The sequence below is a fragment of the Dendronephthya gigantea genome, unplaced genomic scaffold (assembly GCF_004324835.1).
Source record: "Dendronephthya gigantea isolate DGI-Jeju-01 unplaced genomic scaffold, DenGig_1.0 000052F, whole genome shotgun sequence".
NCBI classification, from domain to species: Eukaryota; Metazoa; Cnidaria; class Anthozoa; order Malacalcyonacea; family Nephtheidae; genus Dendronephthya; species Dendronephthya gigantea.
In genome coordinates, this window is record NW_021163062.1 from 1,107,664 (window position 1) to 1,179,752 (window position 72,089).

General features: G+C 34.9%; 4 protein-coding genes across 7 annotated transcripts in view; 3 read left to right on the forward strand and 1 right to left on the reverse strand.

The window, feature by feature from the left end:
- Window positions 1-2,147: 2,147 nt before the first annotated feature.
- On the forward strand, window positions 2,148-16,098 carry LOC114528937. The gene is made up of 14 exons (XM_028550647.1): window positions 2,148-3,997; window positions 6,210-6,275; window positions 6,688-6,771; window positions 7,614-7,736; window positions 8,824-8,927; window positions 9,415-9,479; window positions 10,099-10,241; window positions 10,663-10,785; window positions 11,215-11,324; window positions 12,450-12,508; window positions 13,031-13,185; window positions 13,601-13,897; window positions 14,699-14,802; window positions 15,306-16,098. The coding sequence occupies exons 1-14, from the start codon at window positions 3,979-3,981 to the stop codon at window positions 15,342-15,344; spliced, it is 1,491 nt and encodes a 496-aa protein (XP_028406448.1). The 5' UTR covers window positions 2,148-3,978; the 3' UTR covers window positions 15,345-16,098.
- A 2,566-nt stretch (window positions 16,099-18,664) lies between these two features.
- LOC114528987 (adhesion G protein-coupled receptor E2-like) lies at window positions 18,665-33,039 on the forward strand. Of its 3 annotated transcripts, XM_028550711.1 has the most exons (15): window positions 18,665-18,738; window positions 19,567-19,657; window positions 19,742-19,820; window positions 21,294-21,354; window positions 21,545-21,661; window positions 21,916-22,032; window positions 22,113-22,229; window positions 24,842-24,958; window positions 25,454-25,570; window positions 26,983-27,099; window positions 27,605-27,721; window positions 28,200-28,316; window positions 30,039-30,086; window positions 30,611-30,705; window positions 31,224-33,039. In XM_028550711.1, exons 3-15 carry the CDS (start codon window positions 19,788-19,790, stop codon window positions 31,353-31,355), a joined length of 1,305 nt encoding a protein of 434 aa, XP_028406512.1. In that variant the 5' UTR covers window positions 18,665-18,738; window positions 19,567-19,657; window positions 19,742-19,787; the 3' UTR covers window positions 31,356-33,039. The 3 variants fall into 3 exon arrangements, with proteins under 3 accessions (XP_028406512.1, XP_028406514.1, XP_028406513.1); XM_028550713.1 differs by lacking the exons at window positions 27,605-27,721; window positions 28,200-28,316; XM_028550712.1 differs by lacking the exons at window positions 18,665-18,738; window positions 19,567-19,657 and having other exon boundaries at window positions 19,716-19,820.
- Window positions 33,040-34,151: 1,112 nt separating this feature from the next.
- LOC114528986 (fibrillin-1-like) lies at window positions 34,152-57,735 on the forward strand. Its single transcript, XM_028550710.1, has 30 exons — window positions 34,152-34,291; window positions 39,225-39,282; window positions 40,268-40,387; window positions 40,824-40,940; window positions 41,300-41,419; window positions 41,976-42,095; window positions 42,641-42,754; window positions 43,470-43,589; window positions 44,238-44,357; window positions 45,641-45,754; window positions 45,973-46,092; window positions 46,769-46,888; window positions 47,560-47,673; window positions 47,885-48,004; window positions 48,313-48,432; window positions 48,682-48,801; window positions 49,734-49,846; window positions 50,205-50,272; window positions 50,961-51,133; window positions 52,096-52,215; window positions 52,575-52,694; window positions 52,907-53,026; window positions 53,369-53,488; window positions 53,762-53,874; window positions 54,117-54,184; window positions 54,543-54,712; window positions 55,549-55,668; window positions 55,826-55,960; window positions 56,483-56,574; window positions 57,130-57,735. Exons 1-30 carry the CDS (start codon window positions 34,259-34,261, stop codon window positions 57,256-57,258), a joined length of 3,411 nt encoding a protein of 1,136 aa, XP_028406511.1. The 5' UTR covers window positions 34,152-34,258; the 3' UTR covers window positions 57,259-57,735.
- Window positions 57,736-65,662: 7,927 nt separating this feature from the next.
- Window positions 65,663-72,089, reverse strand: part of LOC114528975 (monocarboxylate transporter 13-like) — a 6,571-nt gene continuing 144 nt past the window's right edge. Inside the window, exons 1-5 of one of the 2 annotated variants that reach the window (XM_028550683.1) lie at window positions 72,082-72,089; window positions 69,446-69,695; window positions 67,214-67,773; window positions 66,586-66,955; window positions 65,663-65,932 (exon numbers count right to left, since the gene is read on the reverse strand). The exon at window positions 72,082-72,089 is cut by the window's right edge and continues 144 nt beyond it. In XM_028550683.1, coding sequence (XP_028406484.1) covers window positions 65,682-65,932; window positions 66,586-66,955; window positions 67,214-67,773; window positions 69,446-69,668 — 1,404 coding nt within the window. In that variant the 5' untranslated portion in view covers window positions 69,669-69,695; window positions 72,082-72,089 and the 3' untranslated portion in view covers window positions 65,663-65,681. Of the gene's footprint in view, window positions 65,933-66,585; window positions 66,956-67,213; window positions 67,774-69,445; window positions 69,696-71,941; window positions 72,003-72,081 lie in introns of those variants that run through there. The other variant, XM_028550684.1, reaches the window with a different exon arrangement.

The following is a 72,089-nucleotide window of genomic DNA, read 5'->3' on the forward strand; positions in this document are numbered from 1 at the left end:
CCTCTATTACCTCGCCTTATGAAGGAATTTCCTGGTGGAGGAAACTCTGTCAAAGAACAGTTCTTTGGTTACCGACTCAGTTCTGCCAGGATGGTCATAGAATGTGCTTTTGGAAGACTCAAAGGCAGATTTGGTGCTCTTCGCAGAGAGATGGATATCAACATTGATGAACTTCCCCAAGTGATCCATACGTGTTTCATTTTGCACAATTTTTGCGAAATTAATAATGATCCATTGGTGCAGGAGTCTGTTACTCTTGGTTTACAATATGAAAAGGAATTCCAACCTGCACATAGTCCTTCAATCAGAGAGCAAAGCACTGAGGCTCTCAGTAAAGACATCCGAAATGCATTTGTTGAATTTTAAATATATGATAATTTGGGACAATGAATTCATTTAATATTTTCACAGTGTTATTTCTCCCTGTGCTTGAGATTTTGGGTGCATTATAGGATTAGCAGATCCTATGTAGAATGTTTTGTAAAAATAATTTTATCAAATTGTTGAATTAAATACAACATATGTTGCTATGACTAGTTGCTATGCCAGCTCACGCTCTGAAGTATGTGCAAATGTTTCTGTTTACAAGCATTTCAATCTCACCAAGATTTGCATTGTTTTCTGTTATTTTCAAACTATTTAAACTATTTATTTATTTATTTATTTAACAAATTTTTTGATATAATGAGCTTTAAACTGAAATATTTACACAGAATAATTATCATTAAAATCCCAAAGCTTAACATAATTATTAAATTTAAATAACATTCAAATTGAATTTAAATAATATTTAAGTATTGAACAATTTGGGTCACTTTCTTATTGTATGTTTTTCAGTCCAACTGAACTAACTGGTTGTGCTGAGGTTTCAAGATTTTCCAGCATATCATACTGGCTAAAACCTAAGTAGGGATGTTGAAAAGCATGTATTCCACTATGAATATGATTGGCTGTTGCTGTTTGCTCTTGATTATCTTTTAATAAATTACCAAGAAGAGTGAAACCCTGGCTGATTGTTGCTGTTAGGGTGGTCAGTCCTGTAGCAAATGAATCCATTGTTTTTTGGTATTTTTCTCTGACTCTTCCATTTTCTCTGTAGCTTTTCGTTTCAATGACAACTCTTCCTTGGCAATGGCTAGTAGCTGTGACTCTGTGGCAATCTTTTTGCTTAGCTTAGCATCTTTTTTGTTATTTAAAAACGTCAACAAGCTCCTTCTCCCATCATCTTTTGATTCATTCTCGACGCTTTCTTCACACAGTGGTTCATCTACTGGGTCAACGCTGTTTGAAGGCAAGGAAGAATCTTTTTCCAATAGCAATACATCAATGTCTTCAACAACATCTTGTCTGGAGCTTTCTATTCCATTTCTCACACACTCAACTGCTGGCGAACCTCCCCAAATAGCGGAGCATTCATCAAAAAACGTTGTGACAATTCGCCCCCCGCCACTTCTTCGTCCAGAATCTAAAGGTTTTTTATAACCTTTTCTTATTCGTTTCAGTTTGCTCCATATTCTTTCTTTATTGAAAACATCACCACAATGAGGAAACTGGCTTGAGGTGGTTTTTGGGTACCCTTCCTTGAATTTAACGACAAGGTCTTCATTCTTTGTTTTTAATAACAGAATTCCAGTCTACGCCTTCGGCGGCTTTTGTCGACTTATAATCATTAACAACGCTGAGAAGTAATACTATTTCTTCATCCGTCCACATAAAATTTTTTTCAGCCATTTTAAAAAGTTTTTCCCGCGCTAACAGCAGCTTTATAGTGCCTCATATGCGCATGCGTCAATAAATGATTACGGTCTCGAATTCGTCCGGGTCCGTGTGAACACTTTCTGACCTGTAATTAATTCGACCGGTCTCGTGTGAACAGCTGTAATCGGATGAATTCGTGCATGGTCTCGAATTCGACCAGTCTCGTGTGAACGTAGTCTTAGTCGCTGATTGGCTACAAGTTAACAGCTAACAGTTAACAGTTACACAGTCGATAGCAATATATCTGCGTTAGCGCAGATACAAAAAACATACAGCCCGAAAGACGCCCGAAGGAGATTTCCGACCGAGTGTTTCCGGAAATGCCCAATTAAGGCAAAATATGTACTTGTAGCGTATGATATTTAGTACAAAAATAGAGCAGAATTTGATAAACAAAATGGTGGACGAACCGTCACTTTTGGCTGAAAAAAAAAGAAGATACAACGCTACGAAGATAAGTCATTGCTTCATACTTTCCACTATGCATTTTTGAGATTGAGTGAAAAATTTGTTTGTTGAAATATTGCAATAACTCGCCTAAAACGCGATGAAAATCTACGAAATCAACACAAAAGAAAGATTATGATATATTCTATACGGTTGTATGATCTGGCTGTCCCAAGTATTTGTTTTCCCAAGTTTTTAAATTTTGAATTTACCTGTTACCCTTATTGGTATTCTTCTCTCATTCTCAATTTTCATATAGGTTTTGTGCTGTTAGTCTATCAACAAAAAGAGGACAGGTTGCTAAGGGAAATGAAAGTTTAGTCGACCTCTAAACATAACAGTTAAGACTAGGGAAAGGACCGAGGTTCGATCCTACTGATGCTGCACCAAGCTTAATTTCTATTTTCCCCACGGGACTTGTAGTTTTAGGTAGACGTGTCGAAAATTTGTTTACTTCATTTTCACCTCTATTCGAGCATACCGTTTTTTATTTTTAGTCTTTTAATAGCTGTGACCTCAAATTTATATTTTGTTGCGTGTTTCATCAAATCGGGAATTGCAAATCAGTTTTCTTTTGTTTATGTTGCATAAAATTCCCGATTTGATTTCTCATCCGGCGGTAACTTTAAAGGCGAATAAATCCACCAAGACAAAGTTTTTCAATAACAAAATGTGATTGCAAAGTTTTTTTAAAATACCTTAAACTTTTGATACATTCCAAACCCCAATCGGTATTTTCATCAGTTTAATCAAAGTTTTAGGCAAAGAGAAGAAATTTCACACGCTCAACATGCGCAAATTTCTTGATATTTGTGCGCATGGTGTGTAGTCCCTTACAACAAGTGTGTAAGGGTGGTCAGATTTATTTATATAGCGTTATTTAGAAGTTGTATGCGAGGCTCTTATTTTCAAACAACCCAGAATAGCCTACGAAGTCATTTTACCCTATAAGACGATCTTTCGATAGAAAATTCTTTTACAAAAATTTTCAAATTCCTTGTATTCTTTAAGAATTCTTAAATTACATGTAGTTATTGCAACATTGAATTCATTTAATTGCTTGGCGGAGATGTCAAAATATTTTGAAAAGTCGTGCAACGTGTACACTGATCAGATAATATATCAAATAGTTTCCTAAATCTTTCGTTAAACCAGAGTTTTCGTTAATGTTTATATTTCTGATATTGATGTTTTTGGTGTATGAATATTAAGGGTCATATTTCGCCGAGGAGCATATCTAAATTGGGCATTTAGAACACACTTAAGTGTTTATGCTGAGCTGATGCACAGCCACCCACAAGATTATATAATTAGTTGCTAGAGGGCAATTTGATGAGAACAATAGTTAAAGCGCGTCATCACTTTAACCCCTGCTGTTTAACTTCTTCCGTGTAGAAGAAAATTATGCAGATATGGAGCCTCAGTAACAACATAATACAAAGATCGCTATCGTGAAACTTTGCTTGTTTGTATATTATGCAAAGTAATATAGTTTTTTATTTAAGATTGGAGGATTTTGATTACTTGGACAATATTCATCCCAATTGGGCATGCAGAACACACTTACCAATAGTCACACTCACATTCATTGGGTGTGACATATTATACATTTTGTTAATGCTGATCTACGAGAAAGTTCTTCCACAGCAACAATTTTCCATGGTTACCAGTTAAGTAAAGAATACAAGTTAAAACTTAAAAATTCCTTATCGGCAGGATTCCTCTATCACTATATGAAAATTTAATAACACTCGATACTCCCGACAGACTCCTATGAAACGATTTAGAAAAGGTAAGTGTTTTTTCTATTTCACTTTTAATATACTTGATTTACTTACAAAATCTGAGCAAACCAGAGTTTACTTGAAAAACTTGAGGGAGTAATATAATATTCACCGGTGTCTATTTAATGTTAATGTATTATATCAATTTGACACCAGTAATATCCTAAATTACTCTTTATTTGTCCGACGTGTTTTGCCTCAGTTATCTGCAATAAACTGAAGAAAAGAATTGCGATGCATAACATTTGACTACCGCGAAATGTTACGAAGAATCTCAATCTTTTCAATCGATCATCTCAAATACGTTATATTGTAATTATAATTGGATTTGTTGCTACAAACATTCGAGTTGTCATTGAGCTTAAAGAAATAGAAGAGTGGCGGGAAAATTATTTCCAGGAGACCAGACAAACTTCAAAGTACCTGTCTACCTGAGCCAGCATGGCATTATACCAAGAACAAATTTTTCGAAATTTTGCACCATGCACAAGTATGGCTGAATAAAGGCGGATTTCCACTTACAGCGAAATCGTTCGCTAGCGAAATATTTGCATATTTTCTTTTGAATTGAGAACAGTCAAGTCGAACTAATTTATTTATGCTGTTAAAATTCAAAAGAAAATATGCAAATATTTCGCTGGCGAACGATTTCGCTGTAAGTGGAAATCCGCCTTAATGCTATTAAGCCGGCGAAATTGACATATTATAAAACAGAATATTTTGATTTTACCGTGCATAATATTTCTTTATTTGCTTCAAAGTTCAATGTAAAGCAACTTGCACAAAATACCTCTACAGTTCATTTACATGCATTGGTACGTAAAATGAAGGCTAGCTTTTTAACTTCCTGTGTCATTTACACACTCTCAACTACGTGCCCGTATATACTGTGGCGTTTCAGTGTACTTGCTAATTTTTAAGCATTTTTAGAAACTATATGTCAACTTAATTCTATCCATCACCCAACTTGTAATTCATTTGCCTCTATAGCAGAAAGGCGTTTCTGCCGGATCTCTATGTGGGCATTCTAACAAAATTTTTCGCCCGAATTTTATTGAGCAACAAAAACGTCATTAGTTCATGTTTGCCATTGTTTAGCTGTGCATGCCGCTGATCTTATAATACACTGGATCAATTGTCGACATGCAAGCCAGAATTAAGCCTGGTTTCCATTTAGTCGTAAGTGTCGTGAACATGTTAAGGTTGCTAATGTGATAGAATATTTATATTTGTGTGCAGTCAACAATGACCGATTTAAATACAGAAAACAAGACAAATTTCAAACTGGACTATTTCTCATTACTGAAAATTACTTGTTCACGACAATAATGAATCTCCAGGCCTGTCATTGGAATAGTTAATTTATTATGTACGCAATCCACCGGGGAGAGTCTTTCTGAGTACCTGTGTATGCATGCATGCATGGTAAGGGTCTAGTTTGCATCAAACTTTACAAATGCTTGTGTCTTGGACTCGATCTTCTTGAGTATACATTAGATATAAATTTTGCTTTTCCAATGCATATTGTTAGATCATTGATGTATACTCGGAGAAGTACATTTTTTAAACTAAGACAGTTTACGGAAAATTCCCAATAAGTTAATGGACTTTATCTGCTATAGATACGTGTAACTAATTTAGCTGCATATTTCCGCACGAAATACAAAGTTTATTTTCCTCATTTTGATATATTCCCTTCTCGTTGCAAACATCTAAAATAATTTTACAGCGGATAAGGTCCATTGATGGGAACAAATGGTAAATAAATCGTTTCGATAAAAGATGATTTTACACCGGGTGGGTCTACTTCAGATCGATTTTAAAGCGCAGCTTTTATGGAAATCTGAACTTTACTTCTTAGCTGGCTCAGATCTGCTTTGTTTCTTCATGGAGAAGAACTTTATTTTGGCAATTTTCTTTGATTTTAATACTTGGATGACATTTGTTCCTTTATCTAAATGATAACCGCAAACTCTCTGTCCACACGGGAAAAGTATAATATTTTGAAAAGTAATTTTGGCATATTTTTAAAATCAAAGGTGCTCGTAGGTGAAAGAGACGAACAACAGTAATTTCTGCACCCAGCAGGGAGAGAGCAAGAAGTGCAATTTAATATAATTATTTTGTCTTTTGACGGTTAATGTGAGGTATATACTGCCAGTGTCTGGCGCTAACTAAATGAGCCACACTATTTATACCATTTATATTGATTATTCATAGAAATAAGAGCGATGATTCTGAAGACAAATCAGTTGTTTCTATGCTGTCTAATAATGTTCACTGTGGGTAAGTGAAACTAATTGGTTTCAAGGTATATGTGGCATCGCACTTATTCTGTAAATGAATTGCTTAATAGCAAAAATTAATATAAATATAAATACAAATAATTAGGTCTACAGGGACCGCGGAGCCAGCTATTAGGGGGGGGGGATGCGGGGGGCTGGGATAGCACGAGAACATACCCATGTGGGAAGAACTTCAAACTAATAGTAACAATTTTACTTTGTATGTCTTCAGAATTCCTTATTTTAATTCCAATTAAAACCACGCAATGCATTAAAGACATAATAATTATTTGTCTATGAGAAAAGTCCAGGGTCTTGGCAGTCTTCACGATCAGATATCCCGTATCCTTGCGATTAGATTTTGGATGTTCTTTTTTCAAGTAAAAAGGGCTAATAACCAACTTCTTGTATAGGAGATGTAATTTACCAAACCATCGCAATGGATTCGGATGAAAAAGTCGAGATGGAACAATCATGGGAGCAACAGAAAATCATAAGTAAGGTCAACAATATGGCATTGCACGTTCTCTTGTTTTCTACGCAAATTAGCTGCTTCAGAAACGAGATACTGCGAAAATTATAGGAATATCACATTATTTGACGATTATTTTCCAGTTGATAATTTCTGAAAACACACGCGGAATGAAAATTGTTGCGAAAGAGGAAATTGAAGCATATTTATTTATATATCCTATATCCCCTATTTAAAATAAAAGAAATGTTATAATTACAACACACAAAGCATGTTTCACACAATATTGTTTTTGCTTACAAAGTATGAAAGGAAACCGGTGGTGTAGTTGCCCCCCCCCTGCAGTGGTATATAAATACTCAAATTCAAATTCCGCGATACGGTGTTGTATTACAGGTTCTCAATTCTTGGCAATGTCACATATGAGTCCCCGATTTTTGAACTATGATAATAATCTCATCCCGCACGTCACGCGCCGACTGCATGTACCAGTTCAAAACCAGAGTAATTGCGTGAACACTGTGTGTCCACGAAAAAAATGCTAGTATTTGGGAAAATTATTACTGAAAAAAAAAACACTAAAATTTTCAGTATTAGGCTGCGTTCAGACTGAGTGCCAAGCACTGGTGGCCGTCACTTTTCCTGGCGCCAGCGAAATATTTCCCTGATCTATAAATAAATACGTGTACATTTCATACCAGTAGAAAGAGAAGGATTTATACAATGTATGTATGTAAAGTTAATTTAAGGACGCTAGTCCTGTTCAAAAGCATTTTTTACATCGCCTTAGGTAATTAGTCTTTGGAATAGCGCCCAACACCGGAGTCTTCTCTTTAACCTTCTAAATTGTTTGGCTCTTAAAAATAGAACTAAACTGGTTTCTTGAACAAGAAGACAAATCAAGCAACCTGTTAGTCGCACTTCTTGAACAACCAGTAAAGCAAATCCGGGTGAAAAGGGATGAGCCAGGTGGATGCGGTGATGACCCAGGTATATAACAAAATCGAATACGTTCATACTCTCTGAAAACATGCACTATAGTTAAATTCAACGAAAAATTGGGTCAATTGTCCACAAAACATATTTATTCTCTTTCGTTGTCATTTTTTTTTGTTTAAACGCCTTACCCATGCGAGTGGTTGAGTTATTCATAGAAATAAAAAAAACTGTTATTGTAATATAGTCCAATACTTAATATAAGTTCAAGTTAATGCATGTTACCAAATACGGACATACGGACCATAAAAGGAGAAACGCATAAAGGAAAAGGTCGTTCGTTCTGACTGGAAAAATATTCATAGGCAAATCATGTACTACCATTTTCGTTCAAGCGTTGAGTGCGATTTTTCACGATGTTTCTGTTATGAAACGTTTCGTTTCTTTGTTAAAACTTTCACGTTTCGGCGCGAACGTACAACTTTATAGGAAATAAATGTCAACGTTTGACACGTCATTTCGACAAGCCGTTGTTGCTCAAACAACTTCGCACGTTTTTCTAACACTTTAATTTCCACTTATGTTACATTTCACTGTAATTCTGATTGAAGACACTCTCACGGTGCGGGAAACTGCAGTGAATGTGTCTACGGGAACGAATTCTATCTGCATGGTTGCCGAATTCGGTTGCCGAAAACGCCGGTCACGTGTGACGCAAGGCCAAAACGGATAAAAAACCTTCGTTTAAAAATATCGGATACGTGGGACTAAGAGACCATAGATGCGATAAGTCAAATAAATAATGTCAGTTTAAATAAATAGATAGCTAACGAACCATATGGACCGGCCATAAAACACCGATGCCCAAATGAGTGTGGTGTATCTCAATGCTATTTGACTTGATTCAAATGATATAAACCAAAATTGGGTTGCGCTTGCGATGATCTAATAAATAAAATACAGAACATGATTGAGAGACCGCGATGACGATGACCTACGAGGTAAAACGAAAGAGAAAATGTTTTGGTGAGTCAAAATATGTCCAAAAGCATTGTGGATCAATATCGCCTCTACTGCTCGACTAAGACTGCACTTATATCCTTTAGCTCAAAAACATAACGAAAATACCTTTTTAATTTAGAGACCATACTAATCGTGTTCAGTAACATTAAAACAAGACTATACAGCGGCCCTTGCAATGCAAGTTCTCAGAGTAGAAACTTGAAGACAAGGATTGAAAACGCGGTTTGTTTAGTTTATATTACATATCCTTTGCAACATGTAAAATCATACAATCCGACTTTACAAATTAATAGTGGCGGTTTTCTTGTCTTTCCTGTAATCTGATTGGCTCTAGCAGCGCTTAAATTTTGCGCCACCGTCAAACGTCATACGCATGCCATCCGCATGCAAGAAGTGCGGACTGAATGAAATGGTTACACAATTAAGGAAGATCAGTTGTGACAATCTTCATTGAATTGAGGAAAATTAATCTCCTCTCGTGAATTACGTTGCTCATGCGCAGACGTTTGGCCGCGGCGTTTATTTGAACATACATCGTCTGGAACTTTTGTATATATCAGTGTAATGCTCAAGCGAAAGTTTTTTTCGAGAATAAATATCTTTTATATTTTTAAATTGAAAATATGGAATATAGGTAAATTAAGACAAGACATTTAAATTTATTGTTTGAAGCGTTAAAGGAGTGATCTTTTCAAACTTTGAATTTTAGTTCGAGACAGTATTCAAGAAAACGGGCAATGATGAATATTTGGGAGTTGAAATAACAAAATTTAGGTAACAGGAATATCTTTTAATTGGTTGTTTTTGAACACGTGGAATGTTCGGCTTCTTCTCGTTGAATGGAACATCACACCTTATATTCTTGCCATTGCACTTATAAACGTTCATTATTAGCATAATATTTTCAAAACCTTAATTACATTTCGATGAAATATTTTTAGAGGTCAATTTTTTTTATTAGATAATGGGTTTTAGTTTAAAGATAGCATACATATTGAATACTTTCAACTTGGCTGAATTTTACTCTATTTATTACTGGGCTTGAATGGGATTTTCCCTATGAGCTCAAATTGCCCAAACAAATTTAATAAACGAACTATGAAAAATTCCGCCTGCTCAGATTCTTCTTCATGGAAAATAGCCTTCATATGAAAAATGATCAAGGTCGATGTTTGAAAATTGAATATAGAAAATAAATGTCCCTAATAAAAATAATTGCTCTCATATCACAGGCTAGTACAGTCATTCATTATTGAATATGAATATTTAATGTCAGGCAAATCAGATAAAAAAATAATATCTTTTTAGAAATATATTTATTACGGTTCTTGTATATTTTTATCTAGCTATTATTTGTTCAATAATAACCTTGCTTTTTCTTTCATTTCACCAGCTCTGGAAGCGTTATCGCAGATATGGAGGTGTTATTTAAAAAAGGAGATGAAACCGGAATAATGGAGCTGCTAGCTGCTGTACGAAATAACTCATTTGGTGATTTTGATGTTGATCCTAACGCTCTTCAAGTTGTTATAACAGGTACGGCATAAAAAATCTTATCATGGGTATATAGGCATAACACGCATGACTTAGGTACCTTAAAGTTAATTGTTTTCATAGTCAATGAACACCAAAATATTAGCATAGCATGACTAAATTTTCGGGCTGGCTACGCCACATATACCTTTTTTTAAACGTTGAGAACACATCCATATCGAGGTACGTATAAAGTGTCAATGAACTCTGACTTTAAGATACCTATAGTAATTTGTTTTAGCATATATAATATTTTTAGTGTTAACTTGTGTCAAACAAAAGAGTAAAAAGAAAGTGTATCGAATTTTGGCATGCCCCCACCGCTGAAGACCTCTCGACCCTCGAATACTGTTGCGCGTCAAATTAGAGTTAAAATCTACCTGCATGGTATTTTTGCCTCATTGTGTTTTTTAATCGTTTATAGGTGCATGTCCACCAAATGGTCCTGACATCTGCCCAGGAAATTCAACATGTGAAACGCTGACTGAGAGTACAATAAAATGCCCTTGCATTAAAGATTTTTACTTTGACGGTGTTACATGCATAAGTAATTATTATATTAATTTAATATAACTCAATATTTGTCTAATACTCTAGCTACGCATTTTGAAATCAGCTGTTTAGAATTTGTGTAGCAACAACACATGGCCATGCCTATAAAATTTATCAAAAGGTAAAATGGCGGCGAATACGCGTACACTTCTTTTTAGAAAAACCTTTGAATGAAATATTTACAAAACATACCTTTTGCGAAACGCGTTTGCACATTAACACAGTGGCTTTTTATAATGTTAACGTTCTTAAAAACGCAATCATATTAACCGTCCTTTTTGAGAAAACCATGTTTGATATTTCTTTGTAAAAAAGTGTACAGTCCGACATAACAATAGCCATTTGTGAGATCGTGATGTCCATATTTCTCAATCGTAAATATTTGAAGCACTTAATGATTAAAACTTAATTATTTCCACTTTAGAAAACGTCGTTGTAAAAGTTGAAATAATCTTAGAAAGGGAGTTTACCCCAGCGTTGAAGAACGAAAGCTCAGAAGAATATATAGAGTTGAAAAAGAATATTACGAATAAGGTAAATCTGAATTCTCTTTACGGAAGTTGCACTTTAATATGAAAAAGTTCTCTTTTTCAGTAGTGCATGCATGCTAGACTCTTCTGATATCATAAGCCTACTGTATTATAACCTTTTCAATTAGCAATAATTGAGCGCGGTAACAATATCTTTATGCGAAATTATTCGATATATACACTTATACGCCTGTATTCTAAAAGCTCGCTCACACTCATAGTCATTGAGTGGGAGTTCTTATTCTTCTTATAACTTTCCATGGCGGTATTAAATCTTTTCATTGACTAAGAAGAAACTTTCTAATTGATCAGTAATAACAAAATTTCTATGTGACACTCAAAGAGTGAGTGTTTATGAGCTTTCTGAATACAGGCGTCATCATTAGAATAAACCATGGTAGTATAGTAAATATACGACAGTATTGAAAAATGATCTAAAATCTTATCCTCGTGTTGCGGCACGAGACGTTGTTCTCGTGCATAACCAGGATTGTAGGACTATATTTAACCTCAGTGGCGTAGCCAGCCTGACGATTTTGTCCCGCTATGTAAATTTTGTGTTATTATAATTATTCCTTTCCTTAGAATTTCATTGTTTTCACAGTCAATAAACAACAAAATATTAGCATAGCGGGACAAATCGTCAGGCTGGGCTACGCTACTGTTTAACCTTAAGTGTTATTGCAAACGAACAAACAAAATCGAACGTCATTCAATAGGAATGAATGGAAAGTCAACAATCAGCTACATATCATTTTAAAATTTCAAACATTTTATCCTTTTTTATACAAAGTAAAATGCGATGGAGTTTTTTAGACTGGAAATGCCGAAAAGAAAAATCGAAGGCAGGGTGACAAAAATAAATGCTAGATCAGGCATGCAAAGTTATTTGGCAACGCCTAGAGCAAGTACATTAAATCGAGAATTAAAATATATTTTGCAAGCCTTTGCTCTCATGTCAATTCTTATTAATTTTGTTTAATACACCGAAACTATCGTTTCCTAGGACAGCTCAGATCTTTATTCCGGTTTAGTATTTTCAACGACATTTAGCTTTTGAGAAAAATTTTAGTGGAGGGGAGGTGGTATTGCACCACATAATAATGATATCAATGATCTGTTTTGTTAGCTAACGGAGACTTTTAAAGATACCCCAAACTTTGAACGCGCGGAAGTCACGGGATTCAGGTAGAGTAGCGTATATATTTGTGAAAAAAAAGAATGTGCGCAACTGATTAAACATATATGAATATATAAAAAAGGTGCGCAGTCATGAGAAAACAAGCCTGACCCGCCCAAGCACTAGGTTATCCGATTTACTTTTTATAACAGTAAAACAAGTACCATATAATTTGCATTGCAATGACGTTGTCAAAATGTTTCAATTTTGAAAAAAAATGAATTCAATTGTGACAAAATGAATGGATCATATAAAATTTGACTGAAATAATTAACCTGTAAAAAGTCCAAGACCACCTTGCAACTTTAAAATCATGGAAATATGAACAAGGTTAGAATAAAATAAAGTAAAATTTAGTATTTCAAAACAGGGTTTAAATCTATGGCATTTGAGGTTTTTAAAACTGACGCTAATTCTGAAAATATATTCAAATTCATGCACATGTCAGTGCCGATGGAGTGCTCTCTTGACCAATAAGTTCTTACGTTTCTGAGATTTTCACTCGTGTTTTTTTTCATACTTTAACGTAGGAACGGATCTCTCGTAGTAGAATTTAGGCTTATTTACCGGAGAGATCCAGATACTAATAAGAAAGTTGTGGTTGGCGAAACATTGAAAAAGAAAATTCTTGATGAAGGGAAACTTGGAGAGTACAGAATTATTAAAGACAAAATATATATACAAGGTAAATTTAAGGAAGTTTTTAACATCTATGTCTTTTATTGCATGCACAGAATGTAAAGAGATCTTGAAGTAGGTAGTTCTTATACACTTTTGTATGACGAACGGAAGTGTGTAACTAATTTAGTTACAAACGTCTGCCCGTAATAACAATGAATAACAATGCCGTCTCGAGAAACTTCGAAATTTTACTTGGTTTAGTATACCATTTTCGGAAATTCTCTTTTTGCTTCCTAAATCAAAAGTTGGTCTATTATGGAAAGGTCAATGAGAGAATAAGATTTAAAAAAATTAGAATTAAGACCTTCGGAACGACGATTGCACGGAATAGTTTAATTCGTAATTGGAATCATGCATCTATTTCTTATTTATTAAAACAAATAAATTTTGCGGGCTTATCTTTCTTGCATTCTTTACAGAACCACCTCCTCCACCAAAGAGTCTTAATCATTCCAAGGTCACCGAGGACAGAATTGACATTCGTTGGGAAAAACCTGCAGCGAACGACTTTTTCAAAATATTTGGTTACATAGTAAGCCACAAAGAAAAGTCTCAATTAAAATACAAGACGCAGAATATGTCATCAGATGCATCTAATGTTGTATTACGTGAATTGAAAAGTGATACATTTTACGACATCACAGTCCATGGATATAATAAAGAGGGCAGTGGAGACAAAATAGAAATTTCAGTAAAGACAAAAGAAGAGGATTCGTGTAAGTGTCGTTGCCTATGTATAGTATTGCCGAGTTATTTTCAAACCCAAAACTCTCTGGGCAAGGGATTGTAGATAATCGTTTTTCCCCTTACCAAATGCAGTTTATGCTTAACTGTGTTGTGGAGACTGACTGCAAGAGATTTTTTTGCAAGAACGCCTGAGCCACGTAGAGAGGAGGACTGAGTTAGCTCCCCACTGTCCTCTTCTGACGGGATTAAGGCCCATACCACAGAATACCAAACAGAAGTAGAACTCCTGTACTTTCTTCGTAAGTGTGATTCGTCATGATTCGTCACTTAGCAAGTGCATTTTTTTGAGGTAGTCCCCCCTGCCAATACTAAAAATGCGCCGATTTTAGACATTGACAGGGGGGTGACAGCCTCAAAAAAATGCACTTGCTAAGTGACGAATCATGACGAATCACACTTACGAAAAAATAGTATAGAGTTCTACTTCTGTTAGGTATTCTGTGCCCATACTCTTTGCTACTTTATATAATTATATCGCCATACCATAGTATGTTCATTGAGTGGCCCTAATTTTTAATATAAAGCTATGTTGAAATCGTGATGGGCGTGCTCTTTGCATTAAAACTTACGTTAAAGATACATTCTCGTATGTATCCGCAAATATGTTCATGTGTGCATTATGTTTAAGCTTCCTCTCCTTGCTGTTACATATAGGTAAAATGAATGTATACCATTTCCTGACGCAATGTCCCCGCCGCTCTAAACTCCCCTTGCGGTGCCCCTACATGTTAGATTGATTAACGAAATGCATTCGAACTTCTCCTTTATAGCTAATGTTGTGGTGGTTATTATTATTGTTGTTATCGTTGTTGTGCTTCTTATCATCGTCGGCATTGTAGTTTTCTACAAAATAAGAAAAAGGACAAGAGAAAGGGTAATATATAGAAATTAAGGTATCCTTGTTTCTGTCTACGAGTAGAGGTAGTTTAATTTTTTTGAATGAGTTTCAATCGATTATTGTGATTTTTTTAACTTGACCTCGACAGTAATTTTTCAGTAGACTTTAGCCTTTCGACGTAAACGTGAATTCTATCATTAAGGATGTATATCCCAAGAAACTCCATTAAACAAAATAAGGTTGCCTGCAGCCGTAGATCAAACTCGGGTTATCTTAAACACTCCTTTAAGAAATAAATTCAAATTTGTAGAATCTATAAAAATCGTGCATTTTTTTAAACTTAAGTGTGAGAAATAATATCGCAAGTTTGAAACAAAATCACATTTAGGTTTTGCGTCGTCACAAAATAATGTAAAGAAAACCATCGACACAGACCCTGATTGGACAAAATTTGGTCAGTGTAAGCTCTAAAGAAAATTTGACCAACTAGTGCAAATAGTTTTTACTAATTTACATTTTCGAATCTCATTTCGTTGTAGCATCTGGAGCAACCAATGGGTATGGGTAAAATGCGTTAGCCAAACGAACAAGTCCAGGCGAGGTAACCCTCATATTTGAAATGAAGACAATATCGAAAATGAAAAAATTGTTATAGTTATTATTTTATTAACTTGGCTTGATGACTGGAATATAAACTTGTGCACATATCAGTAAACTCATTTCATTATAGCTGCTTAGTCTTTTTTGTCTTTTCGAATGGAATCATATATGAAATAATTATATATAAATATTTAAGGATATTATTGCATGCGATAAAAAATCTTAAGATTTTAAAATGTTTTAGTATAAGGAATATTTTGCGTTCATAAAATGACAACCAGCAGTTGTAAAATAATATGATAGCATTTAGGCATATTCAGGCTTGTTTCAAATTTTATGATGTGCCACTAAAGAGATAAGACGCCGAAGTCAACGTTCTTCCCTCTAAAAGCGAGCCCCACTTTAATAAAGAGAGCATAATATAAATCCAACAATTTAAATAAATTACATTCGTCATCTCAAAAGCATGAAATTCAAATCATAGAAACACCGCATAAGATCATTCATGCCCATAGCCGATAGCGACGTTTAAAACAGCTCTAAACAGCAGTAGCGGCACGACTTTTGATGATGCAGATGCAAAACTATTTCAGTGCCCATATTAAGAAACAATCAATTTTTAAAGAAATAGTGATAGTGATTAAAACTTGCATTTTGCCTGATTATCGTCCGTTCAAGATCGATGTAAAATTACTTTTATTTTTAGCTCTATTGCATCACCTAGTGCCTGTACGCGAGTAATTGTTTTTAGTTCATGTCAACAACACTATGTATATACAATTTAACATGAAAAAATCACTTTTCAGTTTTAATTTGCCTTATTGAATTTTGTTGTCATTTGATATCAGTTTTTGGTAATATTGGTATTTTGACTTCAGGGTGTGGTTTAGTACAGGTGATTAGGCCAGTAAACATAGCCTATAATATTAGTAATGCATGTTTACAACACGAGCGGCCGTGATATACAATCACCGTAATATACAATCACGAGCGTTTTGTAATAATAAAAGAGTAATGGTTGTATTTTCCCGAAACAACCACTAGTGTTAGTAACTGATTAGCAATATTATTCAAATTATTTTGAATGGGGTATACAGGGTGTGCATTCGACCAAATTCACTAAATTTCACATTAATGTCGTTTTTAAAACATTTCAAAATTCTACTATACTCGTACTACTAATTACAAATTGTAGTTAACCTTGAGGTGGAGAGTTAAGCGGTTTAAACAGTTTCCTAAATATAAAACAAACTAAAACTTGCATGCTTAAAAAATAAGCCATAACTGTTGTATCAGAAAACTATGTATATAATTATCAAAACTTAATGCATACGATATGTTTGTGTTTTTATTTGTGTTTCCAGGCCCAAACGGTCTCGAGAACTGTCAATTTAGGATACAAATTTGATCTAATATTTACCCCTACACGGATCATTTGAACAGTTCTAAACGATAAACAAGACAAAAACCCCGAAAAAGACGCCTGTGTGAACATACACAGAAATTTCCGGGTGTATAAAAAAAATTCGAATCTAAATTTTGCGTGTAATAATGCAAAATATATTTGACAAATTTGGTTGATTCTTACACCATTGTTAAGTTCATTTTTCTCTTTCAAATGACATGTTGTACGTGTCATTTAGTTGAAAAATGAAGGAGTACTGGTTCGACAAAAAAAATTCATAAACATCACAATTTTCCGCCGATGGAAATTGGACGTTTGTTTTATTGAAAATTAGTCCTAAAGGGCTTTAAAATCTAATTATTACTGAAACTAAAATGCAAATCTATCGCAAAAATTCATCTTATTCAATGTTCAACGATAGCTTTAAAGAACACAGTGCCTCAATTAAGCACAGAACAACGAACATTTATTGTAAAAACATTTTATGATACTTGTTCGACGAGCAGATCAAGGCATCCTTCGACGCTATCAAGATATATAATCAGTGGATATCAGATATATAATTAGTTTTTAATTTGACGATGATTTTTTTGACAAATAAAAAATCGTTTTAAAACCGTTTAATCACCCCCACCACGCTGCTTAAAATATTAAAATACTTCCACTGACTGGTCCTTCAATTCGGCTGGTTCGAAGTAGCAATATTGAAATCAAATATGGCAACTGAATTATCGTTACGATTTACTCACGATCGTAAATTTTGAGAGGTGTTTGGGGGAGGCACACCCTCCGCCAGCGATCTCAACCAGCAGTCGGTCTCAACATCCTCTCCAATAGACCTTTTCAGCTTGTATGCAAATTAACCCCTTTCACCTCACATGGTCTAAAATGGTTAAGTTTTTAATGCAAGCGTAAAAGGTCTATTGCAAAAAATTAGACACATGAATACATAGTTATACATAGTATCAGCGTCCACGATCTGAATATTTTTGTGCAACCATTTGAGACTACCTCCCCTCCTCCCTAGCAAAAATTTATATTTACATTCATGGTCAGTGGCATACGGGACACGATAATTGGGAGCGCACGTATTCATATATTCATGTTGTGCAAGATTAATTTCTTTTCAAATCCATTGTCTTTACAGGTCTGTTAATATGTGCCCCCCCCCCTCAATTATATTGTCCCGTACGCCACTCTCCCTGGTTCACACATATCGAATATCACGTTGTATATAATAGCAGTGCTTTTCAGCAATAGCTTTAATTTTCGTTACATAACATATACTTGTCCGGCTGAATACAAACAAAAGCAAATTTGAATTATTATTCCTCGGCGGTGAAAGATTATGTGGTTGTCAGCCAGCAATTTTAAAGCAAGAACATTTGGTCATTGCCATCTTTCACGACAGGAAAAAGGTATTAGAATAAAGCTAAATAACCGCCCTTTCTTTCTATGTAAAAACTACATCATTACACCCAATTTACACTGCATCATCCAGTATGTTATTGTCAGTCATGCATTTATGTTATGTTATCATCCGGCATGTTATCGTCGTGCATTTTGAAACGCTCTATGCATTATATATGTCCAGTGTTACCAAGGTATACTTCATATAGGCATTCCCTCAGGATCTTTGTTTTCGCTCTTCAAAGGGTGGTTATAAGGCTCTAATCCAAATAAACTTTTAGCTCCCTTTATGATATCACATGCAGCTAATGTTATAGTAACAAAACGTTTGCAAAATTCCCCCAACTTTTGTGTTAACTTTAATAACAGGATATGTTGCAGAATGCATATTTCCGCCCGATCTATTGGGCCCTACATCAAGGCTGGTAGATTGACAAATTAAGAAAGCAGAATTAATCAATTCTTTTACACTTGTGCTCTTAACAACAATAGTGATGATTGACTCTGCCGTAACATTTATTCCCTGTTCTTTGGTGATCATGATACTGCACATATTTGTATGTAATTGTAACTTCGAGATCGAGAATACAAACTCCGCATCAGGGGCCAGTTGTATCAAGCCCGTTTAGCTTCAACGGTGGTTAAGTTAAGTATAGAAAACAAATCTATCGTTTTATTGAAGAAGCAAAGTAAATATTTTTAACCTTAATTAATACAAAGATATACTGTTTACAACTACATATTCAGTGCATAATATTGAAGTTTACTTAAATTTTACTTATCCACCTTTTGTGTTAAACGGGCTTGATTAAATCACGAATAAATATAGCATTAAATATTGTATAGTATGGTTATCATTATCATACTAACTCTCCTGACGAAGGCCCTCAGTTCGAAACGCTAGAAGTTTTTTTGTCTATTTTAGACAGTTGTTATACCACATTTGATGCTAAGTTGTTTGAAGACGCTGCCACGCTGCTCCCTGCATGTTTATATTGATTAAATATTGTTGACTAAATAAATATTGTATTCTACTGTTCCTTCAACCATTACGCCATGAGCAAAGCAATCACTCACGATACGAGTTTCTTTATAGGTTCGTGTGGGTATTTAAAAATCTCTGGCATTCTTCTAGAATATTATAATGAATAGGTTTAATATAGGGGAATAATTACAGTGAACAATATAATATACGCACTGTAAGACGTTATTATAGATAACTCTCACGGTCGCATCTAAATTCATGCATTAATTAACTAACCAATCTTATTAAAATATTATAATATATGATCTTCTAGCTATAATATTGGTCCTTCGGTTTATGAGAAGATGAAAGTGCATATTTATTTCAATCTATTTTAAAACTTATAAATGTTTATTTTCAGATATATTATGTGCTGGAAAGCATGTTGATAAAATTAATCGTCTCAGAGCTCGTGCATTCGACTCCTGCTGTTGGTTATAGGTTCTTTAAAGGTAATTTTATGCAAAAATTTGAAACATCATAATAACACAAATAAACGCTGACAGACAACTTCCCATGTTTACATTTTTCACTAGCAATGCATTTTAGACGGCATTTTGATTAGTTGAGCGATAATTCAAGATGTACCCTTCATTACTTTCTGTTATCTCAAGGGTAAGTTGCTAAGTAATTTGTTATTTGATGACATTTTAATTTCAGATCTAACCAAATTATATACAGTTTAAGTTCCGCCTCCATATTTGTGGGTATACAGCGATTAGGGATTACTGATCGCTTTAGGTATTTTGGCACAAGCCCATATTTATAAGACGACTTAAAAAATGTGTCCATGTTTAATTTAGTGCCATACCGGTGATCTATTATCCCAATAATGCGAGCTTATCAGAATTATTAGCTGCAATGCTTATACTGCGAGTCGTTGTGTTTTAACATAGCTAATATTCATTCAAGAGACTGTGACATCTGAATCAATACAGCTATTTTATTTTGACAACGAATGCTAAAATTCCAGAAAGATAGCATGCAGTTTAATACAGTAATGTAGGTAGCTTTAAATGGCTTAGCTGGCCAGTTAAGGAGTCGCCGGCAGTTTAAATGCCATAATCATGTTCATACATGCACGTTTTAACATACGTCTCATGCATATGCATGTTAGTCCAACCGCAGACAATCCAAAAGATATCTTTTGGAATGTCTATGGTCTAACATAGTGGCAAATGTAATTGTCCATCATATGATATCAAATATTGGTATTACTGCACTAATTAACATCTAATTTTCTGTTTGAATTCGTTCGAGAAATTGGGAAATAAGATTTTTGAAGGATAACACATCAACAGTATGTTTTGACAGCAAATATAATCAAATGCCAAATGTGTGTATTTTTGAGAATGCATTCCATAATCATATTGCACATATTTTTATTCGGCATGGGAGTCCCCGAATTTTCGCTTGTAGCTCTACGGTTCCACCTTTTCTTGCCCTGACAATACTTTAAAATTAATGACACATGACCCACGTGCAACGTGCATGTATGTAATGTTTTAGTTAAAAACACATGAATTTAACGATGTGCCAAAATGTACTGGATCTACTGTAAAACACTTCAAAATATTTTTGTAATTTTCTTCTGACATTTAAAGGACTATTATGGAAACGAATGATGACACCACAATCTTGTATATTAGTCGTAAAATGCCTATTTCAAAATGTGACGTATGTACGCGTGTTTATATACATACATACGCGGATACGCCAGGGTAAGAATCGTATACAACAAATCACACAGTGTAAATGGACCTTAAAAGTACTTTTGCACGTCCGTTGTTGATAAAAGAGATTTTAAGAGGCATCTCTGTCTAGACTTTTCAAAAATTGACAAACATCTGAATTTTTTTTAAAAATAGCTATATATGTTTAATTTTGACATTTTTAAAACTATTGACCAATTTTTTTCTTCAAATCTCATTATTTCTTACTCAAATATCTATTATTCAAAAGTTTGCACTTTTTTAACAATCTTAAGAAATTAGAGATTTAAAATTAGAATTTAGTAAAGTGTGTCAGAAATTTTGGCTATTATATTGATGAAACTTATAAAGTTTTGATTTAATAATGTCGTTTTAGATGACAATCGTCTCAATAACGATGTTTGCCGTTCTTTCAATCTGGACCAATGTGCAAGCAGGTGTGACAAATATTTATTTATCACAGAATCCGTCAAAATAAATATAATGCGTAGTGATAGATCCGGAAGTGAAGTGAAGACAAATAACTTTTAAAGGCTTTTGGTGATGGATTTCTAAATAGTATTTTTTAAATAGAACTTTCCAATGTAAGAATATAAATGCTTATAAACTCAGTCTTTTTTTTTATAGGTAGCATCAAATGTGGCAACTTTTCTTGCAATGCGGACGCGATTTGTCAAAACACAAACCGGAGTTACATTTGCATCTGCAATTCTGGGTACAGTGGAAACGGGACGCACTGTAAAGGTATGTAAGCACTTAGAGAGATTCAACATGTATAAGACACAACTCAGTCATCGATCATTAAATTTCGTATTGTATAAAGGTGTAATCGTCTTCAATTTCGGTTTCAATAAGACAAATGAGTCACCGTATTACGTGTAATTTGTTTCTAACAATACACTGGCACAGTAATAAAGCACACGGTCACTGGAGGTATTTTTGTAATAAAACATGAGCAATAATTTGCAATGATTTCATATTTATCTTATATGCATAAGATATTGACGAATGTTCAGGCGGACCTTGTCATGAAAATGCTACATGTGCAAATACAATTGGCTCATTTAATTGCACCTGCAAAGAAGGACTTCGTGGCGATGGCTTTAATTGTGGAGGTAAAGATTGATTTTTAGGCCTAGTTTAAAACAACAGGGGAACAAGTATATAAAGCTGATATACTGAGTCCTTTTTCTAGATAGCATCAAATGTGGAAACTTTTCTTGCAATGCGGACGCGATTTGTCAAAACACAAACGGGAGTTACATTTGCATCTGCAATTCTGGGTACAGTGGAAACGGGACGCACTGTAAAGGTATGTTATCATTAGGAGAGATTCAATATGTATAAGACACAACTCAGTCATCGATCATTAAGCTTCTTATTTGTGTAAAGGTGTTGATCGTCATCAATTTCGGTTTCAATTTCGGTTTCACCGTATTATGTGTAATTTGTTTCTTAGACTTTGCATGCTGACTATACAAATAACATTGACAACATTAAGTATGAACAAGGTGGAATTAGTTGACCTGCATCTACGAACGAAAGGGGACTTATAGGCTCATTAATATCATTACCGAGACGTAAGCCTAAGCAAAACCGCTGTTTCCTACTGGTTGCTGCTTTTAAATTTGCATGTTTAGGGAAAATGCATGTGTGTTATTGGTTGTGACGAAAGGGGACGAAATCCTAAATACTTTTAATGTCGATATATGCATGTCTTTTGTACGGATCAAGTCAAAACGGGTCTTTCAAACTGATAGCTAGATAAATGCATTTTTATGGTAGGGAAGAAATACGCAAATATTTATCTTGGCAAGATTGGAATAAAAGATGCGTTCCCCTAACGCTCTTGTCAGATAGATATAGAATGTAGTGTGACTGAATGACCTCGTAAATGTATAATATATAGAGTTTATTTGTCGGTGTTTTACAGACCTCGATCAATAATCTGGTCACAGCCACAAGGGAAAAAGCACATACCGCAAATCAGGAATATTCTTTAGATCAATGATTTACTGAATTTCATCTATGAAAATCAGTGGCGTAGCCAGACTGGCGATTTAGTCCGGCTATGGAAATTTTATTAACATTATTCATTTCTTTAGAAATTCATTGTTTTCACTGTCAACACCAAAATATCAGCATAGTGGGACTAAATTGTCAGGCTGACTACGCCACGAACTAAAATCATTTGCATTTAAGAATTGCTTCACTGCCTATACAACAAACAACAAGTGAAAGTGACCATGGAGAACGAAATTGTTGATTTAAATGTCCTATATGTGAACTTAAACAATATATTTCAAGTTTTGTTTACCATCTACATATCTACCGCTACTTTACCGCTTTTTAATGTTCGTATATTGTGTTATGAATATTGTGTTCGGTATGGTGAGAGACTGTACAGTATAGCTATCCAAATGACAAATGTCATTGCATTATACTGTTCATATTAAAAGTCCCAAAGGCATAATAACGATGGAATATTTGTTGACTAGCTGGCAATAATACAATTTGACTTAAAACGTCTTTCGAGAAATAACGGGGGAAATTTGCAGTCATGCAGATGACAACCAAAGCCAAGGAATGGCTGCTAATTAGCATCATATCATAAGTTCATAGGAAACAATCTGCATACAAAAGTTGTTTTATAGGTCGCATTAGCATATGCATTGACATAGCGAATAAGATCTCGGGATTTTGACGAAAGAACGTTGCATAAATGAATATTAGTCCGCTTTCGTCCTTAGATGCAGGTCAACTATTTCGTTTTAAACTAATGGCCATAATTGTTTGCATTTTCGGCAAAGCCAATCAGAAGGGTAGTGTCGCAGCTCCTCGCAAGAATGATTTTCATTGGCTGAACTTTACAATACATTTCTGTTTCAACCAATAGCATAGCTTCCTTCTTTAGAAAGCATAGAAAAGCATTATCCAATTGGACGAAAGCTTCCAATCACTGCGACATGTCCGAATCAGAATGTCTAGGTTTTTAATAGTGGGATTATGGTCAAAATTTATGCATTCCGATTGGGTTATATACCGAAAATGTAATGGCATTTATCTTCCAAGACGGAGAAGAGGGGGCAAAATTTTTACCAGGTAGTTTACATAGTCAGTGTAAACTTTCTTTGCAATGCAATTGACGAATCATTAGTTGAAATTAATACTGAACTATATCAAAAATTTTATGATGAGGTAATGACCGCTGGAAATCTGTCTTATCTAAAAAATACTGATAGTCAGTCTTCTTTCTCTGAACTTCATGTCAACTTCAAATTTTTGTACATGTAAACGGATCAGATTATAACTGCTCTTGTGACGAAAATGCCATTTGTAAATATAGAAACGGGAGTTTTGCCCTGCAGATGTGAAGATTGATACAGTGGAACTGCATGGAATAAACTGCACTATAGTGTGCATGTAATTCAACGATTCGTTTAGTGTTTCTTTAGCAGATAATTGTAGTATTAGTCAAGTTTACGTTTTGCATACTTTTATACGTATTTCATTGTAAAAGTTGGAAGACGTGTTATTTTAGAGTTTTCTTCCCATCTGAAAAGTAGATCGGCTCGGGGATTTAGTCCATGTGCACGCGGGATGACGTTTTCGAGCATTTTCATGTTCGTTTTCATGCCAAAACAGTTTTAAACACCGTCAATTTACAATCGAAGTTGAAGCTAATTTAACATATTGAGCATATCTTCAATCCTTGCATCGTGTGGACAGGGCGTCATAGCGATAAACCAGATAAAAACAATTTTTGAAACGCTCGTGTGCACGACGCTCGTATGCACATAGCCTAAATTTCACAATTTTTACACATCTGGCACAGTCATATAGCACACGGTCACTGGAGGTATTTTTGTACTAAAACATGAGCAATAATTTGCAACGATTTCATATTTCTTTTATATGCAAAAGATATTGACGAATGCTCAGGCGGACCTTGTCACAAAAATGCTACATGTGCAAATACAATTGGCTCATTTAATTGCACCTGCAAAGAAGGACTTCGTGGCGATGGCTTTAATTGTGGAGGTAAAGATTGACTTTTAGGCCTAGCTTAAAACAACAGCGGATTTAATATATAAATTGTGTTGAAAACTTGTATTTTATTAATAAAATAATATTCCTATGTAACATTCCACGAGAAATTTGTATTCGGTATTCGAAGAAAATCTGAAATGATCAGGGTTTCCACAATGAAAGGAAATTTCCTTGTGGAATATATAACTCTTATGCATCGCATTCGCGATTTACTATACGTCACTGAATTCACAGCGCGAGATTGAAAACAGTCAAAGCACGGTAAAAGAATGCAAATTTATTCAAAATTAGTGTAATAAATCTATTTTAATATTTGTACAGCTATTTATTGGGATTCCTATGGTGATAGATCCGGAAGTGAAGTGAAGACATGCAAATAACTTCATTTTTAAAAAGCTTTCGGTGATGGATTTTTAAATAGTATTTTTTAAATAAAACTTTCCAATGTAAGTATAAAAATGCTGATATACTGAGTCCTTTTTCTAGATAGCATCAAATGTGGCAACTTTTCTTGCAATGCGGACGCGATTTGTCAAAACACAAACGGGAGTTACATTTGCATCTGCAATTCTGGGTACAGTGGAAACGGGACGCACTGTAAAGGTATGTTAGCATTAGGAGAGATTCAATATGTATAAGACACAACTCAGTGATCGATCATTAAATTTCTTATTTGTATAAAAGTGTTGATCGTCATCAATTTCGGTTTCATTTTCGGTTTCACCGTATTATGTGTAATTTGTTTCTTAGAATTTGCATGCTGACTATACAAATAACATTGACAACATTAAGTATGAACAAGGTGGAATTTCGTTTTAAACTAATGGCCATAATTGCTTGCATTTTCGGCAAAGCCAATCAGAAGGGTAGTGTCGCAGCTCCTCGCAAGAATGATTTTTATTGGCTGAACTTTACAATACATTTCTGTTTCAACCAATAGCATAGCTTCGTTCTTTAGAAAGCATAGAAAAGCATTATCCAATTGGACGAAAGCTTCCAATCACTGCGACATGTCCGAATCAGAATGTCTAGGTTTTTAATAGTGGGATTATGGTCAAAATTTATGCATTCCGATTGGCTTATATACCGAAAATGTAAACAAACTTGCTGATTTGTGTAAAGCGAAAACCTCTTTTTCATGGCATGGCATTTATCTTCCAAGACGGAGAAGAGGGGGCAAAATTTTTACCAGGTAGTTTACATAGTCAGTGTAAACTCTCTTTGCAATGCAATTGACGAAGCATTAGTTGAATTAATAACTGAATATATCAAAAATTTCATGATGAGGTAATGACCGCTGGAAATCTGCCTTATCTAAAAGATACTGATAGTCAGTCTTCTTTCTCTCAACTGCATGTCAACTTTAAGTTTTTGTACATGTAAACGGATCAGATTATAATTGCTCTTGTCACGAAAATGCAATTTGTAAAGATAGAAAAGGGAGTTTTACCTGCAGATGTGAAGATTGACACAGTGGAACTGCATGGAATAAACTGCACTGGTGTGCATGTATCGAATTCAACGATTCGTTTAGTGTTTCTTTAGCAGATAATTGTAGTATTAGTCAAATTTACGTTTTGCATACTTTTATACGTATTTCATTGTAAAAGTTGGAAGACGTGTTATTTTAGAGTTTTTTTTCCCATCTGAAAAGTAGATCGGCTCGGGGATTTAGTCCATGTGCACGCGGGATGACGTTTTCGAGCATTTTCATGTTCGTTTTCATGCCAAAACAGTTTTAAACACCGTGAATTTACAATCGAAGTTGAAGCTAATTTAACATATTGAGCATATTTTCAATCCTTGCATCGTGTGGACAGGGCGTCATAGCGATAAACCAGATAAAAACAATTTTTGAAACGCTCGTGTGCACGACGCTCGTATACACATAGCCTAAATTTCGCAATTTTTGCACATCTGGCACAGTCATATAGCACACGGTCACTGGAAGTATTTTTGTACTAAAACATGAGAAATAATTTGCAACGATTTCATATTTCTTTTATATGCATAAGATATTGACGAATGTTCAGGCAGACCTTGTCACAAAAATGCTACATGTGCAAATACAATTGGCTCATTTAATTGCACCTGCAAAGAAGGACTTCGTGGCGATGGCTTTAATTGTGGAGGTAAAGATTCACTTTTAGGCCTAGTTTAAAACAAAAGCGGATTTAATATATAAATTGTGTTGAAAACTTGTATTTTATTATTAAAATATTCCTATATAACATTCCACGAGAAATTTGTATTCGGTATTCAAAGAAAATCTGAAATGAATTCAGGTTTTCTACATGCAATGAAAGGAAATTTCCTTGTGGAATATATAACTATATCTTAATTTATGCATCGTATTCGCGATTTACTACGTCACTGAATTCACAGCGCGAGATTGAAAACAGTCAAAGTACGGTGATACAATGCAAATTTATTCAAAATTATTGTAATAAATCTATTTTAATATTTGTACTGCTATTTATTGGGATTCCTATGGTGATAGATCCGGAAGTGAAGTGAAGACATGCAAATAACTTCATTTTTAAAAGGCTTTTGGTGGTGGATTTCTAAATAGTGTTTTTTATATAAAACTTTCCAATGTAAGTATATAAAGGCTGATGTACTGAGTCCTTTTTCTAGATAGCATCAAATGTGGCATATTTTCTTGCAATGCGGACGCGATTTGTCAAAACACAAACGGGTGTTACATTTGCATCTGCAATTCTGGGTACAGTGGAAACGGGACGCACTGTAAAGGTATGTAAGCACTAGGAGAGATTCAATATGTGTAAGACACAACTAAGTCATCAATCATTAAATTTTTTATTTGTATAAAGGTGTAATCGTCATCAATTTCGGTTTCAATAAGACAAATGAGTCACCGTATTACGTGTAATTTTTTTCTAAGAATTTGAAGGCTGACTATACAAATCACTTTGACAACTTTAAGCATGAACAAGGTGGAACTTCCTTTTAAACTAATCGCCACAATTGTTTACATTTTTCGGCAAAGCCAATCAGAATGCCTAAGTTTTTAATGGTGGAATTATAGTTAAAATTTATGCATTCCAATTGGATTATAAACTGAGAATGTAAACAAACTTGCTGATTTGTATAAAGCGAAAATCTCTTTTTTATACATCTGGCACAGTCATATAGCACACCGTCACTGGAGGTATTTTTGTACTAAAACATGAGCAATAATTTGCAACGATTTTTCTTTTATATGCATAAGATATTGACGAATGTTCAGGCGGACCTTGTCATGAAAATGCTACATGTGCAAATACAATTGGCTCATTTAATTGCAGCTGCAAAGAAGGACTTCGTGGCGATGGCTTTAATTGTGGAGGTAAAGATTGACTTTTAGGCCTAGTCCGTTTGTCAAAAGTCCGTTCTGCGCATATATTCTGCGCATAACAATGTTTGTTTACGTTGGTTATATAATCTTTACATGACGTATGCGTCGTTTTACTTTTCTTATTTTCTTCTCGCTCAACGGCTGTAATCTGTGATGAATATGCTTATTTTATATTATATTTAGAAGAAAATAGTATTATCCCCGAGCCGGTGCGAAGCACCGGGCGAGGGTACTAATTCCGCCCGGAGATTTTAATTACGCCCGGGAATGCAAATGCGAAATGAAAGTTGTCCGCCATTATGTCATGGACGTTGGGCGTTTTTGTAAGTTATGCGCATGCGTGAGTTTAAGACGAGTTAAAACTGGTAACTAGCAAACGTTTCCAAACGTGCGATTTGCGATTGGCTAAATTAAAATTTGGATCACGTCAGCATAACTGATATTTTGAATTATAAAACTTTTTTTAAATAATATTTTTCATTTGGATGGTCTTAAAAATATAGGGAAAATTGACTCGTAAAATTGATTAAAATATAATGTAAAAGATGCCTTCGGATAGAAAAACTTTCATTCCAATGGATGGTAAAAAAACTACGATTTTGAGGCATTTTTGAAGTGCTGTTGAACAGGTAAATGGGTAAATTTATATTTTAAAGCATGCAAGTATTTTGTAAGTTTTGAATTTATTCGTCAATTTCGTTGAAATGATTTTGATTTGGAAAGTATTTATTTTTAAAGGTGAATCTGTTTGAAAAGTAATTGAAATTGATCGCTAAAAATTATAGTATTTAAAACTATTCGTAGCACAATTTATTAATATGATTATAGTCGAATTTGATAGCTGGAGAGTCGACTTTGTAATTGTACCAAGATATAAGATTTTACTTTACGACTTCGATCATTCGGCAGAAGCGAGTATTATAGCATTTCACTTCAGTGATGGAAATATATGTTTATTGGTTCAGGCGAGGGGACTTTGCATGCAATGCATTTCTAGTATTTTGAAGAAAATATAAAGCGAAGCTTGTAAATAAACCGGCCAAACTTCATATATTTGTAATTTTAGGACAAGCGAGAAGGTAGCGTCATAGCGACGACAAATAGCCTCGCCATCTCGTGTCTTCATTCAACAAATAAACTCTTGGAGCATTCCTTTCAGCATAATATTGCTTTTTTCTAGCAGCCTTTTGATAAGATAATTTATCATCGTCACTTGCAACTCGAGCCTCTTCGCCTTGCGACATAAAATAAAATAATTGTACTCCCGAACTGCCGTTTGTAATACAACGCGCTAATATCGCATATCATTAACATTCCAAAAGTTGCTCCCCCACTGATGGAATGTGTTGCTGCGCGGAATGTATGCGTAGAACGGACTTTACCTCATCTTTAAACTGTGTTGAAAACTTGTATTTTATAATTAAAATATTCCTATACAACATTCCACGAGAAATTTGTATTCGGTATTCAAAGAAAATCTGAAATGATCAGGGTTTTTTACAATGAAAGGAAATTTCATTGCAATTGTCAATAATGAGGGAGGGAGGGATCTGTGTTAATAGAATATATTATGTGCATCCTTTTGAAAAGAAGACAGTTGTGGCAACTTTGGAATGAAGACAGTTATATGCAAATCATATGTGGAAACTCTGGAAAATAATCTAATCAAGCACTAGTGATTTATTTTATTTTGTTGTATTTTAAAATTTTTAGTCCCAATGGCAGGATTTGAAGATGATGACGATGATGACGATGAACTAAGTAGGTTTCTTGAACTTGGAATTAAAATGAGACCATTCAATAGATATATTATAAGCAGTGACGGATTAACTGACATACATGCAAAAACATGCAGATTGGCAGTACAGTAATTTATATAAATTCTGTAAAAAATGTTATAAATGGTTTTGAAAAAACCAGGGACAGGCTGTTTAATAAGCGAATATCGATATCCATTGACTTTTCAAGCTTTAAAAAGTTTTAACTCAAAAAACAGGACACAGTTTTGCCAAATAATTCTTTGATGAATATGATAAAGAGCCTCATTGATGGTAACAAATTAATAAGAAGACCGATAGTGCAATCAGATTTATAATTAATAGCAAAGAACAGAGATGAATACGTGAAAAACAGCTGAATTTTATAAGACGCCATTTATCGCCTTTTCAGTACTGCTAAAAAATATCATCTTCGCATTCTTAGAATACATGTGTTTATGTTTCAAACCTTTTGTTAATGGCAAATCTTTTTCAGAAACCTTGACTTTCAATTTTATATTTATTCAGGTTATGGTTATGTAGCCCTTATTGTTGTTATTCTCTCATTCTCAATTGTCATCTGCGTTTTTGCGCTGTTAGTCAATCAACAAAAAAGAGAGAAGGTTGGTTTAAGGAAATGAAAGTTTAGTCGACCTTTAAAAAAACAGTTAAGACTAGGGAAAGAACCGAGGTTCCTATACTGACACTGCAGCAAGCATAACTTCTCTTTTTTTTTCACTCTTATTCTTTTATTAGCTGTCACCTCGATTTTTTCAAATTTATATTTTTGTTGCGGCCAGGTTGTTGTCAAATCGGGAATTGCAAACCAATTTTTTTTGTTTAAGTTGCACAAAATTCCCGATTTGACGTCTTATCCGGTAACTTTAAAGGCTAATAAATCCACCAAGAAAAAGTTTTTCAATAACAAAATGCGATTACAAAGTTTTTGAAAATACTTTGATCTTTTGATATTCAAAATCCCCATCCAAGCTATAGGCATTTTAATCAAAGTTTTATGCAAAGAGAATTAAATTTTAACTGGCGCAACATGAGCAAATTTCTTAGCTTTCGTGTACATGGCTTAATTGTAGTCCCTTATATACAACAAGTGTGTAAGAGTAATCAGATAATTTTATTGCAGGCAAAAGCAGTAAAAGAAAAACAGGTCGCGGCTTCTTTAAGAACTTCACTGGAAATGGAAACTAAAGATGGCCAAGTCGAAAACAGTGGGTACAACTATAATGACGACGGGGAAGATGTGAAAAACGCCTGAGCTATATATGTTCTGGCAAATAGAACCACGTCTGGTGTTGCAAGTCCTGTCGCAAACTTCGTTTCAAACGTGACGCTCCTTACGAAGGCCATCAGGTCAAAATAAATTTTTTATCCATTTTAGGCAACCTCATAAGGCAGGCTTTTCTACCTACGCCCCATGGCTAACACTGCGGCGAAAGCCCTGGTTCATGCTGGTCATGTGACAGCGCAAAATCTCCCAGATTATGCGAGATTTTTAAATAGCGCTAAGTTCAACGCTATAATAGAGGGGTGGCAAAATGAACCTGCCACTTCCGCCATTTTTAACATTTATGACAGTCCAGGTGGTTTTGCACTGCCGCTAAGCAATAAATACTAAAAATAGCAGTTCAGTCCATGCTGGAACACGCTGTTTTAACCGTATATGATTTATGCGCTGCATTGTATTCCACCCATCTCCGTGCGGGAAAGACGTGCCAAAAGAATCACGTGACCAGCATGCACCAGGTTTTTGCCGCAGCGTGGCTGTGGAGCGTAGGTAGATAAGGCTGGCTTGCGAGGTTGCATTTTGGGCATACCACATTTGATGCGGAGTGATTTGTCGGCTACACGTTGCATCCTGGTATTCGAATTTTTTGTATGCAGAATTTTATTTAATATTATTTTTATTTTTTTTTGTAATAATAATACACTAAAACATCTCGCTATAATACCAAAAAATAACGGCTGAGACAGCATTTGCCTAATTTAAATTCAGAAAATAATTTCTTAACATCGAAATGCAGCCATTACACATCAAGAGTTTGACGTTTGAAACAGGCTTATATATATATAATAAGAACTATATTTGTAATGAGGGATTATCGCTACCAGAATTATTACTCTCCGCCATCTGGCTGACGTCTCTTAGCATGAAGGTAGACAAAAAATGACTGGTACTAAATTCATATTTTAGCGTTGGCTCTGTGCTTTTAAATCTCGCGCGGTCCGTAGCCAATCAGATTGCAGGAAACGCTAAAATATGAATTCGGACCGGAAGAAAAAAAATAAAGCTACTTATGAAATCAGCGATGAAATATATGCATCGAGTTGATTCAGCTGGTCATTTGGAGTGTGGAAGTCAAAATGACAAAACCCCCTGATTTTTGTCAATGAAAACGGGCTTTTATACAATAATTTATTTTACATATGTAAATTAACATTCGCGCAACAAGGTCTAGGTAAAATGCAATGCTGATTTCGCTCATAAAATGGTATTTGTAGTAAGTAGCTATACTATAAAACAATTATCACGCTCGCTCTTGTTAAATAGCTCGCTTACAGCACATATAAAAAATATACAACTCAAGCGTATGGTATAATTGTTAAAAATCGTATTTCGTGAGCCTTACTAGTCATCTTTGCCAAAGGATATTCACCAAGTCGAAAAATTAATAGTTCTCGTCAGAATAATAAGGCTTAATTTCATCCTCTTGTTTAAATTGTGTTAAAAAATCTGTATATTTGAATTTGCTTCCTACACGAATACAAACTACGACGTGTTGACGTGTTTGCAAGAACTGTGACGTAATGATACAATAATAGTAAAGGAACAACACACAAAACAACCTCCGTCGCAGTGCACCTTCAGCGAAATAATATTAGTGAAGTTAATGAAGTGAAATAGAGCTGGCCTTATAATTGATAGTATTAAGATAGTTGTTTGTGCATGTGTGCATGTTGTTGTGTTTGTGCATATATTATCATGCATGTCATATATATATATATATATATGCATGTGTGTTGTTATTCGCTTCCCTGTTATATATAATTATGTACTATAAATCCTTTATACATTAATCCCTATTGCATATCACAAATATAACATTACACCTTATAAATAACTTGAAAGATTGGTTTTGTAACGGTGTATCAATTGTAATTCCATGACAGCTTGGAAGGTGAGCACATGTATATAGAAAGGACGAAATAAAAGACACTAAGAAACTGGATTGAACGTGTGTGTATCTCGTCTAATCCAGCAGTCTGTTTACATGGAGTGAGTTATCCAGACTAGGCGAGATGAAAACTGCCGGTTATTCATGTGAAGACTAATCAGGTTAAGCCTTTGGTGTTATTTTACCTCGTTTAGCTGGGACAACTCGCTCTATGAAAACAAGTCCGTAATGAAGTTGGAAATTACTTATATCATTAGTATTATTAATTTGTCTCAATAGTCAAAAGATTTATTTGTATATAGCGTTATTTCAAAGTTGTATTCGAGGCTTTGATATTCAAACAACACGCGATAGCCTACTTAGTATGAAGTCATTTTACTAATAAGACGATCTTTCGAGAACAAACCTTTACAAAGAAATTCTTATTCAAATTCCTTGTATTCTTCAAGAATTCTTAAATTCCGTGTAATTATTGCAAGATTGAATTTAAGTGCTTAGCAGAGACTTCAAATTATTCTGAAATGTCATGCAACGCGTGTACACTGATCAGATGATATATCAAATGGTTTGCTGAATCTTTCGTTCATTAGGTAGAAGAGTATCTTTAATGTATTCCCATTAGTTTATATCTCCTATATTGACGTTTTTGGTGTATTAATATTACGGAGCATATCTCACCGGTTTCATTTAAATTGGGCACGCAGAACACACCTAAGTGTTTATGCGGAGCTGAAGCACAGCCACCCACAAGATTATATCTTTGTTAAAAAGCAATTTGATGAGAATAATAGTTAAAGCGTCATCACTTTAACACCTGCTGTTTAACTTGTTCCTTGTAGAAGAAAATTATGCAGATATGCACCCCAGTAGGCAACATAATACGAAGATCGCTATCGTGAAACTTTGCATGTTTGCATGTTAGACACAGTAATATAGTATTTTATTTAAGATTGGAGGATTTTGGTTACTTGGACAATATTTCACGATGTACTCTTCAAGACAATCAGTCAGGCTAAACGTAAGTGGGCAGGTGATAATTTTTACTCTGTTCAATGCCATTTTAATTTGGATTCTTCAAGCGAGGAAGCTTATATTTATAATATTTGCATGCAAATCACTTTTAGGGATGTTATAATGAAATATTATTTTGTCTGAAGAGCATCAACATGCAATAATGTTAAATTTATTTGGCAGGCGAATTGTGCATATAGATTTTGGTAGCTACTAATTCGATCCTTTCCTGAAATATCTCATTTGCGTCGGCAAATCTGCTGGACTCTACGATGCACGGCACGAAATTAATAATATATTTTGCCTCCGCGTTTAAAGTATTATATATGTAGCAGGTCAAACTTAAAGCATGCCGTTGCAACTGACAAATGTATTTGTTCAATAATCTGAAAGACTGTTCAAATGCACGATCCAATTTTTGTAGTTTGTTATTGATATAGCATTACGGCATTGGTTAAGTTGACTTGCTGCCCATATAGGCAACATAGCAAGTCAACAGACTATAAAACATCCATCACAAGTAGCTAATTTGGATCCGACAAAATTGGATCGTGTGAACAGACCTTCATAAACTTGTAATCTACGTAGATGAAATATGTCCAGGAAATATATATATATATATATATATATATATATATATATATATAATATATATATATATATATATATATATATATATATATATAGTTTGACCTGCTACATATATATATATATATATATATATATATATATATATATATATATATATATATATATATATATATATATACAGTCATTCCCAAAAAGGTTGTCCAGACATATATATATAAATACATAAATATCGCGCACGTGACCGCTAAAGATATGCATCAACTCGCGCGAGGTTTTGCGTGATAATTGCGAGTTTGGCTATCGTGGTCGTTGCTTACTTCCCTAAAATGCCAAGACCGTATTCAGATGATTTGCGCTGGAGAATGGTATATCAACGTATATTTTTTGAAAGAAGTTACGATGAGGTTGCATCTCAGTTATTTGTCTGCCCCAAAACTGTTTACCGAACAGTTAGCACTTTTCTTGCCACGGGTGATGTGAAACCATGCCATCTTGGTCGCCCAAACGAGAGCACAACTTTGTTTCCTCATGAAGAGTACATTATCATGGACTGCCTTCTGCGAACACCTCAAATACAGCTTAGCGAAATAGCAAATTACATTATCAACGCTACTGGCTCTGCTTTTGGTCCACAGACGTTGTGTCGTGCACTCTACAGGCTTGGAATAACACGCAAGAAGGTAAACATGAATATATAATAATATTTTGAGACTCTATAGAATCCGTTTCTAGCCATTATACCTTCATGAAATAAGGTATAAAACATATACTCTCGAATACAACTTCCATCTTCAACACAATATTTGAAAAAAGAACGGAGAGTATAAGGTTCAATAGCAGTATTTCGAATTTATTATATAGTACCAAATATTCCGTAGCTATTTACTCCGAGCGATGATAAATTTGTAATAACTTTGAGATTCTTTATAACATACAGAAGTTTTATGTTTTCCATGTTAACGTTGGCTATAATTCAACTTGATATTAAGGCCCTATACTCGAAACAACTTTAATCTAACAACTCGCAGTGCGAATGAGGTTACAACCAAATGGTGGTATTGTTGTTATTTAAACTTTAAATATCACGGCTAGGATCTCGCACTGATTGCAATACTAAATCGTTCTGTCGTAAGTAGTGTTTCACTTTGGCAAAAGCCTCTTCGATTGGGTTCAAGTCAGGACTGTATGGTGGTAAAAAACGGATAATTACTCCTGAGTCATAAATGTGATCGATCACTTCTTGGGCATGATGCACTGGGTGGTTATCTGCATGTAAAAATAGGAGAAACATGTTATTGACGAATGGCACATAAAATCATAATCTACCTTGCACGCATTTCTCATCTTATCTATAAACTACCTATAGATGTAGTTGGGTGGGTATAGTTGGCATACTAACCTCAAAGAATTGTTGTCTGCATGCCCCTTAGTTTGTGTATAATACGAGTCTGTGAAGTCCCTTGAGACATTGCGGAAATACACATGCACGCGTATATTAATTGGATTCTCACCCGTTACGAGGACGGATCGCGGGTTTTCCCCATTGAACACATTCATTGCTGGTAAAAGCTGCTCATCAAGAAACGGTATGAAAGAGTGAGTGTCAAATCTCTCATCTGCATTCTTTAGCAAGCCGTTAGCGAGAAGCCCGTCACTCGAAATCGCTGAAATTGCCGAATAATGAGGCGCCCATCGTGCATAGCTAAAGTCCTTAACAATAGCAGGTGTTCCACGAGCGCTATATCCGAACTGCCGAGCAATTCGTTTAAACAAAAACAAAACACAACTATACATAAAAGGAGGAAGTGAATATATACAGCTTGTCTAGCAGGGTTTTAGAAAAGGGTACAGCCTAATAATTTCTATACATACAATTCCTGTTTCGTCAAGGAAAACAAGTTGGTTTGGATGCAAAACGCTGATTTCTGCTTTGAATTCTTGCCTCAGGTCATCGTTCCGTTGCATGGCAATTCGGTGTATCTGCAAAAGAAATTGCTTTTAAAAAGTTGAAAATTAAGCTGCAATAATTATTGTTTGAGATTTATAGCCAACATTAGCATGGAAAACATGAAACTTCTGTATATTATAAAGAATCTCAAAGTTATTACAAATTTATCATCGCTCGGAGTAAATAGCTACGGAATATTTGGTACTATATAATAAATTCGAAATACTGCTATTGAACCTTATACTCTCCGTTCTTTTTTCAAATATTGTGTTGAAGATGGAAGTTGTATTCGAGAGTATATGTTTTATACCTCATTTCTTGAAGGTATAATGGCTAGAAACGGATTCTATAGAGTCTCAAAATATTATTATATATTCATGTTTACCTTCTTGCGTGTTATTCCAAGCCTGTAGAGTGCACGACACAACGTCTGTGGACCAAAAGCAGAGCCAGTAGCGTTGATAATGTAATTTGCTATTTCGCTAAGCTGTATTTGAGGTGTTCGCAGAAGGCAGTCCATGATAATGTACTCTTCATGAGGAAACAAAGTTGTGCTCTCGTTTCGGCGACCAAGATGGCATGGTTTCACATCACCCGTGGCAAGAAAAGTGCTAACTGTTCGGTAAACAGTTTTGGGGCAGACAAATAACTGAGATGCAACCTCATCGTAACTTCTTTCAAAAAATATACGTTGATATACCATTCTCCAGCGCAAATCATCTGAATACGGTCTTGGCATTTTAGGGAAGTAATAAATATATATATATATATATATATATATATATATATATATATATATATATATATATATATATATATATATATATATATATATATACAGTAGGAGGCAAAAGTTTGAGTCCAGTGACTGTATTTCTTTGTTTCAGCAGCATATATTAATATTCTACAGAAAACCTTACCGATAAGTGAACTAGAAAAAAGTAAACAAGTAAACAGAAAAATACATGCTGTACAACAACTATGAGATGTTATGATATTAATTTTTACGTATTTTAATGTGCAAACATGCATTTACATGTCATTGCTTAGTTCCCTCTTTTTTGCTCTTGAAATGACCTTTATTCTTGCTCGCATAGATTCCATAGGTTTTTTAATGTCACACGTTCAATACCTTGCCAGCATTCGTTGACCACTTGCCTCAAGTCAGCCTGGCTGGCGGGTCTGTGCCTCGCCCTCTTCCGGTTAAAACGGTTCTACAAGTGCTCCATAGGTTTTAGATCTGGAATATGAGGTGGAAAGCCATGACAACGAGATCACCAGAATGAGTTTGCTTCTAAACGATTTCTGGCACATAGAAGATGTGCATGTGCTTAGGGTGATTATCATGTAGTTAGACGTGCGATCATCTTTGTACCAGATGAAATTCCATGTCCTTGAAGAATTGGATGATACTTTTCTTTAATTAGGATCCTATTATATCTTTCAATATTGCCAAACCGAGCATGATCAAAGCAGCTAAAAGTTTGCTTGAGTAGGATTTAGTTTCTTCGAACCTCTCCAAGGTTAGTTGCATACCACCTTTTTAAATTCTCACTTCTTCTGCGAACTTACGAGGAAAGAATCCTTCAATACTTAATGGAACTATTTGTCCTTGTGCACCATCACTTTGCCCTTTTTCCTACCCATCTTGGGCAGTGTAAAGGAATGAGAACTTTATTTTGTTATAATTTAGATCATTAGGACCAAAACAGTGTGCAATTAATATAGTTTACAGTACTGAAACACTAGCACGCATGTCTTAACTCCAATACGCTGCCAGGATTTAATACTGGAATTCTACAACGACTGGACTCAAACTTTTGCCTCCTACTGTATATATATATATAATATATATATATTATATATATAATATATATATATATATATATATATATATATATATATATATATATATATACGGCATTCGCAAATACTCCAGATACTCCAGATCTAATTAGAAATGCATTATGTTGTGTAATATGAATGTAATCCCATGTAAATGTGTTCATATGCAATTTTAATTAGATTTCGAGTATCTATCTATCGATGCACCTGCGGTCAACGTCTTTGCAACGTTTATAGCTACTTGTGGCACAATATATTATAATTGAGACACAGTTTGGTAACATTCAAATTAATGTAAGTTCTATATCACAATATATAGTTAGGTTCATATTAAAAGGTGGATATTTCCAGTCATAACCAACGAACAGCTTTGAAACGTGTATTAAAATAAATTTTCCGCGAAGTTAAAAGTTGTTGTATAACAAGTTCGTTAAAAAGATAAAAACCTTTTCGATGTTATCCTAGGGCTTTCCATCATTCTGGTAAGTTACCATATATGAAAAGAGGGTTAAAAAAAGCACCAAAAGGGAGGGAAAAAACATTTTTTTGTTTTTAGATACCGATTTTAATCGCGTTGTTTGTCATTATGGCAAACGGGATCAATGTTCAAGCAGGTAAAGATTAGTTAATTTATGTAATAATTTATACAAACGCGGAATTCTGCATTCTGATCTATCCTGTCAGTTGTACATGCGCAGGCTATTATAAATTGCTATGCAATTGTGTGTCAACACCCTTATGATCGCAGTTTGATTTCTTCCGGATGAGCTTTTCTACTCAACCTAGAACTTTTTTTGCGTTTCTTACACGGCGATTCATTTCTAGGATTATCACTAGTCAAACATACATTAAAGCCTGATTCACACTAGCTCCGAAGAATATCAGGGGGCGCTTTACCTCCCCAAGTTTTACTGTATCAGGTCCTAAGGATTTGGGAGTCCCATTGTCTGAGGTCACTGGTGCGCAAAATGATTTTTCGATTCAGGATTCCCGATTTCCTCATTAGTCTTTCATCATAAATTATGCAGTTTTCGCCTCGCCTAGCCAGGATATTAACTCGCTCCATGTAAGCAAGCTCTTTGAATAAAGGTGCACACGTTACCTGGCTAAACCACGTTCGCTCTTGTCATCTATCCTTATAGCCTACGGGTAAAAACATTTAACGCGAAAGCGTATTTTATAATTCTCTCAGTGGAGAAAATCAAACATAATTACTTACTTCAGTAAATATGAGATTTGTATGATTTTCACTAGACCTTTTTCGTATATACGAGTTTCTCCAAAAAATGTAGGCCATATAAATTTATGCTACTTGCAAGGAAGCGAAAAAGATTTTCTAAACTGATTAGCAACTCTGATATTTCTTGTGCCAATTGTGCGAAATTCTGAAAAATATTTCCCCGCATGTGCATTCTTTGATATTCAAAATATTTTAAAATATATTTTTCTAAAGATCGAGGTGCCCTGCATATGAGAGGTTACTCCAGGTTACTCTCAATACCCATGCAGATATACCGTTACATTCTCTCAATAGCGGCGCATTCCCTATGCGCATACATTCTGCTGTACAGCTATACTTTTTAACATGTGTTTTCTCAGATGCTAGCAAATGCAACAACAACAATACCTGTCACGAAGACGCCACTTGTAAAAACACAACTGGGAGTCTTGTTTGCACATGCAACCCGGGTTATAGCGGAAATGGGATACATTGTGATGGTATGTATAAAAGACGAGTATATGGAGGGTCCATTTTGGTGGTCAAAAAAGTAATCAAATTGCACAATATGCATCGAGTTCTAAGCAATGGAAAAATTTGAATGAGAAAGACTTTATCCGCAAATTAAGTTTAAATATTTTTTTCTTAAGTCATTCAGAACAATAAACAAATCTTATTGAAAATTTCTGGCTTTCATGGTATCTCATTTTTTTTCTTTTAACGTTACGTCTATACTATCTTTGTCCTGACTTTGCTACTTTAATCCATTTTTTTAAATACTCCGAAGCCGGCTGTATTTTGTTTTTAATTACGACTTAACTACGCAGAATGTATTTGGGAGTTTTACACAAGCGTCGTCTGGACGGTTAATACGTGCTAATGGTTAACTAAATAATTAACAGATTTTCCAAATTGACGAATTAATATATTTGGTAGATATCAACGAATGCGATGCCAGCCCTTGCCATTTTGACGCCGATTGTCAAAACACGAACGGAAGTTATAACTGTACATGTAAACTTGGATACAACGGAAATGGAAAATTTTGCAGTGGTATGTGAAGAATTCATAGATTTAATTAGTTACACGTTGAAATGGGTCATAAACTTTGAAACAGAAATATCGGTAGTAATTTTAAGGTTGTGGATATCTGTGTATGATAATGTATATTCCATGCTATACTTTGTTCTCGTGACTGCGGAGAGCAGGGATGTGAATGAAGGTTTATAGGCAAATGGGGTGTATATTCCTTAGATTCCAGGAATATTAGCATAGCGGGACAAAACCGCAGGCTGGCTACGCTATACTGGATGGAAAAATATTTTTTGAGAGCAGATACCGAGTTCAAGATACTATTCTGCTTTGTTTAAAATTTCATAATTATGTGAAATGAATATATTTGACATTCCTAGACCAAATCGTTTGTGAACCGACTGTTAAGTGCCATATTTATGCAACGTGTGCTAATTCTGGTGGTAAGGACGTCTGTGTATGTTCAGCAGGATACTCTGGAAATGGAACTTACTGTGAAGGTATAAACATTACAATACAAGTTTATACGCTGGTCTCTAGTCCCTCGGCCCTTGTGAAAAACTACATCGTTGTCTTTTATGTCCCTATTCTCCGAGAACACACTGAATGTCGACGCACTCCATTTGGGTTTGCAAAAAACATACCAAGTTCATGATTATACGAATAAACTGCAACCTTAAATTGCATACGGAATAACTAAAATCTACCTTGTTTAATAAATAAAACCTACTTGTTTAAACACTTTAAAGGTAATAAATTATATGAATCGTTTCTCTTTCACCGAAACTTGAATTGTATCTGTGTTTTTCTGCATGATAATCTTGTTCCAGTGTTTTTTACTTTCTTTAAATTTTATTTTGATTTACATTCAGTTTATTACCGTTATCATTTCTCGTATACATCATTTTCATTCCATGTTTTTAAAACTACGCAAAAGATATAGTTAAGAGTTTTAAACGACCGGCATCTGGACGGTAAACTTACTGGTAAAGCGATAACTAATGGTTGATTAAATTGACAGATCTGCAAAAATTGACGACTTTATATATTTGGCAGATATCAACGAATGCCATATCCACCATAATTGTCATGTTGACGCCATTTGCCGAAACACAAACGGGAGTTTCAACTGTACTTGTAAACATGGATACGAAGGAGACGGAATACTTTGCACTGGTATGTGAAGAATTTTCAGATTCCAATAGTATACATGTTGAAATGTCGTAAACGAAATGTGGTAATTTTGAAGTTGTGAACATCTGTGGATTGGGAAAACTTGTCAAGGTCCATTAAGTAATAGAAAACAATCTCATACGGTTAAGGAGACATGCGAAGTTTGGGAGACGAGAAATAAGACTATAACAACTTACAACTGCATGAGAAATGTAAACCAATTGGACGCAAGAAAACAGGAAAGCTAAGGTAGCTAGCGCTTATTTCCAGGCATCTCAAGGTATTGGGATGAAAACATGTCGGCACAGTTAACTTCAGTGCCAGATCACCGACAACAGCTATCGCCGGCATGAATGGGCCAGGGGCCATACAGAAATCACCTATATACGATCGACAGGTTTAAAATTCTCGTCTCGATGCACGTGCACAATTGTGATAATGAAAATTTTCAAATACAACGTAAAATTTCCCTCGCTCGCGGCCGAGCATTTCCTACCTCTGCGTACATGTGAACACCAGCTTCTTTTTTAAATATATCCTTTTTACAGAAACCAACAAATGCAATATTTCGTGTCATTTGAACGCGTCATGTACAAATACAACCGGGAGTTATAATTGCACTTGTAACTCTGGATTTAGCGGAAATGGAACACAATGTTATGGTATGTGCAAAAGTCGAATATATAAATAGAAATTGAATCCAAGCGTTCTTGTGGCGCTAATATTGACAACGAAATAGCAGCTTGGTCTGCGAAAAAGCAAATACTAGCGTGTTTTTTCAAAGCAAAGAATACTGTAATGTAAGGGGCTCAAAGGTGACTACTCAGCCCGTTGAAAGAAGACATGGTTTTTTTTTCAGAACTCGTTTATCTATTGTAGTTTTAACTAAAGCAATATCATAATGGTATATCATTGTTAAACAACGCGTTTGATGAGAATAATTAATTTAATTTCATGAGATCCACAGGTTTGAGGTGCTGCTGGTTCTAGTTAGACAAGAAATACAATTTTTAAGGAATACAAGTATTAGTTTATAAGATAACGTTTTACAAATTTTGCCTGCAATTTCAAAGATCGAGTTGAGTGAATAATTCGAATGCCATGCACCTAACCTGGGTGCATGCATGATAAGGAAAATTAGCATGCGAAACCTGAATGCACAATCTCATAAACGTGAAATTATATTTATGATAATTAATTTAGATTTCTGAACATTCATTTAACTCTCAAGTTCTTCTAATTAAACTTACCTAAAGTTATTCAAAACATAGACAAATCAACTTTTTGGAACTTGTGGGATTTTATTATATATTATATATCTATGTTTTTTTGCTGGAAAACAAAAATACGCTCTTTGGCGCCCAATATTGTCTTTAGATAAGGACGAGTGTGAGATCAAGGATTCGTGCGATGAATACGCTCTTTGTAATAATACAGTTGGTTCTTTTATATGTGCTTGTAAGTCTGGATTTTCCGGTGATGGTCGCAATTGTACAGGTATACATTAACATTTATTTATAGCTATTTGTTTTGATACAAAATAAAACTGATCCAATCATCTCTTGATTAGAGAATGATAGCCTAAGTATGGTCAGTTTTACTGCATTTATAAATGACTTTTTCACTTCACACTAATATTCTCATAATAAAAAAACAGCCTGTAAAAACATTGCTTGCAAATGTTCCTGTTTTCTGTTCGTTTTTGTTTCCATGCATGTCTCTGTAATCTCTTTTGCTGTATTTGCAGTGTCTCGACAGCAAAATGAAGTAACAATTTTCTAAATAGACATAGACGAGTGTTTTACGGACAAGCCTTGTGATGTAAACTCAGTTGTAACAATACAGTTGGATCTTTTGCATGTGTTTGCAATCGGATTTTCCGGCGATGTCGTAATTGTGCAGATAAACATTTTCAACTAAAGCAATTTCAGATATATTTTCGCGTCAGAATAGCCATGTTGATGCATAATAATCAGATATTAATCATAAATGAAACACCAAAGTAAAGGTTTAGCTTTTACTCACCCTGTACATTTGCACGTGATATAATTACAGGCAGAAATCGTAAACATCAGTTTAAAATAGAACAGAAAAATTAAATGAAAGAAAAACTAATAGTAATTTTCATCCGTGCTCTGTTTTCAGACATGGACGAATGTATAATTGAGGATCCTTGTGATGTAAATGCTATGTGTAATAATACAGTTGGATCTTTTAAATGCGAATGCAATTCTGGATATTTCGGTGATGGCTTGTCTTGTGCAGGTAAATCTCTCTTTTCTTCAGATAAGGACGGCAGTTCTATATCACTCAAATATTTATAGCGATTCCTAAAACGCGGATACATAAACACTACTTAACTACTGTATGACATGAGTAGTTTATTCGTAGCTAATTAACACCAAATTACAAAATTAAGATTATATTGAATTAGGTTATAAAACATCGTAACCGAAATGTGGTAATTTGTGGACATCTGTGGATTGGGAATACTTGTCAAGGTCCCATTAAGAAATAGACTGAAACACTATCAGTGTTTCCATATACAGTTATCGAAACACGCGTGCATCTCAAGGCATTTGGAGAAAAACACATTGTCACCCCAAGCCTGCATGGTTCTCATATATTTCGGCGAAGTTTTTTTATTATGTCACCGAAGGTCGGCAATGCATGGCTGTGGCTGCATGTTGACAAAAGAAAAATTATAATAACTTGTAGGTACACCACGTAAGTATTAAATACTGCAAAGCTTTCGGTCCGTTAACCCGGACCTTCATCAGTGCAATTACTTGAATACACGTTTGCGCGTCACTTAAATATCATGTTAGTCGTGATTAGTTTGCTCGCGCTATTAATTAAACGGTTTCATTTAATTAAGTTCTAATTAATGCGCGCGCCCTAGACAAGTATTTGACTAAGAGACACCGAAAAGAGCACGCCACGTACTATTAAGTGGCTTTCCCTCTTGGACGATAGTTTGATGTTTATAAATTTCAATAGATTCTCTCATTTTACGAGAGACAGTAAACTTATCGTTTGCTAAAATGGTAGCATCGTTCCATTTAATGCGATGATCATAAGTCCATGCATGGTGAGCTACTGCAGACTTATCCAGTTTACCTTTCTCGCAGTTCGTCTTATGTTCTTTAAGACGTATTGAGAGATTTCTACCGGTCTCTCCAATGTAAACCAAACCACATTCACATGGAATGCGGTACACACCAGGTTTCTGTTGTTCATCGACGCCATCCTTGTGTGTGTAAAGAGCGCGAAACAATTTGTTATTGCTAAGAAATATTGTTCAAAGCAATTCTAAGCACCGTTTTCTTCTATTGCTGACATAAAAAGGCTAGGCTAAACATACACAAATTACCTAAGTTCGATCGACAGGTTTAAAATTCTCTTTTTAATGCATGTGCACAAAATTGTGCCGGATAATGAAAATTCTTCAAATACAACGCAATATTTCCCTCACTCACGGCCGAACATTTCCTAGCTCTACGTACATGTGAACACCAAAATCTTTTAAAAATATAACCTTTTTACAGAAACCAACAAATGCAATATTTCGTGTCATTTAAACGCGTCATGTACAAATACAACTGGGAGTTATAGTTGCACTTGTAACTCTGGATTTAGCGGAAATGAAACAGAATGTTATGGTATGTTCAAAACTCGCATATATATAGACAGAAATTGAATCCATGTGTTCATGTGGCGCTTTTTATGACTACTTGCATGTATACTTATAGTGTAAACTTAACTAACGTTATTAAAAACACAGACAAATGAACTTTTTGGTACTTTGTAGAATATTATTAATCTATGTTTTTTTGCTAGAGAACTAAATACGCTATTTGGCACCCAATATTGTCTTTAGATAAGGACGAGTGTGAGATCAAGAATTCGTGCGATGAATACGCTCTTTGTAGTAATACAGTTGGGTCTTTTATATGTGCTTGTAAGTCTGGATTTTCCGGTGATGGTCACAATTGTACAGGTATATGTTACATTTATTTATAGCTATTTGTTTCGATTCAAAAAAATACTGATCCAAATATCTCTTGATTACAGAAATGACATCCTAAGTATGGTCATTTTTACTGCATTTATATAAATGACCTTTTCACTTTATAAATTCTTATGTTCAGATAGACTGATATTCTCATCATAAAATAATCCAGAAAAGCATGCTTTCAATTGTTTCTGTTATCTGTTCGTTTTTGTGTCCTTGTCTCTGTAATCTGTTTGCTGTATTTACATGCAGTGTCTCTACAGAAAAATGAAGTAACTATTATATACTAAATAGACAAGCATGAATGTTATACGGACAAGCCTTGTGATGTAAACGCAGTTTGTAACAATACAGTTGGATATTTTGCATGTGTTTGCAATTCCGGATTCTCCGGCGATGGTCGTAATTGCATGTGCAAGTAAATATTATCAACTAAAGCAATTTAAGATATATTTTCGCGTCAGAATAGCCATGTTGATGCATAATAATCAGAGATTAATCATAAATGAAACACCAAAGTAAAGGTTTAGTTTTTACTCACCCTGTACATTTGCACGTGATATAATTACAGGCAGAAATCGTAAACATCAGTTTAAAATAGAAGAGAAAATTTAAATGAAAGAAAAACTAATAGTAATTTTCATCCGTGCTCTGTTTTCAGACATGGACGAATGTATAATTGAGGATCCTTGTGATGTAAATGCTATGTGTAATAATACAGTCGGATCTTTTAAATGTGAATGCAATTCTGGATATTTCGGTGATGGCTTGTTTTGTGCAGGTAAATCTCTTCTTTCTTCAGATAAGGATGGCAGTTCTTATATCACTCAAATAGCGATTCCTAAAACGCGGGTGCATAAACACTACTTAACTATACTGTATGACATGAGTAGTCTATTCGTAGCTAACACCAAAATACAAGATTATACTGATTAAATTAGGTCATAAACCTCGTAACCGAAATGTGGTAATTTGTGGACATCTGTGGATTGGGAATACTTGTCAAGGTCCCATTAAGAAATAGACTGAAACACTCTCAGTGTTTCCATACAGTTATAGAAACATGCGTGCATCTCAAGGTATTTGGGGGAAAACACATTGTCACACCAAGCCTGGTTCTCATATATTTCGGCGAAGTATTCATATATGTCACCGAAGGTCGGCAATGCATGGCTGTGGCTGCACGTTGACAAGAGAAAAAATTTTCAAAGCAATTCTAAGCACCGCTTTCTTCTATCGCTGACATAAAGGTGCTAGGCTAAACATACACAAATTACCTACAGTAAGTTCGATCGACAGGTTTAAAATTCTCGCCTCAATGCATGTGGCCAAAATTGTGATGATAAAAATTCTTCAAAAACAACGCAACATTTCCCTCGCTCGCGGCCGAACATTTCCTAGCTCAGCGTACATGTGAACACCAGCTTCTTTTTAAATATATCCTTTTCACAGAAACCAACAAATGCAATACTTCGTGTCATTTGAACGCGTCATGTACAAATACAACCGGGAGTTATAATTGCACTTGTAACTCTGGATTTAGCGGAAATGGAACAGAATGTTATGGTATGTGCAAAAATCGCATATAAATAGAAATTGAATCCATGTGTTCATGTGGCGCTTATATTGACTACTTGTATACTTATAGTGTAAAATTAACTAACGTTATTAAAAACACAGACAAATGAACTTTTTGGTACTTTGTAGAATATTTATCAACTATGTTTTTTTTGCTAGAGAACTAAATACGCTATTTGGCACCCAATATTGTCTTTAGATAAAGACGAGTGTGAGATCAAGGATTACTGCGATGAATACGCTCTTTGCAATAATACTGTTGGGTCTTTTATATGTGCTTGTAAGTCTGGATTTTCCGGTGACGGTCGCAATTGTACAGGTATATGTTACATTTATGTATAGCTATTTGTTTTGATTCAAAATAAAACTCATCCAAATAATTATATCTTGATTAGAGAATGATAGCCTAAGTATGGACATTTTTTCTGTATTTATAAACGACTTTTTCACTTTATAAATTCTCATTTTCAGAGATACACCAATATTCTCATCATAAAATAATCTGGAAAAGCATGCTTGCAAATGTTCTTGTTCTATGCCCGTCTTTGTGTCCTTGTCTCTGTAACCTGTATGCTGTATTTACAGTGTCTTCAACAGAAAAATGAAGTAACAATTTTATCTAAATAGACAAGGATGAATGTTATACGGACAAGCCTTGTGATGTAAACGCAGTTTGTAACAATACAGTTGGATCTTTTGCATGTGTCTGCAATTCCGGATTCTCCGGTGATGGTCGTAATTGTGCAGGTAGAAAATATTATAAACTAAAGTAATTTCAAACAATTTGACGTCAGAATAGACGTGGTGAAGCATAGTAATAAAAAATAATCATAAATTAAACAGTTTACACCAAAATACAGGTTTAGTTTTTACTCACCCTGTACATTTGCACGTGATATAGCTACCAGGCAGAAACCGTAATCATAAGTTTAGAGAAAAGAGAAAATTTAAATGAAACAAAATTCATACGAATTTCCATCCGTGCTCTGTTTTCAGACAAGGACGAATGTATAATTGAGGATCCTTGTGATGTAAATGCTATGTGTAATAATACAGTCGGATCTTTTAAATGTGAATGCAATTCTGGATATTTCGGTGATGGCTTGTCTTGTGCAGGTAAATTTCACTTATTATATTACTCAAATATTTATAGCGATTCATAACACGCGGATACATAAACACTACTTAACTATTGTATGACATGAGTAGCTTATTCGCAAGTAAATCAAAATTACAAAATTACATTGTGATTTATTTGGATTCAAGAATAATTGATACAAGATCATAAATACAAGAATAATAGATTGATGAATGTATAGTAAACCCTAGGTTTGCAGAGCCCTACTTACTGTAAATACTATACAGTCATAAATACCGATACTCTTCTAGCCAAAAAGTAATAAGGTTGGGCGTTTTATAGTTCTGGTAATGGAATATTATGCTAATAATGAATGTTTATGAGTATAATGGTAAGAACATTTTCACAAGGTGAAAGATGGTATGTTCCTTGTTTTATATGACATCAAGAAAAATCAACTTAAAAGTAATATTAATGATAATTAATAATGAAAATAATAATTAATAAATTACTGAAAGCAATCGTGCAATGGAAAAAAACCATATTTGTTTTCTATTGCACTGTCAGTAAAATGAAAATTTTTTTAATGCCACGTGATAAGAAACAACCAATTAAAAGACATTATATTAATGAGGTGTTATATAATATTCAAATAAGAATTGTTATGAGTTTAATGGTAAAAATAATTTAATGTGATGGAATGTTCAATTTAACAAGGAAAAGATGATTAAAATATTCATACCATAAAATTTAATGAAAACAGTAATTATTTGTTTTATTGAATAACAAAATAGATTGGTTTTTGAAATATTCATTACACTAGTACTAAAACAATGTGTGATTATAAATGCATGGTAATCTCATGGATCATCGGGCATATTTCGACTCCTTATCAAATGCGTACCAGCACGTAGCTACGATAAATACTGTGAGTGAAATAATTATAGTGGCTTTTTGGCATTTTATATAGAGGTAAAGTCATATGTTGGTAGTTTATCAATCAAAAACCTTCAATACCGTTCAATCTACAACAACGTACAGAGTCACGAGTACATGGAATTACGCGACAATTTTACAAATGCTGTAAGTATTCTTAAATACTAATATATAATTCAGTTAGAAGAATATGAACTACGTTTTATGATTTAATATAAACTACGTTTTTTGATATATTATAGGCCAAAATAAGGATTTTATAGTGTATTGTGAATAAAATGCATGATTTGTTTCGAGAATTCATCGAAATGATCATTTTGAAAATGTAATGGAGCTTATTTCGTGACCAAATACTGAATGTTAGTGATTTCAATTGTTCCCGAGGGTGCGGCTTTGTGTGAAAACGTCCATCTTATTAAAGCAAAAGCCTAAGTAGTAAACTCAACTTGCTTCCTCACGCCCCCCCCCCCTTGATTAAATTTACGTGAATATTTTTCGTGTCTAGATTAAAGAACTGTATAAGAATACTTCGTATGGCAGCTTTCTGATTGATGTTATTATAAAACAAATATAGTAAGTAGCATCGTATCGTTTTAATCGCTCTGAGTGGTATGCACGAAAATAAAAGTGTCAATTTTTCCCTAAAAGTGACACCTTTTCCTGCAAATTTACGTGGAATTGTGCCATAGGCCACGAACATATCATTATTATTCGGGAAGGGGGATGAATAAATCTGTCCGATTCTGAAGAACTTAAATTGCACTAGCTTAATCTCCGCCTTATCGATCATGAGGATCCTCCCGTCGATACGGCTTTGAGACTCGGATGTATGCCACGTGAGTGGACTTTTCTATATTTATAGGGCTGTTTTTGGCTCATTTGGTAACATTTTCTTGCTCTGATGATTTCTAATATCACAAACACCTTACCCTATAATTATTTTTAAAACACCGAAGCGTTACCAATCACTGAGAAGCCTCTTTCGCAGTATGATATGTTGACGTGGGTTTAACTTTATTTTCCTAGATCTCAAAGGGGTTCTATAATGGTTATGGTAGTTTAGTATTTTGAGAAAAACCTTTTTATTAATTTACCCTCAGTACCATCTAAACAAACAAGAAACCTAATTTTTTAACAAGTGGGCACCCCATGGAAAATGAGACCATTTCCTCGTTTACAACTGAGTAATTGATTCTTCTTCCCAATAAAAATATTGCATAACATATCTGTTTAGTCTTTTATTAAATCTCTTTTTACATAGCAACGGATCCATTCGGGTAGATTATGAAGTGATATTTGACTCCGGCGCTACAAACATCACAGCACAGTCACTCAACACAGAACTGGAGGGATTAGTAAACGACGCCAACGGTACCATTGGAAATGGTTTCGTTCTTCAGCAAGTGAATAACGGACGTCTGATCGTGGTCGAAGGTATGGCAGGACTTTTGCTGATTTCTTTTCGAAAAGAAATTTTCTTCTTGATTATGCAAATGTAGCTAGATAAAAAAGAAGCAAAATAAAGATATATATAGGAAATAAAACAAACACATTTATTCCTCTGAAAACTGCTGTAGTAGCTAAAACAAATTAAAAAAAAGCAATTTCAATTTTTTATAAAAGCAATCTCTTTAAAAAAGATCATATATAATTATTTGTTTCGCTATAATTATTACCTATAAAATGGAGATACTATTCCAATTTACCGAAATATGGTATACTCGACCATGGTCAATGCGATGTTTTGTACTATACTTCAACATCTCTATGGAGTCTATATTTCTGTATATTCGACCATGCTAAAGTCGAATATACTATATCTGATATATTGGACTATATATACCAAGTTCGAATATACCATATATTGCTTGCCATATGGTATACTCGACCATGGTCGAATGGTATGACTGAAGTAGGTACCGAAGTATGGTATATTCGAATGATCATGGTCGAATATACCATGTTCCGGTACATTCAACCTTACCTTAAATTCGGAATAATTATTATAGGAGAATGACGTATACTCTACCATGGTCGAATGTTTATGACCGAAGTAGGTACTTGATCATGGTCGAATATTCCGAAAAATAGTATACTCGACCATGGTCGAATATCCCGGAATACTCAAAAATCGATCATGGTCGAATATAATTATAGTAAGGTTTGTGAAACTTGACTAATGCAATCGCATGAATCGCATCAGTCTGGATCCGCCCTTGTCTCCAGGTACTAAAGAGCCATAACCTATGGCAGACATTGTCCACTTATAACTTCGTATTTTGTTACTTTCATTTGATGGTTAAAAATACATGCACGCGAGCTGATTTGTAATATATATTCCTTTAGTTTAGGTTATTTAAAAATATTTATAATCAGTTTCAGTGTTGATCACTTAGATAAAGACGAGTGCAAGATGGAAAAACCTTGCGATGTCAATGCTGTTTGCAACAACACGGATGGATCGTTTGTATGTAGTTGTAACTCGGGATATTCTGGCAGTGGATTCACATGCACAGGTACGCAAACAATGCACCCGTCTTCCGTCACGGACAAATAAACTTAATTGAACTTTGCGGGATATTATTTATCTCTGTTTGCTTGCTAAAGCCCGCTGCACGCGAGAGTTATCAGCTGAGCTAACGACCTTGCGAGGCAGTTAGCTCAGCCCGAAAACCATCTGCACACGTGAGAAACTTGGCTCTCTAAGCGAATTCCTCACGTAAAACTACCGGCACACTAGAGTAACTTGCTGAGCTAACAACCAGACAAGGTCTTTAGCTCATGCAGCTAATAGCTCTCGTGTGTGACGGGCTTAACGGACTAACTACCACGTATGTTATTTGATAGTTGATACCCAATAAATTATTGTTTTTAGATGAGGACGAGTGTGCGGTCAAGGATTCGTGCGATGAATACGCTCTTTGTAATAATACAGTTGGGTCTTTTATATGCGCTTGTAAGTCTGGATTTTCCGGTGATGGTCGCAATTGTACAGGTATATGTTAACATTACAGCTTTTTTAAACACATTATAATACCGACGCAAATATCTCTTTTTTAGAAATATTCAGATACACTTATATATACGTATCATGGAAATGTCTGAAAATGCGCGCATTCTAATGTTTCTGTCCAAATTTGTGTCTTTTCACACTCTGTATGGACAATGACCTAACAGAAAGATGAATTTACTATTGTATTTATTTAGACAACGATGAATGTTATACGGACAAACCTTGTGATGTAAACGCAGTCTGTAACAATACAGTTGGATCTTTTGCATGTGTTTGCAATTCCGGATTCTCCAGTGATGGTCTTAATTGTACAGGTAGTTATTATCAGCTAAAGCAATTTAAGATATATTTTCACGTCAGAATAGCCATGTTGATCGATGCATAATAATCAAAGATTAATTATAAATGAAACAAACTAATCTCCGGGCGGAATTAGTATACCCTCGCACGGTGCTCCGCACAGGCTCGGGGATTAATCATAAATGCATTTACACCAAAGTACAGGTTTAATAATTATTTTTACTCCCCCTATATACATTTGCACGTGATATACCAGGCAGAGATCGTAATCATAAGTTTAAAAATTGATACTGTAGAAGAGAAAATTTAAATGAAAGAAAACTAATACAAATTTTAACTCCGTGCTCTGTTTTCAGACATGGACGAATGTATAATTGAGGATCCTTGTGATGTAAATGCTATGTGTAATAATACAGTCGGATCTTTTAAATGTGAATGCAATTCTGGATTTTTCGGTAATGGCTTCGCTTGTGCAGGTAAATCTCACTTTTCCTCAGTCACTCAAATATTTATAGCGATCCTAACACGCTGGTATACATAAACACTACTTAATTATTGTATGACATGAGTAGTTTATTCGTGGTTAACTCCAAATTACAAGATTATATTGTGATTGCCACTAACTGTAGTTAGAAGATGGGTCTCCGGACTCTGGTATATGCATGCTGTATAATATATGTTGATAACTACAGTTATTATAATGAGTTGTATTAATAAACAATGTCTGCCAATGTTTGTGATGTTTATAGTGGTGAAAACTTACATTGGTCGCTTTTCAATTAAAAGTCTTCAATACCGCCATATCTACAGCAACACGAGCAGTTCCGAGTACATTGAATTACGCTATAATTTGACAAATGCTGTAAGTATCTTAAAAAAAACAATAATTTACTTCTAGCTTCAATATCGTATGACAGCTCTTCACATGCTCGGTCTGTATCGAAAAATATCAGTCCTCGGTCTTTTCGTACAAAAGATATTTCCCGGAAATGACAAGTCAATACTGCGCTGTGCTACTATAGCACAGTTAGATTAGTTATTTTTATGATTAGGAGCTTGTTATATTTTTAAACAATTACATTTCATCTTTTTATAATTATTCAGCTAAAGGAGTTGTATAAAAAAACCGCTTATGGTGCATACGTGGTTGATGTTGTTATTAACAAGATTTCGTAAGTATATAAATTTTGCGTAATCATGCACAATTCACAAAAGTTACCCTATTTTGAGTCATGCAATTTGATAAATTGAAATATTTGTGATGGTGAACGAGAGACAGTTCACAAATAATTTTTGTCAATATAAGTAAGGAATATAATAAAAATCAAGGCCTTTTTATCCTTAACGGAAGACAAAAGCCGATCCCAATCTCTTTTTCACCTGCGTGAAAATTAGTCATATTCGGAAGAAAGTGGTTATATCCCCCCGACAAACCTCGTTTTGCCGAGATCATAAACAAAAATACATTAAATTTTAAGGAAATATGAAAATCTACTTCTATTTCAGTCAATAATTATTTTCATTCGTTAGCAATGGATCAGTAATTGTAGACTACACAGTGACATTAAACTCTGCATCAAATGTCACAGCAGAGTTGCTCAATACAGAATTAGCACGAGTAATTAACATCACTAACGGTACCATTGGGAAAGATCTTGTTCTTGGATATATTCAAAGTGGACGTCTGTTTGTCCTTGAAGGTATTCTTTGATCCGTCTTTCAGTTAAAGTTTGTTTTAGGATTCCTCGCATAAAAATTTGTTCTTCATACAATTGTACAGCAAAGCAGAGGCGCCGAAAGAAGCTTAAGGCGGGGGGAGAAGTCGATAGGGTACATTCGAACCTTACCAAGGACGGCGAGAGATCGTTGAGGGGGGGACTAATATTTATAGTTTTTATAATTATTCACGTTCAGCATTATCAGTTCCTATCGAAATTGATTGTTTTACGGTCTGCGAACATGAGTATACTGTGTGAATATTACCCTCCCCGAACTTAAATATCTTCCGCCGTCCTTGAGCCTTACCAACCACATCGGTAAGGGGCCTAAACTTACAACAGGTCGCAGATTTTGATACGTACAAAAGAACGTTTTATTTCAATAAAACTATCAGTACGTTATAGTGACAGGGGCGTGCGTTATAGTGACAATAAAACTTGCTATATAGCAAAAAAAGATATGGTGCTCCCGCTTGCACCCATAGGTGACGGATATTGAGATGTCCCCACCGGCCATGTGGATCCGATGAGCCTGCACCAATACCGTAGCGGGAAAACGTATTAAAGGGAAAAAATAGTACAGGCGTCAGAATTATAGCACACACCTGTGTGGAGTTTTCGCACTGAGAGCTTTTACAAAGGTATTAAGCGCAGGATATAGTCTTTTATTATTCTAATGGTATATTTAATCAAACTAGAAAGGTCTACGCCCCACACGTTACGCCGGCACTTTGGCGAAGCAAAGACGGAACCCTAAACAAGCTAGGCAAGATAATTTTAATAGCTCTATAAATATAAATTTCCATGCAACATTTTAGATAAGGACGAGTGTGCAATCGAGGATCCTTGTGGTCTGAATGCAGTTTGTAATAACATTGATGGATCTTTTACATGTGTTTGTAATTCTGGATTCTCTGGAGATGGTTTGACTTGTACAGGTATATTGTCCATTAACGTAGTATTTCATCTACTCGATTTGAATGTTTTCAAAAAATTTGACAGAAAGGATTTTTCTAGAGAATGCATGGAAACCATGCTTCTTTCACAAGACACAGCACGATAAATGTAAAACGTTTGCACGTCTTTTTTATACAGATATCGACGAATGCACCAGTGGACCTTGTGAGAAAAACACCACTTGTACAAACACACCTGGCTCATTCAATTGCACATGTCAAAATACTGCATGTCTTCCCAAAGAAGATGATGACGATGACGATGATGACCTGAGTAGGTTTCGTTGATTATTTTCGCTTCTTTGTGCCATTAATAATAAAACACGAAAGAGAGCACCTTCACCATCTCCAGTCTATATATCGTAAAGAGCTTAATTTCGGCAGAAAAAAGGCTTTAGAAAGAGAGTCCTAAAGAGGGTGAAATGGGAACTGGGATTGCCCTATTTTTACGCTGGGAAAATTGAATTTTGTTCCTAGAAATAGGATTTGATCTTTTCAAAGGTTGGGATTTTTACAACTCAGACTGGGATTTCTTATAAAAGTTTTACTGGAACTGGGAATTTTCGAAAATTCGTAGTGGGAAATGCGATTGAACCCCCCCCCACTTCAGGACCCTTTCAGTAGAAAATTTCTCGGTGAATTAAGTCATCAAAGTGTGAATTGAAATCTAGAAGAATGCGGCGTACTCACGATAAAGATTGAGCAAAAAACTGTTGAAATTTCATCTTAACAAATATATGTATTTAAACATTGCTTTTTATTTTGTTAATTTCTGATTTCTATTTGTCATTACCAGGTGCTGGTATAATTGCTTTGATTGTTGTTATTCCCATCGTATTTGTCATATTGGTAATTGTACTGGTCATTTGTCAGCGACGAATAGAACAGGTTTGTCGAGAGAAAATTACTTGTGTTATCATCCACCTTAACTTGAGAGAAAATGACTTGTGTTATCATCCACCTTAACTTGAGAGAAAATGACTTGTATTATCATCCATACATTCACCATTTTAGTGACGTTAACTTTTAGGTTAAGGCCTAGCTATAACCACGATATGGCCGTTTTCCTAAAGCCGGTTCCCGCTGCCCTAAACTGCTTTCTGCACCTCCTTAATTATTAAAAAAAATTTGCAATATTTCCTGTTGTTGATTGCAAACTTTAAATTGAAAAGGTATTATTTACACTTAGGAAAAATTGGATTTGCAAATGACCTCCCTTTGTCTTATCCGTTAGCTATGTAGACGGTGAATACATTCCACTAAAACTGAGCTATATTGATACACTGTAAAATTAATATGCGACTGTCCGCGCAAAAGACTAAGCCTGCGGAGCAAAAAGAGAAAAAATAATCGCGAAACGTGGTATAGTAGTTAGCCGACCTTTTGTAACTTATTTCGTTACCTAGCATTTTGCTTTAACTAAATTGATGCATTTCATTGTAGCGAGACATGGCCGTAATAAATCACGGTGACTCCGGAATTGCCTTGCAGAGAATGAAACGTACAAATGACGAGTTCGAAAACCACGGGTACAAACATGACGACGATATGGCAGGGATAGGAAAAGTCTGAGGTTAATTCTGTCAACATTCTATTCTGCATTATTCTTAGGGCAGAAAGTTTCGATTTTATAGTGTTATTATACAAATGATAGATTTTTAGGTTACTAAATAATTATAGGGCATTACATTTTATTAAAACCCATTTTTGCCATTTGACGTGTCCTGTAAACCGGATTTTATCCTGGGTACTTTCAGTTGCACGAATCTGAGCGAAAAATTGCTGATTGTTTTATTATTAGTCGAGTCGGGGGGGGGGGAATAGTCATTTCCTACGGAATAAAATGACGCAATTAGCCTTTCTTGTGGTGACGATGATGAATCTGCCTTCATTTTAAGCCCGTTTTGCACCAGGCGAATTTATTCGCGCGAACAGATAACGCAAACCAACTCACATCACCTGATTTCAGATATCGTTTCGCGTCGTGCAAATAAACTCGCCTATATAGCAGAAAACTGGCTTTATAGGAGTAACTAGCGATTATTTTACAACAACATACTAGTACTAAATTCACTCAGTAAATTTTCTTTTGATTAATAAAGTTTGCTTTTCGTATATTGTCATAAATGGTTAAAGTCGTTTAAGTAACTCGACTGTGTGAACACCCTAAATATGGGATATTGTTCATCGTGAGAGAGGCTATTTCGCGTGTCTTTCGCCGCTGGTGGGCAGATCATTTTTGAACCTTCACGTTTGCGTTAAGACTGTTTCATTCAACGTCTAAAGATTGGGGGGAAGAGCCTGCTCCAAAGCTCCAATTGGTTCACGATGGGTCCATGGACTCCCCGAACGCGAAATGTTTAATATCTAATTATATACCTTCTGTATAATCAGGGGAAAATACTGCAATTTCATAATTAATCATGGGGTGCGATTAATCATGAGCTTAAATTGTGTCCTAATTAAGTACTTTTCCTTAAAACAAGTTGATTACATATAATTAATAAGTTATAGAACGAATGGCAAAATCATACTCGTGATTAAAACTCCCGCTACGCGGCATACTTGTATATACTCGTATGAGATTGCCATTGATTTGAGCACTCCTGTTTCACTTTTTTTTTGGACCCACGATCCCCCGGAAACTGAAACTGTCGTTCCAGGTCTGCGCTGCCAAATCCAAAATGGCCGACCATTTGGAAATCCAGAATTTAGCTGTTGGTAAAAATCGTGATTGAATTTTGCAGAAATTCGATGCAGAATGAGGTTTAAAATACGACCCAAATTATCCGCTTTTATATATGATTTTATAATAATCATTTTATAACCCATTTTGGTATTGTCGCTTCATAAAATCAAACATAAACAGATCGTCCCAACAAAAATTTTCAAAAAGCTGAATCTCAAGGACAAGGTATCAGGTAAGTGCGACCATATTTCACACATATTGGAGACACGTATCACAAAGCTGTGTGCATTATTTCATTAAATAAGTTCTTATTCAAAACAGCTAACTGAATACTGCAATTTGGAATGAATAATATTTCACTTTTAGAGTCTAGATGGCTAGATATAGCCATCTAGATTAATATTTTTAATCCATATCAATTTCACACAAACATCTGCAAACAAGCTGTTGTTCTCACACTGCTTGTCCCAGAAAGTGAGAAAATGGGACAGCTGTTTGTGATAACAAATTTTTGAATTGCCAGGCGTTTGGTGTCGCATTCGTAATATAACTGTAATTGATGCAAGGTTGAATGCTTGATATTACTGTGATATCACAAACAGCAATTCATATATTTCTATTTAAAAGAGTGCATTTGCCCCTTTACAGGAGAGGACGGAAAATCTCCTTTCCTTCTCCTGCCAGGGTCGTTCATTCCAATGCTTTTCTCAATTGCAACGCCTTACCATAAAATAGTTTGAGGAAACTTGGATTGAAATCAGACTTGTTAGAAGCTGTTAGAAGCTGTTTCTGATTGAAACGTGCTACTGACAACAACATAGAAGGACCGTATGGGTTAGGGGGGGGGGGAGGTCTGTGGTGGTGGAACAAGTAATTATTAATAAAATATTCATGTTATGCTTGAAAACAAAATTTTATTGATGTTTGAGAAATAACATATCACACATCTATTAAGGTTTTATAAAAGCGTCATCTAACATATAAAATTACAGTAGTTGAATTATATCCTTGAATGGGTGGTCCAATAACGGTTCATTCCTGGCGAATTCTTTGGGCCTATAGATTTAAAAATTAGTACTATTAATATTTGATTCTCGACAATTTTTGAGTGGATTTAGGCTGTAAAAGGAAAGTGATACTGTATCTTTACTTTGGACTGACATATTCCGAATTTTTATTGAAAGATATTGTATTGAACACACGAATTTCTGCACATACGCACTTTTGCAGTTTTCATTTTGCATTCATATTCGTCGATCCAATTGAATCGACTTAGTTTCGTTGATTTATTTTAAATTGTGATCTGTTATTTGCTTCAGTCGACTTTTTACAATTGAAAAGGAAATTGAGGAAAATATTTCACCCGATCAAAGAATGCTGCCTATTTGAAAACCACCATTTATTGCTTCAAAAAATTTATTCTCAGAAAATATACCGTGTGCACGAAAATTAATTCATTTTTGCTTGAAATTCTCATAATAACTTATTTTACTGTCTTTTGAAGTTTTACTTACAACTAGTCATATTTGCCACTAGTAGTATTTACCACCAGATCGGCTGCCGCTTCGGCTACGACTTCTGCCCCCGCTTCGACTACGACTCCTGCTTCGGCCACGACTTTTGCTGCGACTCCGACTTCGACCACGGCCTTTTCGACGTCTACGCCGGTTTTGCCGCCTCCTATAGTATCGACGACTAGGCATAGCCATTGGATCAGCAAGCAACTTGTCTGCGACAGAGCTGTAAAAAATCCGCACTATTTAGCTAATACTGTTGTTTGTGTCGATTGCACTGTCATAGGCCTGGTGTGCTTTTTGTTCCTATTACATTTAGTTTGGCATACAGGAAACTACACTGTAACTGCAAACAGCAAGTTTTTATTGCAACTTGGGGAATGATAACATTATAACGATGACATAATATGTAGCTAAAGATTACGTCTATTTCAAGTCAGTCAACGGCATGGAAGATGAGCTTTGCGTGAATAGCTCTTTCAATGCACTCACTTTTCATAAAATATTTGATTATTATTTTATTATCATAAATTAATTGTGATAAAATATTAGTTTTTCTTATGCATGGTATATACGCACAGAACAACGCTTATAATATGGATGGGTTAAAATTCCAAAATAATGGTTCATCGTATTTATAGGTTGTGAAACTTCGCAGAAATAAAGTTTCTTTAACTCTTTATTGCTAACTGAACACAATGACACTTACTTTTCCAAGACGTCGTTCACAACATTTTCATCATCTTCACCTAAGATCAATGTTGCTGAAATCAGCAGCACAAAAGCGAACAAAAATATGGATGTCCTCATTTTAGAAAATTCTTTAACTTTTCGGCAGCAACGCAAAACAGGCTCTAGTATGCATCAACTCAAATCAGGTCTTTATATAGAGGAGTAAATACAGTCAAAATTAATTAAATATATTGCTCACCAGGGTAGGCGGAAGTTATATAGAGAGAAAACACTTGAGTAACTCAAAGGCCTCGCCTCTACTTAAACAATATTAAATTAACAATATTAATAATTACAATATACACGCATCTACGATTCAAAGGACGCGTTAGGTTATAAGTAAACAAAATTTCACTGAGTAGTGCCATGGCAAACAGTTTCTAACAAATCGTTGCGTACCTCCTTAAGGGGGCAATTCACGTGATTTATTGGACATTTTTTGCTGCGATTTTTGTCTTTTGATATATGTTATCAATTAGGTAAGTTAATTATTAAGATTAGTGATAAAATAACGTTACTCGTGCACGAGGTCAAGAAACTGAAATAGAAGCAGAAATCGCCCGTATGCACTGGTCTCCTGATAAATTGCCACATAGTATAAAAATGTCTTAAAAATGTGGATAGGTATAAGTTCAGTCGATCTAGAGTGATATCGATGTATTTAATATGCTTGATTATATTGGTTTGTAACAGAACTGTGAATGCTAATCAGGTTCATGGGTATAATATGGTTTAGTTTCCATTATAATCATTGATTACATTATGTAAGGACATGCATATAGGTATAGTAAATGAATTTTTGAAACGCCGATCATGTCACGTCAGCATACAACTCCAATGCATTCTAACCTTAAATTCATTAAATTTTGCCTTGTAAATTTATATATATATACAGTAGGAGGCAAAAGTTTGAGTCCAGTGACTGTATTTCATTGTTTTAGCAGCATATATTAATATTCTACAGAAAACCTTACCGATAAGTGAACTAGAAAAAAGTAAATAAGTAAACAGAAAAATACATGCTGTACAACAACTATGAGATGTTATAATATTCATTTTTACGTATGTTAATGTGCAAACATGCATTTACATGTCATTGCTTAGTATCCCTCTTTTTTGCTCTTGAAATGACCTTTATTCTTGCTCGCATAGATTCCATAGGTTTTTTAATGTCGCACGTTCAATACCTTGCCAGCATTCGTTGACCACTTGCCTCAAGTCATCCTGGCTGGCGGGTCTGTGCCTCGTCCTCTTCCGGTTAAAACGGTTCTACAAGTGCTCCATAAGTTTTAGATCTGGAATTTGAGGTGGAAAGCCATGAGAACGAGATCACCCAAATGAGTTTGCTTCTAAAAGATTTCTGGCACATAGAAGATGTGCATGTGCTTAGGGTGATTATCATGTAGTTAGACGTGCGATCATCTTTGAACCAAATGAAATTCCATGTCCTTGAAGAATTGGATGATACTTTTCTTTAATTAGGATCCTATTATATCTTTCAATATTGCCAAACCGAGCATGACCAAAGCAGCTAAAAGTTTGCTTGAGTAGGATTTAGTTTCTTCGAACCTCTCCAAGGTTAGTTGCATACCACCTTTTTAAATTCTCACTATTTCTGCGATCTTACGAGGAAAGAATCCTTCAATACTTAATGCAACTATTTGTCCTTGTGCACCATCACTTTGCCCTTTTTCCCACCCATCTTGGGCAGTGTAAAGGAATGAGAACTTTATTTTCTGATAATTTAGATCATTAGGCCAAAACAGTGTGCAATTAATATAGTTTACAGTACAGAAACATTAGCACGCATGTCTTAACTCGAATACGCTGCCAGGATTTAATACTGGAATTCTACAACTACTGGACTCAAACTTTTGCCTCCTACTGTATATATATTATATATATATATATATATATATATATATAATATATATATATATATATATATATATATAATATATATATATTAATATATAGATAAATTTATTAACCTTTGACAACAGGCTTGTGTCTTTTAGTAGGCCTCTAGCCCACATTTTGCAACAATTTATCTCAGTTAATGAGAATTTAAATCCCTTTCTGTTGCCTGCACGACAAACAGTTAAGGTGAACATCTTTTTAATGTTTCGATTAAGTATCACAAGTCATTATTCTTTCCTAATGAGTAATAAAGCATTCTATTACCGGTATTTAAATTGTCTATATTGTTTTGTTCTTAAAATTCTCTCAATTTAATTGTGGTGATCGTAACTATAGAAAATTACGCTTTGCATATTTCATGTTTATACTTGAGTAAAAAATTTTTGGCCAACTGAAATGTCTGACATTCGATGAAAGATCGTTAAAAGATCTCATACGATATTTCTTTACACATAGAGTCAAATATTTTGTATGGTCAATGCATTATTTATATGAATAGGCTGAATAGCACGATATTTCCTCAGATATTTGGTTCATATTGAAAACAGTACAGTGAATCTCTCATCTCAGTCTAACAATTAAACGAACTTAAATTTCTGACCAAAATTTCTTGAGAAAAATGTTTGAGCCTCATCAAACTTGCAGATGTTCTTAGATTTCGATACCTTGTTACCCTCAAGGTGAAAAAGGTATAATTATTATAATGATACTGCCTCTAAGCAACGCGCGTTCATGCCTCTCCAAAAAAAATCATATCGATTTGGTTGCCGAGCAGTAAGTTGCCGAGCAGTAAGGCCGCCAATTATTTGTCATTACATTTATTTTAGGATATTATCTTATTCCTCCTATATATGCACACATACATAATTGCAGGATAACAAGTCCCTGGACAAAATAGTTGTAAACATATCGCCTTAAGTGAAATAAAAGTTATCATAAGGAATGTGGATGGCTGTATGTGTCCTAACTGTAAATAAAAATATACTAGTTTTGTAGGTGTTTAAAAAGCAAGAAAAAAGAATTCGTTGGTCAGTTGTGGTGGCCGTGAAGGTCAAACGTCGCACTTTCAACATGTCTATTTAACGTATTAAATATACTAGATAATGAGCTGAAAAGTCTCATCTAGTGTTTTAATGCGTTTAGCGCGCGAAAAGTGCAACGTGCTGACTATACCACCAACGCGTGGTACAAAAAACCAGAGCATAAAATCAAAAGATGTGATGAAAAAAGGAAGATATTATGGAAAGAAATATTGTTTAGAAACAATTGAATCTAGTGCAACTTTGCTAAGATGATATAGGTATACTGGCAAGCCGACTTATTTTATAATATGCCGGAAAATTGCTACCGCTGCGGTTTAAAGGACTTCAAACTTAATAATTACAAATTTGAAATGAATTCACACTGATTTTTAAAACGAAATATCCAGAGTTTATAACTATAAGAGCAATATCAGTAATTACAATAGGGGAAATATTAATTGCATGCATATTGTAACCATCTATAGGCTAGAACTTTTATATTAAATCAGATTAGTTGTTTTGACGGGACAGTGTTATTGTGTTATTATAGATTAAAAATCATTCAATGTTTTAGCCACGTAATCGTTTTAACTTGAAACGTGTCTGTTTCCCCAAGCCCCGTTTACACTATACTCGATATATAGGCACGGCACGTCTAAAATGGTACGGTGAGGAGGGGGGTTAGCCGTGCCGTGCCAATAAATCTAGTGTAGTGTAAACGGGGTTTTTGTCTATAATTTTTGTTAAAAGGGATGAGCTATCATTAGGATACAAATAATGATTTTAATGAGTTTCCTTACAGTACCGAGACAGCATGATACTGTAGTTCTAACAAATAGCTTCAATATTTTGCACGAGCAACGTTGACAAGTGGACTCGCAATAAAACAACAATTACTTCAATGATGATTTCCTGCCATTCGATTATTCCTGAAGATATTTCCAACAGTTCTCTCCGTTCAGCTATACGAATTTCAAATTCCAAGTAATAGTTGGGAAAATTTGTGGTAGGAAAAACCGCACTTACCCGCTATTGAAAACGTCCATCCGGGCACTGCTGAAATGGGCTTGGTACCCATTTCAGCTATGCTGTGCCAATAAATCGAGCGGTAGTGTAAACGGGGCTATAGTTACCACGTGCACTGATCACGGATTTATCATGCAGAATCTGCCCGAATGGGGGGGGGGTGGAAACAGTTTAGACGTTTGTTTTTCGAAACCACTAAGGTTAAGCGCGGCTTACAATAGTGATATCATGTAATATTTACTGTGATATTCTGGTAACTAAGTGATAATGCCAGGTGGATAGGTATTTTAAGTTGTTCGAATCTTTGCTAGCTAATCAGCCACTTTTGATAACTTGCCCGCTTAGTATGCTGGGTGTTTTAATTACAGATATATTCGCTCAACCCATTAATTTATATAGAACCCGTTGAACAATAGTACTACATCTTTAACTTCAAAAGCAATCATTTTGGCGGCTTTTTATGTAAAATATTCTTATAGAAACAAAACAACTAATGGCGTTGTTATTAAGGTATATGAAATTTATCCGTGTAATTTATTTATGTAACTTTCCATGGCATCGTTTTTTTTATGGTATATGGTATATGGTATATGGTTTTTATGGTATTTTCATGCCGGTCGCAGTTTCCTTACCAACAACACGTGCATGGGAATAGTTTTAATAACTTCATGTTACCAAGTGATATAAGCATGCGATCAGATATCAATTTATCATCGTAACGACTGATCTCGTTGAAAATCATATATCACTAGTGATTTCTCGTTTTTCAGACATTAATGTACTATTGAAGTATATAATTATTCTTTATAATTATGCTCAAGCCTTGTTAAGCACATACACCGTGTTTATAGTTTTCGTATAATATATTTTTGATGATTAGAGACAACGATTTTCCTTCTTAGTTCTTCATTGTACCTTGAATATTTATTGATTATTTATAATGTATTAAGTTTGTTACTAAGCAGTGTGTACGAAACATATTATTAATATTATGCGTAGACCAAACATGGGCCTGTAATAATTATAGAAATTGAAGCAAAAAATGCAAACATTTAATTCATATATTTCTCATTTTTGATGGTTTGAATTTGTTCAAAGAATTAGTTTAGACTTCTTAGCGTGTTTAACGCTATCAGGAATGTCTTTTGGATACCCAACAGCTTTGAATACTATGGTTTCAGACTCGTTCTCTTTTGCTGTTGAATCTAACACCAACCTGCGGTTCGTTGTCTTTGTGGCTGTGATCATTTCAATCAGGTTCGCAAGACAACCAGCACAAGCGAAGAATCCCCCAGAAATAAAAAATGCTAAACGGTATGAACGAGTAACGTCGAATATCCATCCTGAATATTATAAATAAACCATTTTAGCATTTGAGAATGTTTCGAGACAAAATATATTTAAAAATTTAGCCCGTCCACGCAACCAAGTATGGTCTTCACCCGCCCCTCCCCGGTCGCCGTCGCGTTTCTCATTGACTGCGATTTGCGAATTTTCCTGACTAAATGGCGAGCGCTTTCGAATCAAAAGTTCAATGATACAATTAATTATATCCATATAAAGAATGACATTCAGTATGGAAGATATATAGTTCGCATTTTGAGAGAAATAACGAGAAGTATTTCACTGATCACAAACCGCAATACGACGCTGCATAAATTTACATTTTAGCCATGCAGCTTCTGCGAATTTGTTCTTGGGTCAAATAAACTCAAATTTGTGCTTTGGACTTCGTGCTTGGGTCAAATAAACTCAAAATATCATCAAATAATGCCTAATGCATGGATCGAGAATCTATTGCATGGAAAGAAGCTTAAGCGGAGTTATTCCACATTTTGTACGTCAGATACCCGGCTATTTTCATATTCAAATTCATGTCTGAATCTGAATCTGAATCTGAATGTGAAAATGTATTTGAAACCGTAGAGCCGACGGTGATACTGTTTTTAAAGACATTTATAGCCTGTTTTGAAATAATATGTGAACTACTTCTCACCTGCTAAAACTGGACCGACACCCCCCGGTATACTGAGAGCCCCAAATAAGTAAGTTACTGCGTGCTTCGCGTCATCCGGGTGGGACACTTCAGGAGTTATCATAATGACACACAATGACTGGAATCCACGGGCAAAACCAAAGAAAATTGAAAAAATAAACACGTGGGTTGAAGTTTTTGCTAAAGGTAGCAATGTTATTGATACAGCCAGAGTTAGTAGTGCCAAAATGTTATAAGTATGAACACTCCAGTTGCGTTTATCGATCATCCTCCCCAAAATTACTTTTCCAGCAGTTTCCATGCTGCACATCAAGGTAATGTTGTATACGCTGACGTAAGTTGGTATGCCAATATCTTTACAAAAAGATATCTTGAAGAAATATTGAAAATTATAATTTGAAAAGAAAAATTGCAAAGGATACAATATGCTTTTCCACTACTCGAATATTTTTTTGGAACGAGATTTTTTTAGGATGTTTAAAAGATTTTTTAGGCTTTTATAAAAATTTCTCTTTCGGAAAATCTTTCAAAGAATATCATAAATCAGATGTATATATAATTCATGCCAAAAGCAGTTTGAAATCCTAACCGTTTTGTGAGAAGTTATAAAAACATAAGCTTATCTTACCAAGTGAACTTGAGGTACAAAGAGTCCAAGATAGACAAATACCATTAGAAGCACCCAAATTAGGAATCTTTTATTTTTCAACATTCTACCAAACGTTACACGGACGTTCAAACCATTCCCCTTTTCACGAGGTATTTGTTTTTTACTAGGGAACAGGGCACACGCAAACAGTAAGGGAATGAAAAATAATGAAACTATTCTTAATGTGACACGCCACCCGTAATGTCGTATTAGATATTCGCACGCCGGTCCATACCACATTGGAAAACCACCAGATGCGGAGGATACTACCCCAGTTGCTGCGGCTAAATGTCTCTGGAAACAAAATTGCAAAACTATAATGCTTGACATATATAACAAGCATGTCCCAGTGCCAAATATTACGCCATATGTCAGGTAGAACAGTGGAATGTCCTTCACAAATGAACTAAGTAGTAGACCAAGACATAAGAGAGTGCTTCCTAGGACGACAACTGGTCGAAAACTGAAATACCGAGTTAAGATACCACATGCTGGACATAAACACATGTACCAAATGAAATGAAATGAACCAATCCAGGCTGAATAAACGAAAAAATATAGTTAGCGCTGATTGGTAAATAATAAACCATATCACATATCCATATACCTAGCCGAAAATAGTAGCGATAATTGAGGGAGGGATGACCAAATTCATAGGCAAAAGGGAGGAATTGAATTCAGCACAATTGATCTATTTTAGAACAAGCTGTAAAGTGATTCATCTCCGGATTCTTGATTCAGTAACGCGAAATAGGTGTATATACGTATATTTCGGTGACTTAGTGAAATGTTTCTCAATAATTATAGCCGTAGCAGTAGTAACGACACAAATTTTTTTCTTCAAACTATGCTCAAGTTTCCTGATCAATCTTCTGAAAACCGATACCATGAGCTTTTGTTAGACACTTTTTTATTACCGCTAGACCAAATAATTTCCAAGTTGCTGTCTCCTGAATGTTTACGAGATCAAGAACGATAGAAAAATTGTCAAATGATTGCTTTTTAACAAAGAAAGAAAACCTGTTTTTCTTTTCTCTTGCTGTGATTTTCTGATAATATTGAAGTTTGATATTCCAACTCCGCCTTCATGAAATAGGGGGGGGGGGGGGCAAGGGGGAGTCTTGTCACGAAATCACAAAGGTGTTTTTAAGATTTCACGAATCACGAAGAAGATCATTTCATTTTCACGATTTTTACGACTAGTTGAGACTTTGCAGCGGGAAGACTGGGAAATTAGGCGGAAAGCTACTGTTTTGACTATTCTACCTTTCGTTTAGTTGGGGCCCAGTATTTAATCTAAAAAATTATAAATAGTGGTAAAATATTGGGGAAAATAAGATGCCTTTGCCAGCGTTTTAGGTCTTCACGAGTCACGGAACGCATTTTAATCACGATTCACGGAATGGCATTTTCTCAAATCACGCATCACAATACAGAAATGATGCTAATCACGGATCACGAAAATACCCTTGCCCCCCCCCTCAAATAGCACTTTATAATACCATACCTTTATATTATAGTAAAGTAAAAAACAAATTCCGAATAAACGGCACATCTTGAGAGTGAAAATATGAATCAAGCAAGGCAGAGGTTGAGACCATAAAATTTTGACCTTACTTTTTAAATTGTCGGCTGGTCGTGGTTTTTATATAATAGTGTTGAACTAGAAACGTAGGTCGAAAAACGAAAATGGATTGTTTTCAGGAAAGCTAATTAATCTCAAACTCTTATCTAGTAATCAAACTAATTGTTGTTGTTATGTCTCCACTTCAATATTTGTGTATCATATATTATATAACAATGTTGAGAATATAAGCAATTTCATCAATTCCATGATCTATGAGACAACAGACGCGCCGAAAGACGTCACTGTTGTTTGTTTTGTCATTCAACCACATTTTAGCTTGTGTCTTAAGCCAGCCAATAGCATTTCTTTAGTCCTACAGAGCATGTACGCGTGCATGCGTGTTATTGTTTTCCTTGCGTATATATTGAATTGACTAAAGGTGGCTGGCGTGTGTTTATTATAAAAACATGGTTATCATTCCTGAAAATATTTTGTAGTTTTGTTTGTTTTATTTCGTGTTTAGCAATCACTATATTGCAAATAGTCTTAGGGGACGCCATTAAATAGACGTATAAATTATAAATACCCATACAGATTTGTCGTTATTAATTTAGTACTTAAGTCATCGACTTTGTCCTTCCTACCAATTTTTGTTCTGTTTTCCTGAAATTCTCCCGTCCAGCTTGTGAACAAAACACCAAAAGAATTTGATATTCCAATCGCGATTCCAACAAGAAAGAATGCCCCGAGAACCACAAGCCAACTTCGTTTGCTATCGTTTTGCATCTCCCGGTTTTTGTCACACATTCCCGTGGCAAATGTACGGTTCAGTAAACTTTTTAGTACGGAATGATATCTTTCTTTCATTCAACACTATTACAAGAATTGAGCAAGCTATAAAGAGATCATAACGTGATTTTAGAAGTAATTTAAGCGTTCGTTGAAATGTTTGCAATATCCAATTATCATATCGTCAGCTACTGTTATCATATCGTCAGCTACTATTATCATATCGTGAGCTACTATTTCACTGGATATGCGGTGAGATTAATAGCTCCCACGTTATGGGTAGCTGAACAAGGGTAAAAAACGTTAACCAATCAGATCGTTGTTTACTTTCTGCACGCAAAACCAATCAGAGGGGATAAAATTAGTAACACCTAAACAGTAGGAGTGAGAAAATAACATCCTATTCTAAGCAAGTTGTGCCATTCGATATATACTTTTTCGCAAAGAAAACAACAAATTATGATAAAATGAGCCTTTCTCTTGAATTTTGTCGTGTCGTGCGAATTTTGCAGATTCGGCCTATAACGTGAAATATTTATCTTTGAATAGTCATGCTACGACGCACGTAATAATTATAACCGGATCTACAAGGTATTTTCACTACTTTCTATTATAAACCGTTTCAAAAATCTTAAAACTGTTTTTATGATACTCGATTGAGCATTTAGTCTGAAATCTAAAATCTAGTCAGCTGGAAAGCGCTATAACGTAAAATCTAAAACCTACTCGGCTAGAACGCTTTATAACGTGAAATTGATATTTTCCTTAGCCTGCTTCGACTGTGTTGCGTTGTGGATACTGTATGTTTTGCCTTTTGTGGATAAATTTTGTTTTTGTTATTTTTGGTATACTTTCGTTAACTTTCGACGAATTTATAATGCCATATTGCGATATGTTGCAGCACTCGCAAAAATTTAAGTTGTTGAAAAAATATCCTTATCTATAGGAACTTATTCAACAGAATAACCCTTCATTGCCCTTTCCTTCATTGAACCTGCAATAACCCTTCATTGCCCCTTCTCTCATTGAACCCGCAATAACCCTTCATTGCCCTTTCCTTCATTGAACCTGCAATAACCCTTCATTGCCCCTCCTCTCATTGAACCTGCAATAACCCTTCATTGCCCTTTCCTTCATTGAACCTGCAATAACCCTTCATTGCCCCTCCTCTCATTGAACCTGCAATAACCCTTCATTGCCCTTTCCTTCATTGAACCTGCAATAACCCTTCATTGCCCCTCCTCTCATTGAACCTGCAATAACCCTTCATTGCCCTTCCCTTCATTGAACCTGCAATAACCCTTCATTGCCCTTCCCTTCAGTGAACCTGCAATAACCCTTCATTGCCCTTCCCTTCAGTGAACCTGCAATAACCCTTCATTGCCCCTCCTCTCATTGAACCTGCAATAACCCTTCATTGAACCTACATAGACCTGAGGCAAAAACCCAGCCTCAATTAATTTATCCACATAACATTCATCTTTGCTGACTTTACTCTTAGGAAAAAAACAACAAAGCTATCCGGAAAACCAAAAGCTTTACAAATGTCCTAAATCTTAGAATTTATTTATGGAGCATGGACATTAATAAGAATCTTTAAGGGTTCTTTCAGCAATTTGCAAGTGTAAAGATATTTAATCTCTCACACTTTTTTCACAATTATTTGGACAATTATGTGCCCCTGGTTTTCAGTATGTTAAAAACTGGTTGCATTTGATGAGCATGCCATAGAAAATTTCCACTCATTAGTTAGCACTAGCAGAGACTGACCAAGGAGACTCTACACATATAATATTGCACTGAAAGAAAAAAAATGATGCAATCATATAAGCACAAATTTTATCATTTCAAGATTTCTTTGTCCTATCTATAAGATTATATTTTAGTGGTAAAATGAGAGTCAGCCAAATAATTGAAAGGCAAGCAAGCTGAATTCCTCATGCACAAATTTGAATCCCTTTACACCCATGCAAGCGTGACGTACAGTTCAACAACCCTAAAATAAATGACAATTAAAACATACAATAAAGTGAAGACTTGCTTAGAATGGGATGTTATTTTCTCACTCCTTCTGTTTACATGTTACTAATTTTATGCCCTCTGATTGGTTTAGCATGCAAAATGTAAACAAACGATCTGATTGGTTAATGTTTTTTACCCCTGCGGGCAGCTAGATTTTTTAATGGATACGCAGTCTCAATTTTATAAGCGATCAGAAAAGTCCGCTGAAATTCATATGCTGTACCTACATTCATAATAACAAACGACTGCGTATCACAGCGTATCCACGTACCACTCAAGACTTATACCTACAATCATATTACGTCATATATTAATTTCCTTAAGCTTACCTGTATCATTTTACAATTTAGTTTAACTTGCCCCGTTATCTTAACATATTAACTAACTCACTGCGTACCATATTCATGTTATTTAAGAATCGTTAAGAAAGTGCGGGGTATTCCGCATTCGCTCGCACAATTCTACATACCAAATCGG

Coding starts and splice junctions, on each gene's coding strand:
- LOC114528937 (XM_028550647.1), top strand. Junction 6,276..6,687: donor TCTAATAATGTTCACTGTGG/GTAAGTGAAACT, acceptor CTTCTTGTATAG/GAGATGTAATTTACCAAACC. Junction 14,803..15,305: donor GAAAAAGGACAAGAGAAAGG/GTAATATATAGA, acceptor ATTTCGTTGTAG/CATCTGGAGCAACCAATGGG.
- LOC114528987 (XM_028550711.1), top strand. CDS start 19,788: ATGTACCCTTCATTACTTTCTGTTATCTCAAGG. Junction 24,959..25,453: donor CGATGGCTTTAATTGTGGAG/GTAAAGATTGAC, acceptor TCCTTTTTCTAG/ATAGCATCAAATGTGGCAAC. Junction 27,722..28,199: donor AAACGGGACGCACTGTAAAG/GTATGTAAGCAC, acceptor TATATGCATAAG/ATATTGACGAATGTTCAGGC.
- LOC114528986 (XM_028550710.1), top strand. CDS start 34,259: ATGTACTCTTCAAGACAATCAGTCAGGCTAAAC. Junction 52,695..52,906: donor TGATGGTCGCAATTGTACAG/GTATATGTTAAC, acceptor GTATTTATTTAG/ACAACGATGAATGTTATACG. Junction 55,669..55,825: donor AGATGGTTTGACTTGTACAG/GTATATTGTCCA, acceptor TTTTTTATACAG/ATATCGACGAATGCACCAGT.